Raw genomic sequence first — 72089 nt, forward strand, 5'->3', positions numbered from 1 at the left:
TATATGGTGTGAGAGATAGACTAAGAGTGAAGACATTAAGCTCAAGGATATTAGTAGGGAGCCTGGTGACCCAGTTCTTATAAAAAGTGACAACAGCCTAAACTAAGGGCATTGTAGTAGAAATAGAGAAGAAGGCACATCTAAGCTTTATTTTTGGATTAGAATAATAATTAAAAAGACTAACAATGCTAACAATAAATATAAAAAATTTTACTGACCAATTACTCTATGCCAGACCTTCTTAAATCATTTAAATATTAATATAATTAATTCCAACATAATTAATATAAGCAAGTAGTATCTAAGGCAGTTTGTTCATAAGAGGAAATGCCAAGCATTGGTAAAACTGAAAAGTTAAACAATAACATAATAATAATGATGACGATAAGAAGCAACTATAACACTTAGTAAGCATCCATACTTGTAAGCACTTATGTAAATTTTTACCCATTAATTTTTCACAAGAAGTCTTTTGTACTATTGAAGAAACTGAGGCACAAAGAAGTTTTAAAAGTTTACCAAAGTCACCAATTAGAAATGGGATTGATCAATCCTGTTAAATATAGGAAATTGACTTCTGAACACTAGCTCTTAAACTGTAACATATACCAAACTATAAGATATACATTTATATATATATATATCAAGGGGCTCAACCCCTATGACCTAATCAAACTCTAATCATTTCCCAAAGGTCTGACCTCCAAGTTCCATCATGTTGGAAATTAAAGTTTTGGCCGATGATTTTGGGGGAGACAAGTATTCAATCCATAGCACCTAGCATTTTTTATGGCTATGCCAAAGGCAGGGAAAAAACAAAAAACAAACAAACAAAAAACAAAACAAAACAAAACAAAAAACCTCTGTGCTAATTAGAATATTTTTCTTAATTATTTGTATTTTTGGTGAATAAACTCAATTGTTAGTAAATTCAATTAATGCACTTTACAGTTAAACAGAAAGTCTCAGTCCCAATGTAGGTTTGGCACTAAATAGATACTAGTCACTAAGTCATTTAGATTTTTAATGCTTTAATTAAACTCCTCTTATACAAAATATTTCTAAGAGATTATGAAGTTCTAATTACTTGATTAGAAAATGTAGCATATACCATCCAATGGTTAGTAAAATATTTTGTTATCAATGCAGTTATGTCACTTTAAAGCTCTAAAAAAAAGGGAGAAGTGACAGTTTTAGCAATAAGCATTAAAAAAAAAAAAAAAAAAAAAAAAAAAAAAAAAAAAAACACCACAATTTCTTAGACAATATTTTTAGAGGAGTTCTTTTTTAAAGATCTCAAAGATTAGGGGTAGAGATGACGGTTTTTCACTTGTAGTAATTGCTCTTCAGAATATTGGAACTCTCCTCATGCCAAGGAGCCAGGAGTCCTGCAGGCTGCAATATTAGTCCGTCTGCACTGTGAAATAATCTCATAAGGACAGTGCTTGCAGGGGGTCTGTGTGCCTCTTTGTGATGTGGCTCTGGAAATCTTATCGTTCCCCAAGATTGAGAAATAATTGCCCTTTAATGCCAGTGCAGGCCTTGGCGGGACTGCCAAGCAGAGAAAGCAACACAAGGCAATTTGATAAGGATGACTATCCTCTCAGACAGGGGCATATGATCACTGGAGCTTTCCTCTTCCCCCGATGACTTCCAGCCAAAGCAGAAAACCTCCTCTAAATACTACTGAATGCTGGTAAGTCAACAATTCAGACTCATACCAGAAATACATGAAATCTAAGTGAATAATTTTTTTTCTGTTATGTATCTCAAATTGTGCATCAAAGAAAAAAAATAGTTTCCTAATTGGAAGCTGAATGTGATAGGCATACTGGTACAGTCTATAACTTAACAAGCAAGTCCAGAGAGCTTTTGCTACAGACTAGCTTACCTCTCCCTCCAATCTACACCAGTCATGCTTTCGAAGGCCCATTTTATAAACTTTTTATAATCCAAACTGACAAAGATATTAAAAAGCCTAGAGGCTTTTCTAAAAGCTTTCACATGAATGAGTAGACTACACAAAAACCAAGTGAAAGCTGAGATGCGAGCATTAATCTAAACTGTCTGCTTTGTCTGTAAATGTCTAATTTGCTCTGTGTCTTGGTGGGGTGCAGCAGTTCATAAAAGACAAGGAACATTTAAAACATATATAAACTTCATGTTTATACATGCAAAATGGAAACCTACACACTTTAAAAAAAAATGATGGTATGCAAGTAAACCAGAGGGAAAAATATTTAATACAAGTACTCAGAGCTGGGAGTAGGGTGAGCATAGAGAGGTGCTTACCTTGGGTGCAAAATTTAAGAGGGTGCAAAAAACAAACAAACAAAAAAAACACCAAAAAAAACCCCACAAAAAAAAACACCTCTCAATGAAAAAGAAAAGTAACATTTAATGCTATATCCTATATGATAAAGAGGTAATATTATATAATAAAGAGGTAATATGCAAATTGACCATCACTCCAATATACAAGATGTGGTCAAAGATGGAAGCCTCATGTGGACACAAGATGACTGCCACAAGATGGCCAGCAGGGTAGGGCAGTTGGGGGCGATCAGGACAGTTAGAGGTGACCAGGCCAGCAGAAGAGGGAAGTTGAGAGCAACCAGGCTTGCAGGGGAGGGCAATGGGGGCGACCAGGCCTGTAGGGGAGGGCAGCTAGGGGAGATGAATCTGGCAGGGGACAGGCAGTTAGGAGCAACCAGGCCTGCAGAGGAGGGCAGTTGGGAGGGATAAGGCCTGTAGGAGTGGGCAGTTGTGGGGGACCAGGACTGTAGAGGAGTGTACTTGGAGGGACCAGGCCTGCAGGGAGGGCAGTGGGGGTAACTAGGCCAGCAGGGGAGGGCAGTTGGGGTGACCAGGTCTGTAGGAGAGTACAGTTACAACCAGTCCAGCAGGGGAGGGCAGTTAGGGGTGACCAGGCTGGCAGGGAAGGGCAGTTGGGGGCAATCGGGTCAGTAGGGGAGCAGTTAGGCGTCCATCAGGCTGTCAGGGGAGTGGTTAGAGGGTGATCAGGCTGACAGGCAGAAGCAGCTAGGGGGTGTTCAGGCAGGCAGGCAAGCAGTTGGGAGTCAGCAGTCCTGGATTGTGAGAGGGATATCTGACTGCCCGTTTGGGCCCGATCCCTTACTCTTGAAAAACAGATAACAGGAGGAAACATAAAACTTAGCAATATAATTTTACAAAGAAACATTTCCTTTAAGAAAAAAAATTCTATATTAATATTTAATTATTAATATGATTTATTTTAAGAAAAATCAGTGGTATTTGTTATAGGTGAACTATTGTGATGTAGAACCATCCAAAGATGAAATGTATGTACTCTGCCTTTAAGAAACTATCAGGTCCATTTCACAGTTCACTGATCACCTATTATTGGTAAAAATGTAATGCTGACATTTTTATTTTGTCTTTTGCAATTTTATTCAATCAATCTATTCTCTGCTTTTTAATTAAAAGAATAAAAAGCATAGTTAAATATATGGCAACACTACAGTTATAAATAAATGCCGATGCAATACCCAAGAGTTTCCTAAAAAGTGGTTTATATGTACTAAGTCAGTGAAACTTGGATGTCTGGCCACATGTTACAAAGACATCGTTAAAATATATTTAGATGAAAACGGAGCTTACTGTATATGAAGTATTTAAACAACTTTGCAGAGGGAGAAAAAAGCAAGAGAGAACATCATGCAGGTAAACAGGAGTAAGTTTAACACAATACTAGATTGTAAAGAGATTAAAGAAAGAACATGAAAGTGTTCCTCTGACAAATGCATGGGCCACTGATTCTCCTCTCATTCATGAGAATCTACTTAGAAAGTGTGGTTTTTGAAAACTTGGTGGGCCGGTGGGATGGAGTGCTACACTTGGAACCGTTTTCTGACCACAGTGCCAGATGAAAAAATGGCCTGGGGTTTCAGGAATCTATCCAGTTTGGTGGTAATATTTTCCAAACAACGTAAAATATTTAACTCGGTCTTGTTTTTACTGGACCAGATCTGAGTGAGTTTACTTTTTTGTACCATTCAGTTGGTTTGAGACTTGTTGATATAGGACATAAACAAAATACTGTTTTTCCTTGTACAGGAAAGGCGATTAAAGGCACAGAACTTTAATGTGAGAAACAGTCCCACCGCTGTTCCTTCTTTCCTTTGCCTCCATGACAGGTTTCATTGTAGCACATATACCTTAAGCCAGCCTTGGAATTTAGCCCAAGATTATCATTATTTACATGGAAATAGCATCCATAAATGCCACCTGGACTCTCTATTAGAGCATATTTTAAGAAAACTCATTTATATGCATATTAGGTTTTTGCATTTAAATTGCAGCTCATACCAAACACCATAAACATCAAATACCGAGTTCTTTAATGTAAAAATTTAACTTGAATACAATTCAACATTTGTCTTTCTAAAATCTCTAAAAAGTTTATCACTTTTGATATTCTTGTCATATGGAATGTTTTCTTAGCTGCTTGACCAGCACAGAATGACAAATTCAAAATAGTGACAAAACTATTTTTTAAAGGCCTAGATTCATAAAAAGCAGTACTTTACTATCTGAAGTTTAATACCTTTAGTACTGCTTCTTCTTAGTGTGAGAAATGCTCACCTGTCCAAACTTAAATAATGGACTCAGAGAGAGAAGTATGGTGAAACAAGACTTTTAATGTTCTGGAGAGCCGGTGCCCGGTTGTACAGGCACTCCTGGAGTAGAGATCACAGCCTACTTCTGGCTTTAGGTTGTGAGAGACCCTCCTCCTCCTCAGGTTCCTCATTGGCTGAGGCCTTTTCTAGTCCTCTCTACCTCCCCTCCTGTTTAGTCAGGAGGGCGCCTCTGGAGTTTCCACCATGATGCTGGCTCACATCCATAGTTCTTTGTTCTTATATCTTCTTCAGTAATCTTTTCCATTAAAAGTTGACTATGCTGAAGATGGACCACAGAGGCCTAATTCCTATATTAGCAGCTCCTTCCTTCCTTCCTTCCTTCCTTCCTTCCTTCTTTCCTTCCTTCTTTCCTTCCTTCCTTCCTTCCTTCCTTCCTCCCTTCCTTCCTTCCTCCCTTCCTCCTTCCCTTCCTCCCTCCCTCCCTCCCTCCCTCCCTCCCTTCCTACCATTTCTCCTTTTTTTCCCTCCCACCCCTCCCTCCCTTCCTTCTTTCCTTCCTAGCTTATGTAAAGTTGAAACAATTAAATTATCTGGGCTATATCTGTATTGCTGTTCTCACTATCAGGAATCAGAAGAGAGTAACTGCACATTATTTTCACATGTGTAACAACTCATGACAAATGAAAGAAGAATCATCTCATGTCTACCTTTAATGTCTTAACACACTTTACTAACTTAAAAAAAACATTTTAATAATTTAAAACTTACATATTCAAAAGCACTTAATCAGTAATATTGCTTTCATTGATAAATGTGAAGTTTACTTTATTTTGGGTCAGGCCATGAAATCAGATCTTATTACCAAATGTGAAGTTTTATGATACCATACCAGCTCTACTGCTCTGTGGCCTAAAGACATATTGCAAATCCAAGAGCATGTGGTTGACAATGTTGTGCAGCAGCTGGTACAGAAGAAAGCTGGCAGAACACATCTCAGAGAATAAAACAACTTCGCTAGTTGCCACTATAAGCTTGCTTGTCTTGAATATAATTTGTTAATAGAGCTATCTTGTTAGCAACTTTTTTTAAATAATATTATAAATGTCTACATTTTGAAATAAAAAAGCAAAATGTCTATAGATATTTACATATATCATTATATTTGAATAAGTGGTCCTTCTGTTTAACACTGTTTCCCATCTAACCACATACACCTTATAGAAAGTGCACCCAAACCATTTTAGGCATTGTGTTGAAACTTATGGGAAAAAAAATCAATTAAAATTAGAGAATTGATTTAATATAAAAAAATATCCAGAGCTCAATTTAATGCTAACAAATTTTAATCTTTAAATAAATGCATAATTAAATTAACATAATTTTAGTTATTCAGACATACAGGTAAAAATATATTTATTGTGTTGTAAAGTAAGGTACCTCAGACTAATACCTATAAAGCTGGATTTTAACTTTTGCCAATAGGGTCTCCCTATTCATTTAACAGAATTTATGTGTTGTAATGTGTTGAATTATGAATAGCAAAATAAATGAGATATTCATATTGCTAGATGTTTAAGTAACTTTATCAAGTGTTGAACAGTTTCTAATTTTAAATTTTAAGGTAATTTTCTATTAATTCTATTAAAATTATTTGTCGTTAGTTAAAATGCATTGATTAATCTGTTTTGGCAAGACTTTGGATATAAGGTTTTGGAGGTTATCCATTCTTTGCCCAACCTTTGCTAAATTGGTAATCTCTTCTTCTATTATTGGTTGTTTTATTATACTTTCATTATCTGTGTATTTACTTTTATCACCCATTAAACACGTTAGTTGTTCTTTTTGAAGGTCATGTCTTTTATTTATTTATTTCCTAGTGTTAGCATTGGTAGTTATCGAGTTATTAATAAAGTGGAAGGGCAAAGGGAATCAAATCTTGACCTTAGTAAATTAAGGAAATGAATCAGATATTACACTTAATAAATTGGGAAGCTGAGTCACATGTTAGGAAGCATTCCATCACATTACTAGGAAGCTATAGCATTTGCACACTCATTTCCTCACTCCATGGGACCGCCATCAGGGAGACTTAATCCTCCAAGCAGTCAGGAAAGCCTCCCGGGGAGCGCTGCCAGCCTGGTACTGAATTATCAGAGGAAGAAGGAGAGGAAATGCCTCTGCTGGCTCCTGAACAGTAGAGACCAGATGACATTACAGAACTTTTGGACATGCGCAATGGAAGCTAAGACGGTGCCTGGGGAGGTGCTTCTACTTTCAGCATGGGGAATCTAGTCTGGGGAAATCTAGGAAAAGCATCATATTGGATAGGGAATGTGGACCGGGTAAGTCCAGGAAATAAGTTGCTTAAGAGGAGGGCCAAACTGAATTCAGCCAGCAAAGAATCAGTAATTGGGTGGAATGGTTTGAATGGCACCGTACTCCTTATGAGAATCAGGAAAATATGTGGAGGATTATCGGGAGTCTTGAGGCAGCTCTGCTAGAGCCTGCCCACCCTCTACATCCCTGAGGGTATATGATTTCACCCAATAAAACTTTATCACTACATTTGAACTCTCCACACCTGTGCTTTTTGAAATTCCTTTCTTGTAACACTGTAAAGAAACCTACTTTTACCTGTAACACTATTGCCTAGCATCATAGGCATAAATATCTGCTGTTGTGTGGCCATTTATCAAAATCATGCTTGCCTCCTCAAAGCTTATTGTCTTCCTTTTATAGCTTTTTCTAATGGCCATACAGCATCAGCAGGAATTGTTCCACAGATGAGATCACAAATTCATATGCTTCTCAGATTGACTTTTTATTCTGAGCCTATCAGTCATTTCTAAAGTCTTGCTGTCTGATTTTATCCAGGACACCTATTAACCCTAAAACTGCTCATTTCATAAATGACTCCTGCTTTTTACATTTCTCCATACCCAGTTTGGAGGTTTACTATTATCGTTTTCATTCCTATTTTCCCAATATGATTCACAGCTTGGTCATTAACACTGATCACATATGGACCACAATTACTGTTGTAACTATTGCCCATTTTCCTTAAATCTTACACCAACCAGTTACTCGGCCTTTTCTCCTCAGCCAGAAGCCCTGAGCCAGACTCACGGCTGGCGAGCACAGTGGCGGTGGCGGGAGCCTCTCCCACCTCTGCAGCAGCACTAAGGATGTCCGACTGACGGCTTAGGCCCATGTGTTACTGTAAGTACACATATATATTTGAGTTCTTTACCTGAAATCTGTGGGGAGCAGGCCTAAGCCGTCAGTCAGACATCCTCCTAAGGTTCCCAGGCCTGGCTGAAGGACACACCCCCACACCCCGAGTGTACAAATTTTGTGCAGTGGGCCTGTAGTCAAATTCATAAAAAGAGAGATACAGGATTCTCGCCTTCTTTGTATTAATCTCATGATAATACATCCCCCTAGCTCAGTGGTCGGCAAACTCATTAATCAACAGAGCCAAATATTAACAGTACAACAATTGAAATTTCTTTTGAGGACCAAATTTTCTAAACATAAACTTCTTCTAACTCCACTTCTTTAAAAAACACTCACCCAGGCCATCGTATTTTGTGAAAGAGCCACACTCAAGGGGCCAAAAAAGCCGCAGTTTGCTGACCACGACCCTAGCTGAATAAAAAATATACCCTAGGTATTAACAGCTACACATTAATATTGCATTGAAGGTGATCCTATTAACACATCATAAATAGGCTATGCACCTGAAAACATATATAATTTGGCAATGAATCAATTTACACATTGTGTCCTTTACAACTCAGCTAATAATGAAAAATTCAAATATAGCAAATTGGGAGTTATTTGGCTTTAGAGTTAAAAGTATAAGAAATCTGAATTTTTAAAAACCATTCAGTGTGATGCCAACTAGCCTAATATAGTCTACGATTTGATGTTGTTCCATGAAGTCGATTGAGATTAACATATCCTGATTTAATTATATATTATCATAGGTTTCATATGAATTAAATACAATTTTTCATTAATATATTTTTAGTTAAAACAGTAAAAATAATGAGATAAAAATGTACATAATTGCTAAACTAGAATATTTATAAAAACTACTTAATTGTTTATTCTAATGACAGCAAATTAACTTTTAATATCAAAATAATTATAATAAAATTATATAATAATAGAATTTTGATCACTTACTATGCTAATATTCAATTATATGTGTTACTATGGGCCCATTGTAGGAAGATTCTTGCAATCGGCCACCCTGCCTGCCCCGCCCCATACTGACCACCGCTGCCTCCGCCATTGCCACTACCATGGCCTCAAGCACCACCCACCCTGCCCATGCTTTCCTTCTGGTAGCTGCCTTGCTTTCCGCTTTCCCTCCCTCTTCCTTCTATGCTGTCTTCAGTCTTCACTCCTCCCTCCCTCAGCGTATGCAAATTAACCACTGTCTTTGTTGGGTTAATTTGCATACTTGCTCTGAATGGCTGTGGGCATAGGGAAGGTACGGTCAATTAGCATTCTTCTCTTTTATTAATGTAGATTGTTCCCTGGAACTTACACATCTGCTCTAGTTACTTAGTTTTTATGTGTTGCTTTAAAATTAATACGTACAATATTAAAAAATCAGATGAAAACACTTTTACACTTGAAACTGCCCTCCATTGGATGTTGTCTGAGTAGATAAAATGTATACCCTTAAAAAATCATGCACATTGAACATCAAACATAATATTGAAATATGTAAGGCAAAAGGAAGGGTAGCAACTTTCTCAGTTTCATGGGGAAGGGAAGAGAAGGGGCGGGAAGAAATCGAGGACAATAGTTTGAATGCTTATTTTTATATACCTATGAATGTTTTACAATAATTGTAAGTAATATGAAACTCCCTCATTAGCAGACCAGTATTCTGTGTTTCCTGAAACAATTGGAACCACAGTCATAAACAGTATTTCATCTCCTGCTTGGCTTGTCTCCAGGTGGAGACACAGGACAGGTACTCATAAAGCTCTGTCTAAGGTCTAGGAAAGCTGAGCAGCAAACCTGCTTGGCAGAACCTCAGCTTCTTTTTATTGTTGCTTGAAGAACTGAAACTTGATTTTAAAGCCATATTTGTGGCAAAGAGAGTTTAATTTATACCATATACAATCGTTTTTTCTAATCTCATTCAAATATCATTTTATACTAAAATTTCATGTCCAAAATGTCAAACATTTCATTTTCATATGCTGTTTTGTTTTTGTGAATGGTAAAATAATTCATTCAATGATTTTCTTTTTGTTTTTTTGTTTTTTTTGCAAGAACTCCTGACATTTTGGTTTTCGGAAACCAAAGAAATATTTTGAAAAGTAAAGTTAAAATGTTTATCCTAGCCATATTATTCAATATAATCTCATTAAAGTCATGGTGTATATAAACCAGAACACATAAATATCATCCAGTAACTATTAATGTGTTAAAAATTATACTATTCAGCAATATCACATCATACTAAAGTTACCTATTTCTTTGCAGGACAAAACAAATCTTGTAATTAAATCTGAAATGAATGAGAACAGAGATTTTTCAAGAATATTTTTCTCTAACCCACCCCCCATTTATAAAGAAATATTATATTGTTTTGAAAAAAAAAGGTTCAGAAATTCCATTCAGAATTTATAAAGAAATATTATATTGTTTTGAAAAAAAAAGGTTCAAAAATTCCATTCAGAATGTATAAAGAAATATTATATTGTTTTGAGGAAAAAAAAAAGGTTCAAAAATTCCATTCAGAATGTATAAGTGAAGTTGAGATATCTTTAAAGTTTCTTGTCATTCTCTTTATTACTTTTTGGAAGAGGGCATGTAATCAATATTCTGTACTCCAACAGTTAAGATATAAATTTAATTATACTGATTTAAAGTATAAGTTCTGAATCCTTTTCTCAGCTCAGGATTTTGAAACTACTAAAACAATTAGCTCTTGTTTCAGTTTTTTACATTCTCCTACACAACTTTCTTTGAAAAAGATTTTGAAGATCACTCAAACTTTCTTGGCAGAGGACTGCCATTTTCCTCTAGCTCTTATTTTATAAGTGTCAGCTGGCTTTTCCACCTGGTTAAGAACCAGTAAAATTCAGGAAACATTTTTAGCCAAGTTCATCTCAGACATTCATTAGCACTTGGAAATGTTTAGAAACCAAGATAAAATTAGTAGGGAAATGTTGCTAATGTTACAGGTTTAAATACATAAACAAATAGTTGCTAATATTTGAATGAGAGTTTGTGAAAGAGATTGTGATGAAAGCAGGGAACAATCACTTTTTTTTTCCCTTCTTTCTTTTACAGGATAGCTATTTGATTTAGCTTTAAGTGCTAATTTTGGAACTCCCTGGAAATAACTTTCTTTTTTTAAATTGGAATACATATGTAGACTGGTATAAGTTTGATTAGGAAAAGATGTTTGCATGCCATTTTCCCTTTAGCAATGGCATTAGAATACACTTTCCATAGCAAAACTTAAATAACGGCTATGTAGTGAATATTGCTAAGTTCTTATTACAATTTATATTTATTCTCTTCATTTTCTTTCTGCACACTTATTCCTATATATTTTTTATTGATCTTCCTGGTTCTCTCTTGTTTTGTTTGTTTGTTTGTTTCGTTTTGTGTTTTGTTTTGTTTTTTTCTTTTTCTTTTGGCCTATAACAGAAGTTGGCCTTAGCTTCCTGAGCCCTGTTTTCCCCTCCACACACCTTTCCTAGACCACCTTGTTCACACACTTACCTTTCTCTATGAGGAGTGGGGAGCAGCTGGCCCACTGGTGCTATAAGGCCCGCAAAATCATTTGGTCTGGCCCTGCAAAGGCATTATGGGTGATTTAATGAAAAGTTTGACCAAATACAGCAGGCTAATTTTTCTTTTCTTTTCTTAAATGTATTTTATTGACTTTTTACAGAGAGGAAGAGAGAGGGATAGAGAGTTAGAAACATTGATGAGAGAGAATCATCAATCATCTGCTTCCTGCACATCCCTCACTGGGGATGTGCCCGCAACCAAGGTACATGCCCTTGACCGGAATCGAACACAGGACCTTTCAGTCCACAGGCCGATGCTCTATCCACTGAGCCAAACTGGTTTCGGCAGCAGGCTAATTTTTAAACTGATAATTTTGTATGGCCCTCAAGTTTTGTTATAAATATCCAAATGGCCCTTGGCAGAAAAACGACTCCCGCCCTTATGTAGGTTCTAAAGTTCCCATTCCCTTTCCAAACTAGAGTTCTCATGAGCTCCAAGGTCTTTCCATATTTTCTTTATGCATCATAATTATTTATAAATGAACTTCTTTCCCACTTTCCCCTCCTAATTAACTTTCCCTACATTCTCTTGGTCGAGAAAAGTTTCTCTGCTCTTCTAAAAAAATCAATTTGTGTTTGTTCATCTCTTGGCAGTATCTCTCCCATAAAATACACACTTGTAACAATATTTCCATCATAACTTTACACAAACCAGAGCAGAAAGCGAGTTTAATTTTTCTTTAATAAGATTCAGCTTGGGGAGAGGAGCTATTTGTCCAGTTTCGCATTTGGAACTCCTAACTCATAGCAGATAGTAAATGAAAAAGAAGTATTTGGGGAATAAATGGATAAATATATATGTATATATTTATCATCATCTGTACTGTTCTGACTCTGACTTACTTTATGCATGCTCAGTTAATAAAATGTCACATTTCCCCCCAAGTATTTGGGAAGCTAACAAAATTTTAGAACACTAGAGATAAATGTTTTAGTTCATCTATTCTCTCAATGATTAGAATTACAAAAAAGCAGCAAATTATTAAGTTACTGAGAAAATGTTATAACAATTATATTGAAGTGTAATTGGTATATAACAAACTGCACACAATAAAAATGTTCATTTGATGAGCTTGACATAGTATACATCTATGGAACTATCACCACACCAAATATTGAAAAAAAAATCCATCACCTTCAAGTTTACTCAAGCCTTTTTGGAATCTATCCCTCTGGCAGCTTTCTGTGTCCACTCTCCCACTGATATACTTTATATATCAATATATATCAATATATATCAATATGTCAATATCTCTCTCTCTCTTTCTCTCTCTCTCTCTCTCTCTCTCTCTCTCTCTCTCTATATATATATATATATATATATATATATATATATATATATATCAGTACAGTTTTACAACAGAGTGCCATGAACACAATATGTGGCTATATACACATATACACAAAAGTATTTACTGAATCTTGTGAAATAATAATATATTATTCTATCACCTTAGACTATTACTGCTTCTGTGTTTTTTAAAAAAAACCTGAAATCTGAAACTTAAACTCTTGATTCCCATGGAAAAAGTGACAATTTAGTTTTATATAGGAATTTGCCAAACAATGTCCTATATGCCATTTGCTTGAAATCTACAACAGTAACCTTCAGTTCAAGCTGATTTCAGATGTTCAACCTCACTGAATTATTTTCAGTTTTTTTAAATGCTAAGGTCTTTCTTGACCCTCTGTCTGATTTAGATACCAATTCTGTGAGCATCCCTGATTATAGAAGTTATCACACTCTACTTGTCAGAACAACACGCTGTGTCAGGAGTCAGCATGTGCTAATTGGAGAAAACATCTCCTGACCCAGTCATCTATCTGTCCCTGACACACCTTGAGAAAATAGCGTGGGCATGAATATTAAAAAGACAAATTACTGACACTATAAATCTTGTGACATAGGCATTTTTTCCCTATGTAATAACTCTTAATGAAAGTTATACTTGAAAAATCACTTCAGTCATATTGTGAAAAACCACCAAGACTTGGAAAATCAGCAATACCTGAAGGTGATGAGTAGGACACGCAGGGCAGCAGGGAACGGCCTCAGTGGTTACAAATCATATTTCTTCAAGCTGCTCCGACTGTCTGGAACCCAGCCAAGGACGGCAGGCCTCTGCTTTAGTGCCGGGAACAAGGACCAGTCTAAGAACAAGGGTTGTTCAGAGGTCAGTGGTCCCAGAGATTTGCTGTGAGGAACACATCTGAATATCACCATCAAAAAGCCTGAGCAAACATGAGTACTAATTCAAGAAACAATGTACAAAGCCTTAGCCAGAAAGACTAAATATTCCCAATGCAGTAACATTGTATTTACTTGACACATATTTGATGAAGAACAGAATGAATAAATTCTAGTGAAAGAATAATAAAAAAAAAATCTGTGACAGAATAATTGCTGACTTGAATAAATTAAAGTGGGGGTTGGGAGAAATATATTGGAATTGTCTATATATAGAGTGTGTGTGTACAGAAAATCACTTTGCAAATAAACTCATTGTATTAGTGCTGGGAGGCCTTTTGAAGCCATCTATTGTAGCTCATGTCATGGATCTGATTCCCTAAGAGGAAGGTGCCTTGTTCCAAGTCACAGAACTATCAAGTGCTAAAATGATGAGTTAAACTTTTCAGGCTTTTAGTTCAGTTCTTTTTTCCATCTAGACAATGATGGTCCCATGGGAATATAATAGCAAGTACTAGGGAATTTAATACCCTGGTATTTTAATATATATTTACATCTGGATATATTATAATAGAAATTTGGGGAAAATAAAAAAATATTTAGAGAAGTAAAGATTCATTATAATAGTGCATAAAAGTCTTCAAAATCTATTATGACAACAATTAAAAGGCGTTTTAGTTATTGAACCTAAAAGCTAATAGATTTATTATTGATATATTCTCTTTATAAAGACTAAAGATAATTTGTAAAAGTTATGTATTTCCAATGTAATCTTATAGCAAAATGAAATGTATTTAGTATCCACACCATATGTTCACCATTTATTTATATATTATATTAAAAATATAATGTGCATTCTTTCACAAACATTTTTTAAGTACTAGTTTTCACATTATCTCAGTTTGAACATGACTTACTTAGCCTGGGTCCCCTAAAAAATGGTCAGAAGCAAATCTTATGTGCTAAGGCCATAACGGAAGGTGTAATTCCACAGCAGCAAGAGTGAAGTTAAAATGACAGTAAGACAGGAAAGGAGGGAGGGAGAGTAAATATAAGTTGGTGGTCGTTATTGCTGAGCTGGTTAAGGCTTCACAAGAAAACCAGTTGACTGCTCAGGCCTGGGGGAAACTATCCAGACAGGTCATGCCAGCCTTGATGAAGGGCTTCTAAATAGTCCTGGATGGAGGAAGGGAAAGACATTTATCTGTCAGCTCCTTCTGCCTTTCATCTGTCACTGATCATATATCCCTCCTTAGGGCATGAAAGCCCCCGCACTTCAAGATCAAGCTCATACCTAAGGCAGCTCTTCACTTGACCCTGAAAGTGATGGAAGGAGTTCAAAACTCTGCTATAGCTCTTTCACGAACAACTTTAGTTAGGGTTTCAAACGTAACTGGAATAATGGATGCTTTTCTACAGCTCCCATGGCTCTCCCAGAGAAAGAAGAGACAGACGTGCTAAGAAATAAGGTAATGCTCAGAGAGTAAGGGGCCAAAAAATATGTGGAGAAGGGAAAAGCTGGTCTAGTTAGAGAGGATACACAGATGAGAAAATTGTGACACTTGATTAGTCCCAGATCGAATAGCTAGAAAAATCATTAGCACCAGGGTCTGAACCCAGAGACTTCTAACACCAACGCCAGTGCTCTTAACTGTACAATAAACTGGCTCTAGTTCAGCTTAAATGGCACGCAGTGTAAAACAGTAAATATTTATGGAGCACTTTCCATATGCCCCACAAATTATGAGAAGCCATAAAAAAGTTACAAGGGAGAATAAATATGAAAATAATTCTAAAATAATTATCTGAAATATAATTCATAGGAGATCAAAGAAACATTAAAATCACTTCACATTGGTGTGGAAAATATAGTCATGGATAAAATGAATTAACTTGAAAGAATATGAGTTATTAAGAATTGGGTAAAAGCATATGTATGCATGTGAAAAGTAGTATGCTTTCAAAATGGGAAATGCAAGTTGTAGAACAATTTCTCTTTTTTTAATTGATTTCAGATAGGTAGAAAGGGATAGAAACTTCAATCTCTCTCTCTTTTTTAAATTGATTTCAGGGAAAGGTAGAAAGGGATAGAAACTTCATGCTGAAACTGGTTTGGCTCAGTGGATAGAACGTCCGCTTGCGGACTGAAAGGTCCCAGGTTCCATTCAGGTCAAGGGCATGTACCTTGGTTGAGGGCACATCCCCAGTAGGGGGTGTGCAAGAGGCAGCTGATCAATTATTCTCTCTCATCAATGTTTCTAACTCTCTATCCCTCTCTCTTCCTCTCTGTAAAAAATCAATAATATATATATTTTTTTTAAAAAGAAAGGGATAGAAACTTCAATGATGAGAAATAATCATTGATCAGCTGCTCCCCTTTCAAGCCCCCACTGGGGATTCAGCCGGTAATCCAGGCATGTGCTCTGACTAGGAATCCACCTCCTGGTTCATAGGTCTATGCTCAATCACTCAGCCATCCTGGCCAGGCTAGAACAATCTTTTAACAGTATCTATTTAAGAAGAAAATATGAAGCATAGAAACAAGTCAGACTGAATCATACAAAATAGTAAGAAGTGGTTATCTCTGCCTTAGAAAGGATGATGACAAAACTGCACTTTTCTTATTATACACATTTGTACTGTTCATTTAAAAAAACATTTCAAATAGTTGCAATAACATTATATATTTGTTTTGATTTAAAAATTGAATATTATTACTAAAAATTATAAAGCTATTTTTAATTTGAAAAAAAAAACCACACAAACTTTGTGTTATTCATGGGTCTGTTTACTGGGTGATTTTCATTTTGAAAAGTGTGGAATCTTATTTCTCTCTTCTTATTCTGAAATTGGTTTTTGAAAGCATGAGTAATGACCTACTTGTCTTCTTATCTTCTTTCAATTTAACCCTTCTCAATTTTATTCAGCAACCCTATCATTACATATTTATACTTTCTAAATTTCGAAAGTCTAAATGTGTTAGAGAAATCTCCACACATCTAAGATGCAACAAAGCAAAACAAACAAATTCTACTCAGAGGAAAGTCTGCTTTTTGCAATATCTGAATTTGTATCTCCTAGGCTAAATCAAAGCAGGTAGCACAACAAGAGCACACAATTCCTAGGACAAAAATCTCTCTGTCTGGTGTCTGCTTGTGTCCACCTAGGAAGCAGCGGGGTAGTGGAGGTACACCAAGGGCAACAACACAGAGGGCACAGCAGTTCAAGGTTGACTCTCCTCACCTGGAACACACGTCAGTAACTGAGCTCTCCTTCCAGAAACCCTGAGCGAATGTGGTTCAGTTCACTTCCAGTCATTCCTGCAGGCTTCTTAGAAGGTTGACAGTATCGATCATTTCCTCTCCACAGCTAGTCCAGTCCAGAGTAGTTTATTTGCACTAGGAAGGGCAGAAGGGTTTTGCTAGTGTTACAATCAGCTATGGTTGTTCTCAGGCCCAAGTGCACCTGGGTTCCTATTTTCTGATTACACAAATAGCCTTTTCTTCACAGTTCAGTCACATGATTAGGGGAATAACCTTTCTTCACAGCACAATCACATGATTAGGGCCAGGTAGCATGACAGGAAGACATTCTCACATAAGCTCTTTAAAGTCATCAGTGCTAGCTCTGCCTTATACCAGTCTATGCTCACATCCTAAAAATCCTGACAAGTGGTTCAGTGTCCTTCCCTCAAAGAGAGATTTCCTTTGGGGTCATCCTTTTCTTCCCTGGTGATTAGGCAGAACCCATTCAGCACAGTAGAAATAAAATAATAAAGTGAAAATTCATAGAGAAAGGGTGGAGATACATGCACATCTCCTTCCTACCAAAGTCATTCTGGCCCCTATGCAAAATTACTCACTACTTTTCCAGCTTTCTTAAAATTCTACTAGACCACTGGATGTGAAAAATGCATGTCAAGACTCTATTTGTCTGTCTAGTGTACAGCCCAAGTTTTGGCCTTACTGAAAACAAAATACTGAAATAATAGCATGATTCTTCATTGATAATGGAGCATGTCCTTTAAAATTACATAATTAAAGGATCACCAAAGTTTTTCTTCTCTTAGTTCTGTACCAAGTTACCTTATAGTAATTCCTCTGGAAATAGAATCACCCAGGGATTATGTGTGCGTGTGTGTGTGTGTGTGTGTGTGTGTGTGTGTGTGTGTGTGTGTGTGTGTGTGTGTTTTCCCCTTTCTTTTCTTTATAAACATACTACCACTTTATTTCCCTCTGATTTCCTGAAAAATTCTGAGAGGAATGAACACTGAATGCATGTGAAAGATATGAGCAGGAAGCAAAGTATAATAAGCAACACAAGCTTTGAAGTCACAAAAGCTTAGCCTCTGCTTTCCAGGCCTGCCACACACTAGCTGTCTGCTTAACTTGCACAAGCTTCCTCCTACTGAGCTGTTAAAAACAAAAACAAACAAACAAACAAAAAACCTACAGCTTTATCTAAGGATTAAAAAACATATGCAAAGCATATGAACAGAATTCAAATTGTAACTATTATCATTATATGATCCCAGGGTAATATGCAAACAGGTAATCAAACTGATGCTGTTATAATAACCTACCATAGTTATTATTTAATACAGGTACGCCATTGATGCAGCTTTGCAAAAAGTCTGTGCCCTGCAGATTCAAGGGACTGGACAAAGACTGCAGATGCATGCCCTACTGGTCTGAGTGACCCGGGAAAATGGTTGCCCGTCAAACACACCTAGAAACAGGTAATTGGCCAGAATGGGCATGGCCATTGCAAGCCTGCAAAATCTAAATATATAGCCTTCCAGACAAGGAGCGCTCTCTTCTGGCTCCAGGGCACCTGACTCTCGTAACTCCTATTGCACGAGCACGCTTCCCTCTGCCCGGATGGCAAATGGCCATGTTGGGCTCCACTCACGGACTAACGGACTTTAATCTGGCCTGCATGCTGGACCACACCCGGCTGCAACATGGAATGGAAACGCTGGACACTGGTCTCGTTTCTAGCATTGCTGAAATGCTAGGGGGAAATGGCTTGGGGGGAATTGGCTTGGGGGGAATTAGACATTACAACCTAAGGAGCGTAACTTCATGCAAATAAAATCTTCCACTTTCCACCCTTTTTTCCCACTGCTGAAATTTCAGCAGTGCCCTTAAGAACCGCCACCTCATCCCCAGGAGTGACCAGGGAATTTAATTATCCGGTAACAAAGTCCACAAGTAAACATTTTCAATAGCTCTTTTAAATTATCCCTTATAGCCATACACCTGGAATTGCACATACAAATCTAGATTTTACGTTTATATTTAGTATTTTTTAATATATATAGTTTCTTTCTTAATACTCCTTATAAGTATATAGGATCAGTCCTGAGAACATCAAGAGTAATTTTTGCATAGAAGAGTAATTTTTGCATAGAAAAAAATTAGAGCATAATTTATTAAATAAATCAATTTAGGAAAATAAGTAATAATCATTAATCCATTCATGTAAAAAAATTTTATGAAGTACCTATATCTGACAGATATTACACAAAGTATTAAAGCAGAACACACTATTAAATATTAAAGTGTATTAAAGAACACACTGCTAAAGGAAAATACAACACAATTTAAAAGTAACATGAAAATGATTTTTCCTCATACCAATATAGTGTGATTAGATTTTATGCTTGAACACATATAATTTAAACAGGCAGGAGCATTCACCTTGATCTCTGACTTTACCAAGAATAAAGAACAAATTAGATTAGAGAAATTAGAAAATAAGAAGCTGTCTGGGTTGATCAGAATTTATGTCTACTACAGTGGATTCATGACCTCTCAAGGGAGAAAAAAGTGTTAATTCACAACTCACCTATTTTCTCTCTTTCTCAATCATGCAGGGCTTATATATCTGACTGAAGTGCTTTTGAAAATATAAAGGTATTCTTAAAGAACTAAATAATGTATATTTTAAAATATCTAACTATATACAAATATTTTTAATAATGCTCTAACCAATCTCTCTTGGCAGATTTACCATTCATTCAAGGGAGCATTCAAATCAAGAACTGAAAGTGTTTTGACATTGAAGAAAATGATTCCACAATGGTGATATAACTAAGTTGCCTAATTTAATAACTTAATCTAAAAGTATTTGTGTAAATTTGAAAATTCTCAGAACTACTGAGGTCACTCTTGGTATACAGACCAGTTGCTTTCAATTCCCACATTCCACATACTTGACATAACCTTACAAATAATTGAGAATTGTAATTTTGAAATAAAATAAAAAAAGGCTCTAGAGATGGCAATAGCGCAATTAGAACATGACCTATTATATAATTCAAATAAATCTTAATCATTTTTCACTGGTGAAATGAGAATTAATAAATCTTTCTCTAGGTTCCTTTCTGACACAAAGCGATGACCTTGGGCAAACTGTGCAAACCCTCTTCGCGTATATTCCCATCAGTGAGATACACATGTTGAGCAAAATGCTCCATGATCACCTTTATCCATCTTAGATTCTTTCATTTTTGCATGGGAGCTCTAACATATTTTGTCATGGAGTTGGTTGTTGTCACATGGTTCCATATTTATTAAACTTTGCAAAAGTCAAGTCCTTTGTTGTCATTTGTTTTTGCAAAATTTATGACAATTTATGAAATTCAATGAAGAGAATTCCTCTCTCAGTCTCTAAATCTCTATCTGCACACACACCTAAATATTGTTCTTTTGCATGTCCCCATGTATGTATATACATATGTACTATATATACATATGTAAAATAATACATGTATACCTGTGCACATGCATACATTATTGGATTTAACTACAAATGAATTAACACTCATTATAACAAGTCAGTGAATAGAGCTGTGAAAATGTTTATATTGAGACCTCAGACATCTCCTCTTTTTAATTTCTACCCTGATCAAGTATTCAAGGTTAATAACTTGATGTATATTCTTCCATATTTTTCTATCTTCATTAGCATATGGAGCATGTATTTGTATTCATAGATATGTTTTTCTTTCTCCCTCCTTTTCCTCTTTTTTCTTTCCTCCCCCCTCCCTTTTCTTCTCTTTAATTCATTATTTATTCCCTTATTTTCACATAAATAATTTAATATACATTTTATTTTACTAATTGTGGGTTAAAATTCATTAGCAATTTATGAAATTAATTTAATCATCATTACCAGCATTGGAAACTAAACATTCAAAACAAACAATTAAGCTGAATGAAATAAATTAAAGACAAATGCCATATATACTATATAATTGTTCTTATAGGTGGAATTTAAAAAGAGAAATAAAGACTCATACAGTAAGCATATTGGTGGTTGCCAGACATTGGGGGGTGGGGGTGGGAGATCTGATGAACTGCTTTAGTTTTTGTTTTGTTTAAATAATTGAATTTGAAAATAAACACATATTAGAGTGTATGGCAAATAACAAACTGCCATAAGAGAATTTCATTTCATCAAACTTTTACTTCTATGTATATATTTTAAAATGTGTGTGTGAGTTTATATACATATGCAGAAGTATGTGTGCTTGAAACATGTTTGCATGTGAGTATAGAGTTTGAATCATTATAAAATAAACTAGAGGCCCGGTGCACAAAATTCATGCATGCGGGGGTGGGGGGTGGGAGGGGGCCCTCAGCCCAGCCTGCACCTTCTCCAACCTGGGACCCCCCTCACAATCCGGGACTGCTGGCTCCCAACCACTTGCCTGCTTGCCTGCCTTATTGCCCCTAACTGCTTCTGCCTGCCAGCCTGATCACTCCCTAACTACTCCCCTTACAACCTGATGGATGCCTAACTGCTCCCCTGCCAGCTCAATTGTCCCTAACTGCCCCCCCCCTGTAGCCCTGTAGTCCTGGTCACCCCTAACTGCTCTCCCCTGCAGGCCTGGTCTATATATATATATATATATATATATATATTGCATATTACCTGCCCTTCCCTGCAGGCCTGGTTCCCCCACCTGCCTTCCCCTGCAGGCCTGGTCCCTCACAATTGCCCTCACCTGCTGGCCTGATCACCCACAACTTCCCTGCCCTGCCAGCCATCTTGTGGCAGCCATCTTGTGTCCACCTGGAGGCGGCCATTTTTTACCACATAGGGCAGCCATCTTGTATGTTGGAGTGATGGTCAATTTGCATATTACCTCTTTATTATATAGTATTATATAGAATATTACCTCTTTATTATATAGGATTTCTCATGCTGTATAATAACAAAAAATGTATGAAAAGTTTTCCTTGGTAAAATGTTATTTTGCTTCTGGTTTGCACACCATTGAAATAAAGTTGATATGCACATTATTTATTATTTAAAATTCATAGAGTGCAGATAAATTAGCTAAATCAAGCTGAGCAGCAGCCTTGTCATTGCTTAGTAATGTATCATATTAATTAAATTATTTGTAAAGTAGCTTTTATCTCTGTAATGAAAATGCTTTGAGCACATGTCAAGTACTTGTCTTGGGAGTATTATTAACCTAGGATCCCATGAATGTTATTTTAAGCATATCACAGAAAAGAGGATGAGGAAAAAGAAATTACAGAATAATGGAGTGAAAATAATATAATTCAAATAATATAAATGGTTTTAATTTTGTTTGCCAACATCAAATGACAAATATCTAATGAGTCTGGTCACAATAGTTTTATAACTTAAATTTTAGTAGAAATTCAGAACCAATAAAAAAAATCTTCTAACTTTAAGTAACTCACTAATAAACTTCAACAAATATGAAAGAATGAACTTTTCTTAAATGCACTTGATAAATCTAAAAAAGGTTTGTATCTAAAGAAGAAAATAAACTGCTGAACATAATGAAATCAGAGCATGGATACATGGGGCAGACTGCTTAGAGCCTGAGGGTAGGTTGTGGGTAACAGAAAACAAACAAACAAACAAACAAACAAAGATCTCTATCTATCTATCCATGTATCTATCTAATTCTATCTTCATATATACAATATTTAAATAAAATAATATCTATGTTTGCTATACATACTTACCCCATCAATAACGACATACTATACACACAAACTTAGATTTGGCTGTAATCACTTTTTATCCCACTTAAATCATCAAGCAGGAGCAAAAATATTTCCTCACTCATAGCCAAAGTCATTTAAAAAGTTTAGAGATTTTATTAGATATTTTTGAAAACTTGAATGACTTCTATAGGAAGAAACTGATAGTGTGCGTGGTCTTAATGTAAGACTAAAATTAAACTTGTACCTGTATGGTGGTGATTGGAAGAGATGAAAAATTAATGATACCCTGGTTCCTTATTTCAAGGATTCACATTCTTGGAATACAATTGATAATTTTCATTCTCTAGGGATCATAATTCAGGTAAAATGTGCCTAGAACAGCATGCAAAGTTTTGGGGGGAAATGTTACCAGAAATATTGTTAACAGAAAACATAGGACCGCCTGCCAGCTGCACTGGTCTCAAAACTTGGCTTAGTGAGTGATGAAAAGTAGCTCCCCAATTGCATTGTGGGGGAAAAAAGAAAAGGAGAAAAGTAATATTAAGACAGACATACAAATTGGAATCAGCCCAAAACCCAGGATATGAATACAATTAGGCCAAAGGTAATAGAGATACCATTCATTCATATCCTCACTTCTCTCAAGTCTTGGCTCAGATGTCATGTTTTCAGTGAGCCATTCTCTTTCTCTGCTGAAAACAACTCTTTCCAACATTCCTCTCTTTTCCGTCTGCTCTTTTGCCAACTTTAATTTATAAAACCTATTTTTTTTTTTTGCTTATATGATTAGTATTTGTCTACATCAGTAGAATAAAATTTTTATGTAGATAAGGGCTTGGCCTGTCTAGTTTACTGTACTATCACCAACATCTGGAACACAGTAGATGTTTAATAAATGCTTTTATAATAAAAGGCACTAAACCATTTAATTACAAAATCAGAAACTTACAAGTTCTTTGGGCTTTTCAATTTTACCCTTCTCATTTCTACATCAAATTTACCACTTTATTGTCTCAACTAAACAATGCCTCCCTTATCTTTGCCTTCTTTTCTAGCCCTAAATTCATGACCTTGATTCTATATCTTGTTATGAATCAATACAATTCGACTGCTAATTTGCTGTGGCCATTTAGTAAAGAGCTTTGACTATGATTTTTATGCTGTCAATCATCAGCTTGAGCCAGATATATTTTAATGTGTTTCTATTGTTCAGAATTAATTTATTTAAAGCCTAAAACATTCAAGTTATTTAGTAGTCAAAAAAGTTTTTATTTATTATATATTGATATAAAACATAAATATTAAATGAATGTGGTGAGTTTGAGGGCTTTTAGATATGGTCATAAAAAAACATTCCTGATCAATGAGATGAAACAAGAGATGGGAAAAGGGGTGCAGTCTCTCTCTCTCTCTCTCTCTCTCTCTCTCTCTCTCTCTCTCTCTCTCTCTCATAAATTATATGCAAGCCTAGTCCAAATAACCCTATTATCAAATGCACTGTGTTAAGAATGCTTCATCAAAATGTAATGTATCTCTTCTCAAGAAGTCAATCTTACAGTAAGTTACTAACTTACTCCTACTAGTATTTCTGCAAATGTGACCAGTCTTTAATTACTTCCCTACTAGAATGACATAGCTAAATGGAAAATCTGAATATGTTGTTCTTATGTTTAAAACCTTTCCATAGGTCTGTAGACAAAGCTAAAATGTTCAGCAGGTATTTCAGAGCTGACCATCATGAAGACTGCATGTTCCTCTCTAATATTGCCTTCTACTGTTTCCGTACACAGATGGTCTAGTCATAAATAAGTCCCCCCTATTTACTGAATGAAAGCTGCTTTATGCTTTCATTGTTGCTATAGTCAGTCAGTTTACTCAGTGGATGAAGAAGGTTGAACAATCAAATTTCAAATTTCTGCAGAAAGAGAAATTGTTAATGGGCAATGCAATGACATTCATACATCCTTGCAGTTGGATATCTGTTTTCAGGTCAATAATCTGAAAATTACTGTTTTTATCTCACAAAATAGTCCTCCCCCAGCTTTAGCAAAGCATAAAGCAGACAAAAAAGGAAACCAGGTAACAGACAATGTTCCAAGTAGGCATAAAACTATGGGTCCATATAAAATGACAAAAACTTTCTAGTGAAATAAATAATGGTGGCAGTATTTAACAGAATGTATTAAAAAAAAAAAACCACACAGCATGTTTTAATTGTATTAAGTGATGTTTCTGTATATCAAATCAAATATTTAATAACGACCCACAAATGCAACACAAGTTTTCTAAAATTAGGGATCTGACAGGATAAATTGATTATTTCAGCACAGAACTGAATAGAGAAAGAAGTGAGAATGAGGAAAGTGGAACACAACATAGAAATAAGGCAGTACGAGAAATTTGCTAGTAAACAAGCAAAAAAAGGGTGGTTTTCTTGTTTTAACTAGATGACAGTTTCTATAACTATTCACTAAAATTTAGTTTATAACATGGTAGAAAAACCATAAAACAGTTGCAATAATGTACATGTGTGGTTATATTATATTACTAAGTTCCCACTAGGATATTCTCAATAAACAATAAAATAAACATCATTGGGTTTTACTATAAAATGAGCTTTTCCAAAGAGGAATTTGAATCTGCATTAAAGTTTCAAATTATCAAGATAGATGGCCTGGAAAGTTCATACTATATCTTGAAAAAAGTCTCAAACCTCAAAAAGCAAACAAGAAAGTAAGAAGAGAAATGAAGAGCAAACCAAGTCAAAATCAGTGTGGTGTGAAAAGGCAGAATCTGAAGACATTCCTAAAGTAGAGCTGAGCCTAACTTCATCACAGTGCTTTTTCTGGGTGGTCTAAGAACCATAGCCATTTCATAATAAAGCCTTTTAGTTTTTACAGGAAAAGATTAGTATACATATCCAGGCACCTTTCTATTTTGCTTTAATTTAAAAACTGTACCTCATAAATTTACCAGTCAAATTCCTGAAACCTCATAAATATGTTGGTAAGCATAGATTCTTATAAAGTACATAGAAATAATTCACCTCAGCACATAGCTATCTGCAGAGCATTTCATAACAGAATTAGATCAGAAGCTGAATGTTAGGGAAGCGGGGTGAGGTATGAAGTATCAGCAGCCCAATGGAGCTCAGCAGCAGGCCAAGTGCCTGAAAGACAAGAAGTCTTCATTTATATCTGACAAAGCTCAGAAGTATATATAAAGAGAATATAAAATCATCTGCTTCATATTTAATGCAAATATGAAACTTAGAAACTTTATAACATGGATTTCCATTCTGAGGAAAAGTAAGCTCTCGTGTAGTGTCCTTGAGGCAACTTGCCTTTGACTACTATTTAATCACCAGTTACCTTTACCAAATCAACTCATACTTTTCCCTCAAATGTGCTCCATTCTTTTTGTTTTGTTGTTAATCCTCACATGAGGATATTTTTCTACTGATTTTTAGAGTGGAAAAAAGAGGGAGACATATATATGTGTATGTATGTATGTATGTATATATATATATATATATATATATATATATATATGTAAGTGAGAGAGTGAGAGAGACAGAGAGACAGAGACCAATGTGAGAGAGACACATGCATTGGTTGCCTCCTACATGTTCCAATCAGAACTGGGGATCAAGCCTGCAACCCAACTGAGGTATGTGCCTTTAACCAGAATCAAACCTGGGGCCCTTCAGTCTGTAAGCCTATGATGTATCCACTAAGTCAAACCAGTTGGGTGAGATGAAGCATATTTTAGTTTTGGAATTCTTATTTTAGTAAATAGTTTTCATTTTTCTACTGATCTTTTTCTATTTTTTGATTGTTATATTTATAACAGCTTATATGTTTGTATTTATCTATACACATACTTGTTTATAACTATAAAATTTCTACCTCCTATTCCACCATGCCTATTATTTCTGGTTTTATTTTAATTTATTGTTGTTGTTTTTATTTCCTGGAGATATATATATATATATATATATATATATATATATATATATATATATATATTTCACTACTTCTTTGATGCCTAGCAATTTATTATTATATGTAGTTGGACAGAGCTATGCATGCTATATTATATTATGAAATATTTGGGTTTTGTTGTCTTCCTCAATTGAATGGTGAGTTTTTTCTCTGGAAAGCAGTTAATTCACTTGTGAATCAGCTTAATGTTTTTGAGGTTTATTTGTTACTTTGGTTATTATGGTCTTAATAGCTTATACTTTAGGACAGATTAGCCCTTGCTTTTAGGCAAAAACTTTAGAGATCACTGCTTGATGATCTGAATTTTTAATAAGGTCTCTACTCTGGAAAGTTAGTGTCCTACATATCCAAATTTTATGTGATCTCAGGTATTTGTTCAGCTTACAATTACATATAGTTGTTTTTTGATAGCTTTTTCCCAGTACTTGTTTTGTCTGGCCTTGTGAAGTCTCTCCCCATACATATACAATCTGCAATTCAGCAGAATACTCAAAGGGACCTGTATGCAGAATTTTGGAGCTCCATCTTTGCCCAGCTTCCTTTTCTTTGTTACTTTGCCAAGCAAATGTTAGCCAGCTTAGTAGCAGCAATTTCTTGGTCTCTCTGTCTCCCCAGCTCAGCAAGCCCACCATGTACTATTTGGCTTCCCTCTCCCCTCTCTTCCTATGTTGTCCTCCAGAAAGTGATTCCATGCAAAAGGCCAGAGGAATGTGGCTTAGCTCATGTGCTTACACAGGAGTGGAATTTCTGCAGGTTTCTCTCCAGTCCCGCTCCCCCTCCCCCCGCCTGATGTTTTGTTGTTCCTCTCAGCTTCATTTCACATGGCACCAAACTCAATTTCACAGACCAATTATGTGGAAATATTACAATGCCTCTCTAAACAATACTTTTGCAATCTTTTGAAACAATTTCAATTTTAGATGAACCAATTTCAACATTTTAAAATAAATTCCTAAATAATGCCCAGAAAGTACAGAAAAGAAAGAAAGAAAAATCCCTATATAATGCTTTGAATTGAAGGGTTTTTCTTAAAATAGATGGAGAGCACATATATTTTCATTGGGTAATAATGAGATACTGTTCACATATTTGATAAAGATTCCTTTGATTCTACTCAATAATTTGTAAAACAAATTAAAAAATGAGAAGATAGAAAATTCACCAATGAATTTACATTAGTGAACCAATAGTCAATTGTTTCGGTTAGGAATTGTCAGCATATGCTGGAAATGGAATGGAGACAGATAATATTCCCCCCCACCCACCGCCCCAAATAGGTTTTTAAAAAAATATATATATTTTATTGATTTTTTACAGAGAGGAAGAAAGAGTGATAGAGAGTTAGAAACTTCGATGAGAGAGAATCATCGATCAGCTGCCTCCTGCATACCCTCCACTGGGGATGTGCCCGCAACCAAGGTACCTGCCCTTGACCGGAATTGAACCTGGGATCTTTCAGTCCACAGACCGACGCTCTATCCATGAGCCAAACAGGTTTTGGCCCAAATAGGTTTTTTAAGTTCTGCAGTCCACTCTCAAGTATGAAGCAATAGAAAGAGCTAGGTTAAAGGGCAATAAATCATATCTAATCCTAATACGTAATCCTAACTGTATATATTTAGGTGAGTCCTATAATATTTCTAGGTGTTCCTAATCTGTAAATGAGGTTATCGATAGATTACCCAAGACAATTATTTGTCAATATAAATGCCTTGTGAACTGAGGCAGTTGAGGATCTCAATGCTTTCTCCATTCTAGTTGAAAAAGATCTTTCATTAGTTGGTAAGAGTGATGCCACATAAGTAGAATGCAATTCCAATGGGGGCATATATTTTATAACTTATGTCATAAATGTTGCTCATGGAATTATTAAGCAGCTTCCTGCCTAACTGTAAAAAGTCCTATGTCCTCAGTCAGGTTCTTAGATACACTGTACCTTGGTATTTCACACCACTAATTATATCTCCCTTTAGTATCTTAGAAAAGAATCCGCTCACTGGAGTTTCCTCTAACCCAGGGCATTCCTGAGCTCTCAGCAGGCATTTTATCCTAAGGGTAATCATTATACCTGTTCTCTCAAGCCTTCCTCATTTTGACTTTACCTCAAAAGTGTCTTAAATGAAAAAAGCAGTCATTTTTCTATTTGAATATCAAATCACAATATTGAGATGAATCCTATATATCTTGTGATTAAATATTTGCAGATTAATGAAGATTGATGTGTGATTCAATATCTTAATAACATGTTTGCATGATAAAATATTGGTAAAAGAAAAAATATCTTATTAGGCTCACTGCATGATAGAAGTAGAATACTAGAATATTATTTTTATTTAGCTCTTTATACTAGTATGTGGTAAGTTTTATATAAACTACTATTATTTCACATTCATACCCAAACATCCAAAATAGGCACATTAAAAACAGCTTACAAATACAGTCTTAACACTTTTGCATGCCCTATTAATATATAGATGCACCTTTAACTAGTTATCCCTGAATTATGTGCTTCAAATGCTGATGTAGGTGTCTTCTTTAAATTAAGAATATTTAAGATTTTTGTCTTCAAAATCCGTTTACAATCTGTTCTGTATTTCAGGGAGCTCTGTGGTTCAATGTTAGTGCTTCTATTTGTCCCAAGTCTTGTTATAATTTTATTGCTTATGGATTTTTGTAGTACTTTATTGCTTTTTGTTTTCCTTCATGGTGAGAACATCCCTGAGTGCATTTACAGCAATAAAACACAATCTTATTGATGGACTATTTATGACTTATCGGTTTATTGTGCCTCGTCAATAAGAAGAACTTTAGTACTGAGAGTTTATTCCTGCTAAATAATATGAATGAATTCTGTATAACACTATAAATTACTCTAGTGAGCTACTGAAAGATATTTACTCTGAAAAAATAAACAGGCTCTCTGTTTTATATAAATACTTGGGAGCATATCTAAGAGTTTGAGGTCTGATTACATATTAACATTCATATGCTAAGAGGTTTTTGTTCCATTGTTAATAAATTAAATTGAGAGTCTTGAATTGTAGGCTCCTGATTTTAGACTCAACAGAGTATGCACTCTTAGGCTTTTCCTATGTCCTTACAGCAAACAACCTATTGGTATAAAAACAAGGGAAAGGTTAAATTAGGCATTAAAAAGATTAGCCAGATAACATATATGCATAGCCCATGGACACAGACAACAATGTGGAAAGGTCTGGGTTGGGAGGATGGGATGGGGAAGGCTTAAAGGTGTAGAAATGGGGACATCCATAATAGTGTCAACAATAAAAAAAATTAAAAAATAAAAACATTTTCAGACCTCTACCCTAATACTATTGCCATTCACCTGGTCTCACAAGTATACTTAATTCTAATGCAACATTTCAGGACTCCCGTATTTTTCTTCTATTAAAAAAATGTACTATATAATCATTGCTTAGGAGAAAGGGTGTTCCTTTGGGTGAACTTGGCACTAGGAAGGTGTTTCTAGCATGCAAACTATTTAGTTTTTTGCTTCTAAGTCTCACTGATAACCTCAATGACCATTATATCTAGCAGTACACATGTAATTTAGGAGGTAGCCTTAGCCAAAGATAAAAAATAATACTTTGATAAAAATTGTGCATTGATTCGATCAATCTCCATGTTACTCTCCTTTAGTGTTGCCTGTCTGTTTTAGAGATGCTGCCAAAGTGAAAATGTCATCTCTCGTTATCTCTTATAACTATTATTTCAAGAATGTGGATTATTCCAATTAGATGTGTTTTCATAAGGTTTTGAATGAGGAAAAAATACATGCTGGCCTCTTTTGATACATTCTGTTCTAGCACTTATGAGATTAGACAATGCCATGTGGAAATTACTTTTTATCCAACCATCATAATAGTAACAGCCTTGTAATTCGATTCCAAAATAATGTCTTAATATTTTCTTAATTTCACATAAAATAACGTTAACGATTGTCTTGTGAATATACAGGAAACACTATTGTGTGGATCATATTCTTTCTGAGTATTAAGACAGAAATTCATTAAGCCATGGTTTTAAATTTTAACTGAAGTGGAGTCTGTCATACAAGAGCCTCAGTGAAACTGGGCTGGAGTGTCACAATCACGCAGATTAATTTAACCTTATTCATCAAGGGAGGATTTTCCAACCCAACATCATTAGTAGACACATCTCTCTAGGGTTATAAAGCATCAAGTTTGGGACAGTACCTTCTAATGAGTTACAGATTCACCAAGTAATATTTCAGTATTCTGTCCTCTTCAATGTGTTTGATACAAATAGAAGGATAAAGCTAAAACTTTCAAAAGAAGAATTGCCTTACGAACATATTATATATTAGCTAAAGGTATGGAGAAGATGGTTACCCAAACATCTTCAGCAGACTCTTCGATTAGGGTCTTAAGGTGAAGATGACAAAACTAATTCTGACAATTTTAAGCAGATATATATGAGGGCATTTTGTTGCTTATGGAATCCTTAGAGCAGGTAGAGGTGGGAAGGAGACTAGATACAACCCAGAATTAAGGCAGTCAAGAGAAAGACCCACAAGACTGCCTTTGGGTAACAGTATGGGCATGGGCAATGACATTTTGCATCTATGACAACAGGAACCAGATATCAGAATCTCTGTTTGAGCTGTCACAGAACAAAACACCTCCTGTTTCATGCTTATACAGGACACCAGTCTCCTCCTGTAGTTCAAGTTTTTCTATCTCTTCTAAGTTTCTACTAAAGTTTTTGCAAGAGCAAAAAAAAAAAAAAAAAAAAAAAAAAAAAAAAAAAAAAAAAAAAAAAAAAAAGCAGCTACAAAGGAATCTCTAAGATTTAATTACTTCTGGAGAAATTTAGTCCCATTTCAACTACTCTGCTTACATAGAGCAGCCTACGCAAGAGAGAATGTAATTAAAATGTTTTAAACATCTCAATATTATAAACATTTTTCAGTGAAAATAAGAACACAGCAACATAAACTGATAGACTATCAAAGTTCAAATAAACTTATTTGTGAATATGAAAGCTTAATCTTTTTTTAGAGTGGGGATTTCTGTTTAATAGATCAAGCTACAGCAAAGTATAGGCACTTCTTAAAGTGGGCTGAAGTATAGGTACTTTTTAAAGTAGTCTGAAAATCTCAGGCTATTAGATATAAAAATAGCTGAAAACATGAATAAGCCACTCAAAGAAAAGCAAGAGAAGGATAAATACTTTCATTTTCTTGAAAATTATAAACCATAGAAGATATTATTGAGATCCATTACATTAACATTTTTTTCTTTCATCTATTGGCAGTATACCATTCTCTTAATTTTATGGTTTTTAATCTCTCTTTTGTCATTTTTACTCATAAATTTTGAAATCCTTATTAAATAAGATAACTGAAAGATCAATATCTGCAAAACCCAAGTGGGGGCATTTGATAAATGATAAAGGATTGCAACTCCACCCTGAAAAACTACTATGCACAAATACCTTTTGGTTTATGTAGAGATAATTTCATGAAGATGAGTAATCTGTTTTTCCTCTCCTGGTAGTGATTATCTTTTTTCTTGCTGAATAATTCTGATATGAATGCACTTAAAAAACTATTAGGTGTTTATTGTGTGCAGTGCACTGCTGAATGTTAGAAGAATTCATATTAACTTTCACAAAATGTTAACAATTTGCTTAGGTATTATGTCATAACCTATTCTAGAATATACAATGAGTGGCCAGATTATTATGATCTTTGAAAGCATAATAATCTTGCCACTCAGTGTGTGTGTGTGTGTGTGTGTGTTTGTATATTGCTTTTTGCCTAATAAATGCATAAATTAGTCCATGCGAAATAAGAATTTCCATCTCTGAATTTATCTCCAAATTGATCCAGCTGTGATCATAAAATTCTACATAATCTCCAATTCATTATCTGTTTCCTTTTCTTACCTTTAAGAAATGTATTATTTCCGAAACCGGTTTGATTCAATGGATAGAGCGTCGGCCTGTGGACTGAAAGGTCCCGGGTTCGATTCCGGTCAAGGGCATGTACCTTGATTGCAGGCACATTCCCAGTAGGGGGTGTGCAAAAGACAGCTGATCAATGATTCTCTCTCATAGATGTTTCTAACTCTCTATCCCTCTCACTTCCTCTCTGTAAAAAATTAATAAAATATATTTAAAAAAAAAAAAAGAAGAAGAAGAAGAAGAAAAGAAATGTATTACTGAGCCGAAAGCGGTTTGGCTCAGTGGACAGAGTGTCAGCCTGCAGACTAAAGGGTCCCAGGTTTGATTCCGGTCAAGGGCATATACCTTGGTTGTGGGCTCATCCCATGGAGGGTGTGCAGGAGGCAGCTGATTGATGTTTCTCTCTCATCAATGTTTCTAACTCTCTATCCTTCCCCCTTCCTCTCTGAAAAAAATCAATAAAATATATATTTTTTAAAAAAGAAGAAATGTATTACTGGTAGATAATCAGATTATCTTTTGTCTTTTCTAAATGAATAAAGCTGTCCAAGTCAAATTTTAAATGTGATCAATATCACAGGTAAAGTGTTTTCTATTGAAAATGTACCTAAAACAATTATATATATATAATTGTTTTAGGTACATTATTATATATATAATAATTGTAATAAAGACTATTCTAGTCCCATGGGTTCGCTCGAGAGCCGTAGTTTGCCAACCACGGCCATAGGTGGCAAAAAACAGAAGTAACTACCCAGTTAGAGGAGAGAAAGAGCGTGAGAGAGCCAGAGAAAGAATATGAATAAATGAATTTTGAAGCATATCTGGTCTCACTGGGTGTAAAGAACATGATCTTTGGGCCTGCAGTTAAAGTGGATTGTAGAAAATTGGATTTAAGTAAATAAGGGATTGGGCAGAATTATTAAACAGATGAATTAATAAGTAGAGTAGCCTTCCTTTCTTTTTTCTCTATATACTAAGTGATAGATCAGTGCTAACTGCTTGACACACAACTATAAACAAGACAGTCATATTTTATGTCCTTGTGGGCCTAGTAATCAAGTAATCTCAGTACAGTGTAAATATTATATCAGAATATACACTGAGTGTCCTGAATGCATAATAATCTGGCCATTCAGTGTACTGCTCTTGAGCACCTCATTTATTTGATATAAAACATACTATAAATTGTGCACCTGATCAGTTTTCCCATTTGCACTGGCTGATAGAAAGCTTAGGGCAAATAGGTGGTTGATTTCCAGAAAAAGTCTAGAATACTTTTGGTACCCATCTGAGATACAAATACACTGAGTGGCCAGATTATTATTTGTTCAGAGATCATAATAATCTGGCCACTCAGTGTATTCCAAACATTACAGGAACATATAAGAGATACACAACCCGGATGTATGAGTTTCAGGAGTTTAATTGCTTTTCATAATAGAGGGAGGAAATTTTGGAGCTTCAAGGAACTATCAGAAGAAAAACAGAAAGAAAGGGGGCAATAATTATAATAGCTATTATATATATAGTATCTACCTAAGAAACAGGCACTGTTCACAGCAACCCTGTGAAGTAGATGCTATTAATATCCTTATATTAGAGACTTCATGGCATGAAAAAAACAGGCAAGACACAATGCATATAATACTTCACATGCAAATCTGCTTTGGCAATAGTTCTGTCTTCTTGAATGTATTCTTTTGTAAAATTAAATGGTCCTCTCCTACATTAAATGTGATCCACATAAACTGGATTAGGGGCAGAGTTTCTGATATACTAACAAAAAATTGTGACTATAATTTTTGTGAAGTTGATGTGATCTGTTTACAAAATCATTTAATCAACTGCCAGAGACCCAGTACCCAGTAATACTATATAGAGTTATTGAAGCTGTTTTAATGGTATGGAAGTTGTAATAATTATTCAATCAACATGAAAGCAATATTACTTTTTGTTTGTTTTCTGGGATGGTGACTAGTCAAACACAGCAATCATTATATCTCTTAAGATTTGATTCTAGGCTGGCTAGTGTAGCTCAGCAGTTGAGCATTGACCCAGGAACCAGGAGGCTCAGTTCGATTCCCAGTCAGGGCAGTCTTGGTTGCAAGCTTGATCTGTGCAGGAGACAGGGGATCGTTGATGTTTCTCTCCCATCTATGTTTCTATCTCTCTGTCCCTCCCACTTCCTCTCTCTCTAAAAAAATTAAAAACATATTTGAGAAAAAAATTAACAATTCTAGTGTGTAACATTACATTTATTTATGTAATAAAAGTAGACTAAATGCTTGAGATTACTTTGGGATTTTAAGAGAATATAGAAGGACATCATAAAAAACACTAAAATAGAAGTTTTATTAAACATTATTCTCAGTACAAATATAAAATACCTTAAACAACATTTAAACTTACAACTAATAATTTTAATAATTGAATATTTTCCTTAAAAGAACTGTATATATCGGGTCTAGTAATAATTAATGTCGTTTTTCAACATTCGTTTAAAATCTTGCTTGGCGTTGACTTGTATTAACATAACCTTCAAACACGTGGTATCTACAGAACGTGTGAAGTGCAATTAACAAGTTTTGCTTGAAAAAGTTTGTGTTTGGTTTGGTTTTTGTTGCAAAACTAGGGCTAAGAAGATGGCGGATGAAGAGCATATTCGGCACTGCATGCTTTACGAGTTCCAAATAGGAAGAAAAGCAAGTGAGGCTGCAAAAAACATCTGTAGTGCTCCTGGTCAAGATGCAGTTAGCGCCAGAAAATGCCAGCGTTGGTTTGAGAAATTTCACGAGGGAAATTTTTCGTTAGATGACAAGAGTGGTCGAGGCCGTGTGTCCAATTTTGATCAAGAAGCTCTTCAAGCTCTTTTGGTGCAAAATCCTCAAATTACCCAACAAGAGCTTGCGACAATTTTAATTGTTCACAAAAAACAATTTCCAATCAATTGTGTGCACTTGGCAAAGTCCAAAAGTTTGGAAAATGGGTTCCTCATGAGTTGACCGACAACAACCGTAATCAAAGAGTCACAATTTGCAGTTCGCTCCTCTCTCGTCAAAACCGTTTGCCGTTTTTAGAGCAAATTGTTACCGGAGATGAAAAATGGGTGCTGTATGTTAATTTGAAAAGGCGGCCTCAATGGTTGGACAAAAATGAGGCTCCGCAGCCCACGCCAAAATCTGACTTGCATGAGAAAAAAGTGATGTTCTGTGTTTGGTGGAATTTTAAAGGAATTCATTATGAACTTTTACCATCTAACCAAACCATTACAAGTGCAGTGTATAGTGCCCAATTGGAAAGGTTAGACCAAGCTTTAAGAGAAAAAGAACCCGCGCTGATTAATCAGAAGGGCGTAATTCTTCACCACGATAACGCACGACCGCATACTGCAAGAATCACTGGTGAAAAACTGCGCCAGTTGGAATGGGAAATTCTCCCTCAACCTGCATATTCTCCTGATATTGCCCCTTCCGATTACCATTTGTTTCGTTCTTTGCAAAACTTTCTTCTTGGAAAAAAATTTAATAATGAAGAATGCCTCAAAAATGCATTGACCGAATTTTTTGCATCAAAATCACAAGAATTTTACAACAGAGGGATTAAAATGCTTCCTGAGCGTTGGGCACAAGTAGTAGAAAACAACGGCAACTATATTGTTGATTAAATTTTGTTGTATTGTTTAAATAAATTCGATTTTAAAAAGTATTAGAAAACGACATTAATTATTACTAGACCTAATAGAATCATATTTAAACTATGACACATCTAATGTGAATTATGATAGCACCGTGTTTTGGTGTCACCCTATATATAATTAATGATACAAAATGATAGTTCTTATAGCTACATAGATAGCTGTACTGAGAATAAAATTAAAGGCACAGTGTATCCAACATCAGTATTCCATAGTTTTCTAGTAGAACCAAGACAAAAATTAGCTTCCTGGATTTTATAAAACCAAAAGTAATGCTAATAATATATTTTTAAATATATATATATATTGATTTCAGAGAGGAAGGGAGAGGAAGAGATAGAAACATCAATGATGAGAATCAGTAATTGGCTGCCTCCTGCACGCCCCCTACTGGGGATTGAGCTCACAACCAGGTATGTGCCCTGCCTGGGAATTGAACCATGATCTGATTCATAGGCCGATGCTCAATCACTGAGCATCCCAACTGACATGTTAATATATTTACGTATGTTTCCACAGAAACTATTTTATAATTAATTTTCGAATACTAACAAGTATGCCACATCCTGTTATTTTAGATTTCAAAAGGAAAGAATGCTTATATGTAAAACTGAATCATTCTTTGATATAAAATTTTTCTTTTTTTAGTATTTATATAAAAAATACTTGGCTGCTTTCTCCTTAAATCTTACTGTATTATATCATAGTTAGGTGTGGTTCTGAAAAATCATTTACTCTGTAGCCAATTCTTTTTATTTTTATAATGAAATCCCACATGAACCATTATTCTTGAGATGAGAGAAAAAAGCCATATGGCTGTCATGTGTGTTAGTATTCTGTTTAGTAAAGCAAGTGAATGCTGATAAAAGTTAACCTGACATTTCAAAACAATTTAAGTTATGTATTTCAATTAATGTATTTTTTATGTTCTATAACAAAATTATAAGGATCAATATTATATGTTGATAACTGTTAAGCTTCACTTTTCATAGTGGTTTGCCAATGATTTTAATACAAATCTATGGAACATTTCTACAAAATATGTTTTTTTATCTAGTTGTGTTTTTTAAATGTTTAAAAATTATAAATGCACAAAATGAGAATCATAGTGTGTCAATACCATTTTTAACTAAACTCTATCCAGAGATAGAGTTGATAAATTATTCTTTTGTGCTTTACTTGAATACTTTCACACTTATTTTTTTACATTGATAAGTCTAAATTTCAATTCTGGAGCCTACATATAAATCTCTATTAAATTGTGTACACTTTGAGGACCAGCAACACACATTATCTTTATCTACAACATTGTACCTAATGTATAAAAACATCCCATAAATGTTTACTGACCCAAATTTAAATCTTTAATACAAAAAATTGGTTATACTGATAGCAAAATATTTCCCTTTTATTTCTTGCAGTAGGGTATTTCTTTTTTTTCCCCAAAAAGAAATTCATAACAGTCGTCTAGAGTTAGTGTCTATAACTAGTTATAATATTGGAGTCTTGAAAAATCAGAAGATCAACAGTAGAATCAAGTCAATAAAACAAAAATATTTTTAACTGAAAAAATCATCACAGTTGAGAGAGTCCTGGCTGGTGATGGATAATATTGGAAAAGATCTGGGAGGTAAATTTATGTTAAGCAAAATTTTTTTAATTAATAGTTTATCATAATAAGTTTCTTGAGTTCTAGATTTCTAATTTTCTACCCAGTTCGACCTAAATATTTTATACATTCTTCAAATTGAACCCTAAGAACTTTAAAACTGAATTCACCATCTCCCTCTCAACTTGATCCTCTTTCCATATTTCTCCTTTGAAAAATGCCACCACAGCCTAAATCTCCATGTTCACTATCTCTCTGGGAAATCATTTTACCAATTCAGCCTTCACTTAACATTATTAGCATCTCTTTAATCTCTTGCTCCTTTCCTGATAATTCAAGGCCTTATCATTTTTTGCTTGGTTTATTGAAAATTTAATCTAACTGTCCTCCTACTCTAGGTATAATTCCTCCCCAATCCATTCACACGATCAGGGCAAGAGTAATTTTTCTGAAGTTCAAATATGACTCTGCTAAAGACAAACAAACAACAACAACAGAACTACAACACTCAGTAACATCTCTGAATCTATAAAACATATTACATCCCACTCAGTAAAGTATCAAATTTATAGTAAAATTTCAAATTCTGGGTATATTAATAGAACCTTTTATCATAAAACATTTATAGCTATATCTACCCTTATGCTATCTTCAAACATGTACTCTGTACTGCAGTCATAACTAAAGGCCATTTTTAAATATTTTATTTATTTTTTGCCCTGGAATAATCTATTCATTTTCTGAGATGAAGCAACCACACATTCTCTCCTCCCCCAATCTTTATCTAGACTCAGCATTGAATACAAATAGCTTTAAACATCTCCCCAGCTTCCAAAGACACATTTCCCCCTTCACATGTGTTCTTTTAGAACTTTGTTAATGTATATTATTGAACTTACCATTTATGTAAATATTTGCTTGGTTTTATTTGTATTTTTACTAGAGTGAGCCTTTCAAGGACAATGATTGAAATGCAATCTTTGTATCCACAGTATATAGCAAAGTGCCTGCCACTGCACATACTGATATCAGTGACTTAAAAATTAATGTTGATTGCATATTTTCTTTTTTTAACCTATAAAACATCACTTTTCATTACTTATACATATGCACCATCCACTAAAACAACCAAAATTTCTAAATTTTATTTTTTAACATTAAAAATCTGAAACCTGTAAGAACATGTATAGAATGCAACATTCATTTAGCCTTCAAACACACTTCTAGACAATATATTTTACTTGTGATTATTTAATTTTCCAATTTAATATTTCAAATATGCTTTATTCTTTTGCACTTTATTAGATCTACATAATTATAGTGACCAACTGGAAACGGGGGGAAATCCCATTTTACTCCTGATGTTCTGAAGTATTCATTATTCTGCCTCCCTTCCACTATAAAAATTTTTCAAGTTTAGATAATAGTTTGGCAGCATAACAATTAATACCTACTTTACTGTTGCTTATTTAGGTTTATTAGTTTTGAATATATTTGAAAAATAAATGACAAAATTACTAAGTCTGTTGGCTCCAGGGTAATACAAATTGCAATTAGCAAGAAAGAAAATAGTTAAGAAGAGAAATGGGTATCAAGTGGACTGAACTAGAAATAAGAACTGTGGACAAGTTGAAGTAAATAACTTCAGTGAAACAATTTAGAAGGGTAGAGGTAATAATATGATGAAAGCTTACAATATTGAAGAGTCTCAAATTTTGACAATTTATCTTATTTAACTGACTAAATAGATGTTTATATTAATATCCTAAGCTTATTTTTATTTACTAAAATGATCCCTGCTTAAATGAAAGCTTATATATACTAACAGTATAAAAATAATGATCTTTCATAAAGGAAATTAAATTCAGACTCAGAAAGTGATCTTTATAATATATCTGGGCTGAGAGGACATTCATTTACCACTTATAGTCATTTTTTCACATTATAAAAGTTTTGATATAAAAACTTTGAACAAAGGATATGTTATATAAATTTAACATTGAGCAAAAGCAAATGATCAAATTTTGTAATAATTTTTTTAATTAAGGGTATAAAGGATATAATATACTACTATTGCCTTCACTCTTAAATTTTGATATTGCTAAGAAAATATTTTGAGAACTGATTCATCAGAAAAATCTGCTAAGCATGGGGGCGGATATTTATTTTTAAATAAACTATTTTCTATGGATTTAAGACATAAACTGATGAATTATGGCTCAGAAGCTAACTCCCTTTGAGTATAGCCTACTACCCTGAATTCAGTAAAAATTATTTTCTCTTTTTTAGTGATCTTCTAAACATTTTCAGGGGATTTTCTGAAAGTATTTGAAGATGAACAATTTATTTTGATCATTGTAAACTATGCTCAATGTAATGATTAGTAATTTGTAAACTAAAGATTCTATTTAATAATTTTGACAACAGCTGTGTGTGTGTTAGTTCCTATTCAACCAACCACTGGAAGTTGGAGGGAAAGTACAGAGGCATGCCCTTGCTTCACAGTTGACTTTCACTCTGAAGGCTCTAGGGCAAGCATGTCAAATTTGCAGCCCCATTGGCCAGATGCCTCGTTATTTGGCCCATTAGCCTTTGAGTTTGACATGCTTGTTCTAGGGTTTATTCTAGATTACAGGAGACATACACTTCTGCTTGTTTTTTGTATCTACCATTGACTTCCTGGGAGGTAGAAGATTATTCTTTAAGGCCATATATTGTCAGTAGATACAAAGTTTCCAAAAATCTAGACAGAGATTTAAACTGAGAAGTATTTAAGCCTTCTCACTATAGGAGAAATATTACACCTTAATATTCTATAATGATATAAGTAGTTCTCAATGTAAATTAATCATTGGAAATTTGAAAAAGTGTTTTCCACATATCACTTATAAATCTCAAGAGCACAAGCCAATCTCAAAGGTTCAAGTCAACTCTATGGATAGAATACAGATGTTACACCAACAAGGCTGGTCCAAACTAGTGACTCAGATGAAGTAAGTGGGGTTATGTCACTTTTCAAGATTTCATTGAGTGTAGCTGGTTTTCTTACCAGATATTCTTTTCACATTCCCTTAATCAGTGCTACAATCTATTTTTGAGCCAAGACAAATTTGACTTTCAGGCTTAAAATATCACTGTAGAGAATTATATTTCATACATGGTCTTTAAAATGTAACAAATATTTTTAAGCTTCCTATGCTGCATGAAAATATAAAGTATCTCAGGTTGGTTTTTTTGTGTGTTTTTTTTTTCCTTCAGTAAAACTAATTTATATTCTTGAATTTATAAAAATACTAGTGACCTGGTGCATGGATTCATGCACATTGAAAGGAAATTAATTAGAAGGTGGCTGGCAGGGCAGGACTTGGCAAGAAGGGCTGAACACACCCTGGAGCCAATCTCTCATGGTCCCACCCGAGCCAGCCACACCTGGAGTGGCACCGTGGCTAGAGGAGCATCTGCAGAGTGAGTGGGAGTCCCTCTAGCAGGTGGGATTCCTCAGCCTGGCCTGTGGGGATCAGGCTGAAATCAGCTCTCTGACATCCCCCGAGAGGTCCCAGAGTGCAAGAGGGCACTCTGCAAAGTTGCTGTCGAACAGGGTGTGGAATGCAAATGCAAGTGTGCAGTAAACCAGGTTCAGAGAGGACAGTGCTCCAACAACACAGCCAAAGGTGGAATCACAAGGCTCCGCAAGGAATTGGTCTCCCTCCTCTCTGGTTCCAAGGTGCATCACCTGAGAACCACTATTGCTAAGTCATCACAGCTTGGCAACTCCTGCGTTGAGCATCTGCCCGCTGGTGGTCAGTGTGCATCATACCTACCAGCCAGTCAGACAGTTGGGCAGTGGAACGGTCGCTTAGCCTTTTATATATGTAGATAATAAAAAATTTATCACAAGAAAAATTTAATCTGTATCAATATCAGAGAACATGTTTATTATACTTCAATAAAAAAATACAAAAATCAGCTTCCTGTAGACAGGCTATGCATACTGACATTGAATAACTATTAATGTGAACCAGATATTTCTGTAAATTTTGAAGCATCTTCTAGTGTCAATCATATGATCATTTTGTGCCATCCCTTCAATCTGACAAAGACCCAAATATAGAGGGATCACTTAAATTAGACCAAGTTGTTCTGTCTAGATTTAATCACAGTAAGAATGTTCAGTATGTCTGTAAAATCTACAGATCATTTTCAAATCAGACTAAATAATCTGAGACTTTGGGATATCATTCTATAAACAGCTTCTATCCTTCAATATACTCATAATTTGTTTATTCCCCATTTTTCACTGTAGAATGTCAATCACAAAGGTAGCTTAATTAGCTTGATTATCTTTTTATAGTAAATCTAATTAATAATTATCATATCAAGCAGAAATTTTACTTGTCCTATAAAGGAAAAGCAATTCACTATCCTTCAAATAGGAGAATCTTACAAAAGCTAATAAACATTATGTAAATATTTATTTAAATATTTTAACTTGCAATGATATGGTCCTATTCTCAAACTGCTTATAGTATCTACATGTCATTCTAATAATAAGTATCCCAACCAAAAATGTCATTATGATAGCAAAATTATTTCTCAAGAAAAGAGGTGTTGTTTATACGTTGGCATTTCATTATATGCCATTGCTATATCAGCCTTCCATGTACATTGCTTTATTTAACAATCACAACAATCCTTCAGGTCTATAAAAAATTAGAAATAAAAAAAATTAATCTCTAAAATGTTTGTAGCTCAGTTAAGTTTAAGTTATAGGCCTGTCTAGCTTGAGTGGGTAAAATATTTGTACAGTGATAGATATCCCTTTCTCTGGAAAATAAAGTTAAAGATTGGTTATTGAATAAGAAAAAATTGATTTATTTGGTAAACTTAATACTCAACCCCAAATCAAGTATAAGATTTCTAATGTAGTTTGTTTCTACACGATATACAAATCACAATCCATTAGAAGTGTGCATGTGCGTTAAATATAAAGAAATGAAGCAATGTGAGTGACTTTTTTCTTTAATTATACCCTACAAATTTATGAGTCCTAGGTATCTGTAAACAAAGCCATATCTGTTCCTCTCCATAACTATTTGAATGGCCATAATAACTCAGGTGCAAATAGAGGTTAGTATTTGTGCCAACTTTTAATCTATCTTCAGAAGCCTCAGAAATGTGACTTAATCACATGAGATTAGGGAGAGAAGCACACAGCTCAGAAAACAAAATGTAATATGCCAGTAATACATTTCAACACATTTGCAATAATTTAGCCAAATATTATTTAAAATGTAGTACCCATTTTGGTGGGGTTTTTCTAAAAATGTATCTCTAAGGCACTATTAGGCAGAAGGGGATGTCAAAAGTATCTTCTTAATTATCCCACTCTTTATGGTTTCAATTTGTTATAAAATATTATTCTTAAGAAAAAGAAATATGAGTTTGTGGTGCTAGAATATAACTGATATCAGCTTAGCATGCATAAGTCAGCATTCTAAGCTGACTAAGATTAATTATACCTCTTTATGCTTTATAGCCAAATGAAAACTCTCTCTTCATGAGCTTTGACCTGCCTCCACAAACTATAACTGTAAGAATTAAGAAAAATTTGAGAATGTTCAGATATAGTTCTCAGCATTTTATAAATCATTTACCCTTTAACTAAATAGACCAATATCTTTATTGAGGTTTTTTTTTATTATTATTATTTGTTGTTAGAGAGCATATGCATGCACACACACAACCACACACACTTTCCAACACATACACACCATACAGGCACATAAAAGGGAAAAAATAGCTCATTAGGTATGTCTTTCTAGAATTATTTTACCCACAAATAAGGTTGGACAGCATTAAAGACTGGAATATAAACATTTTAAGTAAATTCAGTGTTTTTTCCACAAATTGCTAACATTAAATAAATTTACTTAAATACAAAATGTACATACTCTAATAAAAAACTGTGACTTAACCCCCCATTAAATGACTAAGACCAATTTTAAAAGTGAATAACACTGACAAGTTATCAAAGGACTTGCTATTTTGCAAAGAAGGTCAATTATAGGTTCTTTAATATAATATAGAATAACATATTCCAAATGGCTCACACAAAACATATGCAAATTTGGAAGGCATCTAAAGAATGTATTCATATTTCTACTCTAGGAATTAAAGTACATGAATACAGCTGAAACCGGCTTGGCTCAGTGGATAGAGCGTCAGCCTGCAGACTGAAAGGTCCCAGGTTTGATTCCGGTCAAGAGCATGTACCTTGGTTGCAGGCACATCCCCAATAGGGGTGTGCAGCTGATCGATGTTCCTCTCTCATTGATGTTTCTAGCTCTCTATCCCTCTCTCTTCCTCTCTGTAAAAAATCAATAAAATATATTTAAATAAATAAATAAATAAATAAATAAATAAAGTATGATACATGTGTCAATTATTTTTAAACATCAGTCTGGAAGAAAATATCAAAGCTGTTGCTATGTGATATCTGTTATGTGTTTGTTTGAATGTGTATGGGAGTGAAATATTGTATATAATGTGTATGGGAGTGAAATATATAATAGGAAATTTTAATACTCTACCTAAATTACCTAAAAATAATGCAAATGTTCAGAATAAATGTGATTTCATTTCTGATACAATAATTATACTAATCCACACTGTATTCTTAAATGACAGCCTTGTCAAAGCAACTTAAAATAAAACATAATTTAACTGCCTTTTCTAATTCAGTAGAATGTAATGATTTTATTATTGCCCTTGAATTGTTGTATAACATTGCTTTTGAGAACCTTATTCTTTTATTTTCTCTATTGCACTCTTGGTTACCTTTCTATAAATTTACATCATTAATAGATGAGAAAAAAAACTCACTCTGAAGAAGATTCTCTAAATGAACTCCAACTGGAAAACTGTCCATAATCTTAGAGATCAATGAACAGTGCTTGATAAATATACTGTTGCTTTTATTCATAGTAAGAGCATAAAAGCAAGCAAGAAGTTATGTCACATTACATTGATGTCATTTATCTGACCGTAGAATATTATTTATTATGAACAGTAGAAGCACCACCAAACAATTAATTTTCATTTTCTTAATACCAATTGGGAGTTATGACAAATTTTGAGCAACATTAGAAATTGCCAAGATTTTTACAAGATAAAAAACTAGTGTAATTATAATTTTCACAGAAAGTAAAAATGGTGGAAGCTTTAATGAACTTTAAATGAAATGCCACAAAGAAGAAAGCAAAGTGAGATAACTTCAAGGGATTATGAAACAAATTATATATATATCCTGGCCTTGAAAGCCATGGCAAACTAAAAATAAGTAATAACTGATAAGGGATGATAAAATATAACATTATATGAGAGTATTCCTTCCAACTCTTCATCTGGTAGAATACAGTGAAACTAGGATTCATATGACCCTTAAAATACTAAAATTTTATATGCTACTAAGACTATAGTACCACGACAACTTCATAGAATTAGAACACTGGCTATTGTGAGGTTTATCTGTACACTTATTGGTACTGACTGCCTGAAGTTTGGTGTGATTTGTGCAATCAATGGAAAATGAAAAGTGATTTTTGATTTTAGGTTGTTTGAAATGTTTAAAACTTTTTCTCTATTTAATTAGAAATATGTAAAAAAAAATTATAAAGCAAATTTGATGAAAAATTTTATGATAAATTTTAGGGAAATAAAATTAAAGAGCAAAAAATGGAATATAGATCAATCTATAATCTAATATTTATAAGCATATTAATAATTCATTGAATATAAGTCATTCTATCTAGATGCTCAGTGCCTCCCACCTTCCACAAACTTCATGTGGTGCTATCAGAGAGTGACTGAGCAGAGACTCTCAGACCCCTTTGTTCTATGAAAAGCCCTTACCAACATTGACATCTTGACATAACAATAACTAGAGGTCAAGTGCATAAATTCATGCACAGGAGGGGTCCAGCTAGCCCAGCCCCAGTCAGTAGATCTGGGCCAGGCCTGACAGGAGGAGGAGACAGTGGGTGGTTGGCCAGCGGGCCCTGGCCCTGATTGGGATAGGGGGCAAATTGGGGGCAGGGCCAGCTGTGGTGATGGGCTGTTGACTGGCCTGCCCTGTCCCCTATTGGGTTGGGAGGGAGCAAGGGTAGGGCCAGCCTGGGGAAGAGGCTGTGGGCTGATTGGGGTGGTGGGGGCCCATTGAGAGATGCCAGCTGGGAGGAGGGGCCACAGGAAGTTGGCCAGCCAACCCTCCAATTGGGCCAGTTTGCTGGCCTCAGTGGGCATCACAGTGAGTAGTCATTCCAGTGATTACAAGTTGCAGTTGCTGGCTTTTTATATATATAGTTGTTTTTGTTTTGTTTTGTCTTTCATCTTTCTTAATCAGTAATGTATATGTTCTTTTTATTTTAAATATATTTTATTGATTTTTTTACAGAGAGGAAGGGAGAGAGATAGAGAGCTAGAAACATTGATGAGAGAGAAACATCGACCAGCTGCCTCTTGCACACCCCCTACCGGGGATGTGCCCGCAACCAATGTACATGCCCCTGACCGGAATCGAACCTGGGACCTTTCAGTCCGCAGACCGATGCTCTACCGCTGAGCCAAACTGGTTTCGGCAATGTATATGTTCTTGATGATTTCAATATATGTGGAAATGATACTTCAAATCTTGTCCTATCTCAATTTCTTGAGTACCTCCTTGCTAATGATGTCTCCAACCATCTTCAGGAATTCACTTTCATGGTCATAGATTGATTTTTTTAAAAATTGTCCTGATTCTTTCAGAATCTATAGATTTTTCACTGGTTCTCACTCCTGTCTTGTTCTTAAGCCCATCATACATGGATTAGGATCCACAGGCCATTTTCCTAATAACTTTCTCATGTGCCTCCTCAACTCCCTTGCAAAAATATTTCTTCATAGCATCATACTGATGTAAAAGTCATAACTACCTAAGATCAATTTTGCTTTTACTCCTACAATCAACCCAACTAAATTTCCTTAATCAATTCTCTGACTCTGTGATTTATTTTACAGTTCTCCTTTCTTCTCAAAAATCTGTTAATCTTTCTCCTCTCCTTGATCTTAGCCAATGAATTAGCCTCAAAAGTAATCAGAGAGAATTGCTAATATTTTCCCCCACCTTCACATTACTTTGATGATTGTTAAAAACCATTTAAGGGCAACCACTCCTTTCCTGACTACCTAAAGATATTAGTCTTGTAGGTGTTTCCTTTCTCCTGAGAAGTTAATTTTTCTTTACACAGTAGTAGATTCCCATCATCCTACAAAGGTGTTGAAACATTTATCTTACTTTTTTTTTTTTTAAAGTAGCCCACAAAGTTGCATGTGAAATGTCCTGAAGACAATTTAGTATCACAATTACAAACAGTATGCTAAACTGAATTCTTTAAATAATAAAAAAAATTCAGAAAAATAAAGACTATCAGGATATAAAAATTATTGATAACCCATCCATGAACGCATGTTTTACATTTCACTCATATACCAGTTTTTTTTGTAAAAAAATAGCAAAGAATGGTTTCAAATTAACATTTTGTGAAAATATAAGAATAGCATGAAAGTTAGGTACAGATATGATATGAACAATTTAAAGGTCATAATTGTATCAAATGTTAATTCAATGCTTCTTTTTTTACATTGCGCTAAAATAAGATTTTTTTTAAATTTAGAACTTTTTATATGTAACTGGCCTTTCCACTTTTAAGTCCATTCTACCCAATTCTTTCCAGAATCCAAATCCTTTAGGGAATCCAGTCTATTACAGTTTATTTTGATTGTATTATTTGCCTCATCAACTACTGACTCTCTAAAGTCTATAAACTTAAGTTTAACTTTAGTCTGCCATCCTGGTAGGATCGAGCCTAAATGGGCAGTCAGACATCCCTTGAGGGGTTCCAGATTGGAGAGGGTGCAGGCTGGCTGAGGGACACACCCAACGTGAATAAATTTTGTGCACCAGGCTTCTAGTATGTAATAAAATAAAAATTTTAAAAATATATAAATTTAAATGAAATGTTAATAAAATAACATAAATAAGAAAGTCTTATTTCTAAAAGGTGTTTGATTTCAAGAAATTAAAAGATATTTAGATAAGAAGATGAATATTAAATTTTTGACAAAAAGCTTTTTGGGAATAGATTATAATTTAAAAAAGAGCTGAAGTTATTTAGTATATCTGTATACTATATATTTGAATCATTTTATGATATTCATAAATTAGAGATTGTCCAAAGTTAAATTAGTAATAAAATATATTTAAAACTATATGTGCTAATGGGTGACATTAAATTCTGCTAGAGAAATATATTACAGGCAAGTAAGTATAGAAATTCAATGTTTTCAGTTAAAAATTCAGTTGGCAATCATCACTCTATCTATCTAAATTGAGAACAAATGGCTGATTCAGGTCCTTTTCAAAACTAAGTCAATTTACTAGTGTGTGACATCATGTAGCCATGTTGACGAACTGACTTTTCAAATAGATGCTTTGTTATAGTGCCAAGGAAACTTTTTTTTTTACATTCTCAATTAATGATCCATGTAATTCAAATCCAGTAAAGACTGGATTTATAAATGTGCAATGACCTCAACTGTTTTATTTCCACAGGTTACAAAAGTGAACTTTCTAAAGCCACCGTAGAATAAAAGATCTAGTGGAGCATCAAAGAGGGAGTCAAATTCCCACTCATGTCCAAAAGGTTTACCTCTGTCAGTGCCAGCCACCAGGAGCATCCCCTGATGCTCACCTCTCAGCTGAAGTGGTGGTGATACAGTAGGAAGGGGTAGAACATAAATCAATAAAATATATTAAAAAATAAAAAATAAATAATAATTAAAAATAAAATAAAATAAAAATTCTAGGAGGAGCTGAATACTTTTCCCAAGAAAGTGTGTAGATGGCCAACAGATAAATGAAAAGATACTTAACTTCATTGCTATAAGCAAAATGCAAAGCAAAACCACAATGATACCACTACACACCTGTTAGAATGACTATTCTATATAATAAAAGCCTAATATGCAAAAAAAATAAAAAAATAAAAAAATAAAAAAATAAAAATAAAAAATGTTTTGCAATAAAAAACAAAACAAACAAACAACAACAACAAAAAACTATAGACGCAGAGGATGAAAATCCATGCCCTGGAGGAGGGGTCCCTCAGCCCGGCCTGACCCCTCTCACAGTCTGGGAGCCCTCAGGGGCAGGAGGCAACCCAGCGATCAGGGGAAGGTGACACCCGCGTCACAACTTGGCTGGCCCTGGCTATCTGAGCCTTGGGCAGCCTTGGGCAGCTGGGCAGCCACCATCTGAGGCCTGCCCTGGGCTGCTGGGGGACTGAGGGATGGTCTGGCCATACTGTGCGCATGCCACCCCTAGGTGGGGCTGAAAGGACTGGGGGACTCAGGTGGGGCTGAGGGAACTGGGTGCCATCATCTTGGGGCTATGGAAACTGCCATCTTTGTGACCCTGTGACAGGCAATTTGCATATTCCCTCTTTATTAGATAGGACAGGGAAAAGGGAGAAATGATAATTTAGGAAAGGTAACAATCAGGATCCAGAACTAAACAAGGACACAGAAATCTATCCCAGTTTAGGCACATGTGATGTATAAGGAAAAAGGGATAAAAGTTCAGATAGATGGTATGGTAATTTCAAGCAAAGCACAGGTACAACAATAGCATTTTCCCAAAAAGGTGCCTGTAATTCAGTTTCCCTAAATTAAAGATTTTGCAGAAATCAGTTGAGAAATCTGGTGAGATGGCAGAGTACTCCTGGGATTCAAAGGCCTAAGTAGAGACTGGAGTAGGATGGTCATTAATATCTCACTGTGGCCAATTTCAAGCTACCAATTATTTAATTACCATTTGGTAAATTTCCTGAAAATTTAACAATCAGCTCCTGTAAGTCTGATCCAGCATACCACCTGCAGATGGTGTTGGAAAAATCATTCACACCGGCACGCGACTGAGGCAAAAGGTAATATTGGAGTTGGAATGCAATGAAGAATATACAAGAGACTGCTGCCTGTCAGCACAGCTGTGTAGACAAAGGGCAATTCCACATACTACTAGAAGGGAAGTGTGACATGTGAATATTTTCTTCTAATGAATTTAACACTCCATGGGAGAATGCAGAGAAGCTTGGAGACACTGATTGCTCACTGCAAGTAGCTGTGAAGAGGTTCTGATTGTCACAGGAATGACAACCACAGCCTTTGATGTGGATCAGAAAAAACAGTCAGGAGAGTCTCTAGATGCTACCAAAATAATATAAATATTTTTATGATTTTAATGTATCATATAAAATGGCAGCATATATAAAATGTACACTATTCCTTCATGTCCTCAGTATAGTACACATTTTACCTTCTATACTTAAATAAATAATATACATATTTAAATGATCCCTAGTTCAGGATTTGGCTGACACTGCACTAAATTGTTCAAGCACCTGATCAAGACAATGAACATGTTCCTATTCTGTTGCTTTGAATAGGCCTTTTTGAAGATTCAGTAACCAGCTCTGAGTACTCCCATCCAACTCCCAACCTGAGTAACTTATTATGAAAAGCTTTCCTTTCAATTTAATTAAAGACTCAGATATCCCTTGATTCAATACCATTTCTTAGTGCTATAATCCTGCTGAAATACAACTTTATTCTCCCTCTTCTACTGCTGGTTTTCCTGATATCTTATGCCATTAGATTTCCTACTTTTATGCCCTGGCCAATATTTGAGTATCTGAGACATCCTACTTTCAAAGAGTCATATGGCGATTGCTAATATTTCGTTTGCCAATATTCTCTCTGGATTTTTTTTTTTACCTAAACAGCTACTATGGAAGAGAAATAGACATTGAGATGAAAGGAAGTCAGGTCTGTACAGTTAAATCAATAACATCAAGATGCCCTTTGTCCTTTCCTAAATTGAAAAAAAAAATGAAATTACAGGGAGTCCATTAAAATAATTATTTTAACTTTTTTTTTTTTTTTTTTTTTACAATAGGTTAAATTCTGCAAAGATAAGGAAAACATTTAGAGACACTAGGATATGGGGAAAAGTGGAGATCCCCACCCAATAGCCAGGAGAACCTAAGACTGGCCAGCAACCACATGAATGAGCTTGAAAGCAATTTCTTAAGGCTTAAATGAATTTTGAGATAAAGGCAGCTGATGCAACCTCAGTGAGAAACCTTGAACTGGAATCATCCAACTAAGCTATTCCAAAATTCCTGGCCCACAGAAACTGAGATAAGTGTACATTTTTTTAAGTTATAAAATTTTGGGGAACAAGGAACTATACTTTTCAGGTCAGTAGGGATGAAACTATAGCATTGTTATTTATTAATGTTGATAGATCATGTTTGGTGGGTTAGAATAGGAAACTACACCTTTTTTATTAAAAATTTGAAATAGCCGAAACCAATTTGGCTCAATGGATAGAGTGTTGGCTTGGGGACTGAAAGGTCCCGGGTTCAATTCTGGTCAAGTGCATGTACCTTGGTTGCGGGCATATCCCCAGTAGGGGGTGTGCAAGAGGCAGTGATGACTCTTTCTCATCGATGTTTCTAACTATCTCTCTCCTCTCCTCTCTGTACAAAATCAATAAAAAAATATATTTAAAAATAAAAATAAAAAAATAAAAATTTGAATTAATTACTTGGTTATTTACCAGAAACTTTATCAACAAATGAAAAAAAGAACAAAGGTGCTACATATACATGCGATGGTAAATTATTTTGTTTACATGTGGCTTAATAAAAATATTTATGAGGCTTAAAATTAGATATTTAATATAAGAAACAGAAATGAGTCCTATTACCAAATTCTTATATTAAACCAGACTCATGATGACAAATTACAGGACAATTGAAGTCCAGGGATAACAGATTGGATTAGACTGCAGAAGGTTTAAGATGCAGATAAAGCACTTGGAATGTATTATAATGTATGGGATATTATGAATAGTCATTACTTTGCTTAATGACTATTCATAATACCCTATACATTATTTTTTTCTAAGTTTAAAACAGATTTCAGAAACTTCCATTCCAGCAATACAAATCTTTAATCATGGTAGTTATTTAGTAAATATTTAATCATGAAAATGCAATATATTTACTTAACTAATATCCTATTGTTGAACATTTTGGTTAACCTTTGTAGCATTTTGCTATAATAAACAATATTGCATATATTTTGGGAGCATGCCCAGTGGGAAAATTCCCAGACGTAATATTCCTATAACCAAACATACATGTTCAATAAAATACAATGCATATTTTCAAAATTTATGCAGAAATATTACACCCAACTCACATTCCCACAGTAGTACAAGACTGGCCATTTTTTCCATGGTTTTGCTATCACTTATTATAAAAACTTTCAGCATATATGCTAAGCTGTTAGATAAAGCCTACTTTAATTTGCACTTTTTAAAATGCAAATTTTATCAAGGTTTCCAATTAGATATTTCAAATTTCTTGAATGGAACAGAACCATTTTGGAACTGGAGAGATGGCATACAATAGATGGACACTGATATATTTAAAACCCCAAGCTTATTAAGAAAACAATTTCTCTGAAAACCACATCACCTTTCTACAAGATGAAATAGTATCCACTTCCTCACTTTGGCAATAGCTATTTCTTAATGGAATAGAAAAAAAAAACAAAAAAAAACTGGTTTTACCAATTTAAGTTAATTAAAAATGAGATCCTATCTTTAGATTAACATTTTTTAAGTTCAGCTGTGTTCAAATGAGCTAGGGGCACAAAAAATTAGCACAGAATGTCTAACCAAAACAACCAAAATTTTTTTGAAAATGAAGAGGAAAAACAAAGTGTTTTCATGGCATTTTTTTTCTATTAACTATTGCAATTGGTATTAATGAACTTTATTATTTTTCCTTAGATATGTATTAGATTTCTTTTTCTATAAAGTGCCTGACCATTGCATTAGCCATTTATGCTATTGGATTATTTGTTTTTGCCATATCAACTTAAATAAAACTAGGGGCCCAGTGCACGAATTCCTACACCTTGAAAGGCACTGTGGACCATAAGGCTGAGGTAGGCACAGGGGTAGATCTCAGCCCATCCTCTGCACCCCTTCCTGGCCTCTCCTGTTGTGGCCCCCAGTCCCATCTGCCAGCAGCTCCACCCCTGCCACCAGTGCTACCATGCACTGATGGCGCCGGCCCCACTTGTACCCCCTGAAGGTGCAGAGTAATTGAGGTCTGTGCCAGCAGCTGGTGCAAGCGGGACCAGCATAGTCAGCGGGTGCTAGTGGCAGCTGCTGTCCCAACCACCCCTCAGGAGCACGGGGAGGTGAGAAGCCCTCAGAAATGATCAGGACCTGCAGCTGCTGCTTGCACCCACTAATGGCGCAGAGCAATCAGGACCAGCACCAGGCACTGGAAGTGGGTGCAAATGGTGGCTCCAGTGCTGGCTGCAGATGCGAGCAAGGTTGGCACTGGCAGTGGGTGCAAGTGGGGCCATTACCAGCAGCGAATGTGAGAGGTGGCTGCAGGCCCCGATCTCCCCTCAGGAGCAGGAGCAGGGCAAGGTGGAGAAGTAGTTTTTGTTTTGCTTTGTTTCTCTGTGTTTGATTGGTTTGGTTTTTGCTATGCAGAGGCCTTTCAGTTTATTTGTATTGCAGGTGAATTAATCAATATTTTCCAAAATGTTTTCTGAGATTTTGTATCTTGCTTAGAAGAAACTTCTAGACTCTAAGCTTATAAATAAACTAGAGGCCCAGTGCACAAAACTTGTGCACTCGGGTGGGGAGTCCCTCAGCACTGTCTGCACCCTTTCACAGTCTGGGAGCCCTTGGGAAATGCAGGCCTAAGACAGCATTCTGACACCTTAGTGCTGCTGCAGAGCCGAGAGAGGCTCCCACCACCGCTGCTACACCGGCCAGAAATGAGCCTGGCTTCTGGTTAAGCAGTACTTCCCCTGTGGGAGTGCAATGAACACCAGGGAGCTGCATCTGCATTGAATGTCTGCCCCCTGGTGCTCAGTGTGTACCATAGTGACCAGTCGTTCTGCCATTGGACCAAAACCACTCTCCAATATCCCCCAAGGGCATCCAGATTGTGAGAGGGTGCAGGCCAGGCCGAGGGACACATACTCCTATGCATGAATTTTGTGCACCAGGCCTCTAGTATATAATAGTAGCTTAGATATATATGGTACTATATTAGTTGCAATAACCAAATTGAGATTTGGAATCAAAGTACTCTCTTATAAGTTTAAGTAGTTTAATTTTAACCATTTAAAAATCATACTGATAGATGTTTAGACAATAGAAATAGCAATTAGATTATACATAAATATATACATGTATATTTTATAGACAATCCACTCTTTTTATTATTATAGATGGATATACATGTTCACCTAATATTTTATACATTTTCTGTAGCAAGTGTTAAATAGAATCAGATGGAAGAAAACTACATGATCAAAGCTTGAAGAAATAAAATTCTTAAATAATATACACAATAAACGATAGAATCCAGCTATATGCTGATGCAAAAGGAGTACACAAGAATAGTTTCTTTCACTCCACTTCATTATTATTATTAACCCTGTAAAATGAGATTAAGCACTCCACCTTAATGTTTATTTTCTTACTAGAACTGTACTAGATAGAAGAATTTCATATAATTAAAAACTTTGATTGGTACGCTCTTCTCTTAAGATGCATTTTCACCAATATAATTCTACTTTCTTTCATATCTCAACAAATTTTCTTTCTTCTTTTTATGTCATGCCAGGTAACCCTTTTCCACTGCTATTATGTCATACTACATAACCCTTTCAAAACAGCCTTTTTATATGTTCAGCATGTCTTTTCAAAGCCAAGCCACCTATGAAAGTTTCTATATAGCACAGGAAAGAATCCAACTTATAATGTCCTTGTTTCAGAATAGTGATTTCTGTTACTTTGCCTCTTACATGGTAAGGAAAGAAATATTAGAACTATATTTTAAGTATGAGAAAGTTTTTAAAAAATCTTTGTATACAATACTAAAGGACTGATATTTTTTCTAATTATTTTACTGATGAATAAACTGAAGTTTTAAGTCTAACATCCAGTTAGTGGCAGAAACTTCAGCTCATATCCCTATTTGTTTAATTTTTAAAATTCTCTTCCACTTACTTTAATACATTACAATAAAAGTACATAAAAGTGATAGATTAGTATCTTAAAATATGTTAAAAATAAATATGAACAAACACAATTTTTTAAAATGAACCAAATAATGATGGTAACCTCCAAATTCAGTCTTTAAATATTCCATGCAATTATTATTTACTACTACCTACTAAATACAATAGCAGTCATCCCTAGAGCACTTTATTCTCTAGTTGCAAAAATCAAACATAAAAAAAAAATGTCTTTCTAACCTAAAAAGTAAAATAAGTAAATACAAAATATACTAGGAGCTAGGACTGTACTTTCAACATTCAAGTAGAATTTTGTAAGATTTTTAAAATAAGCATATAAAAAATAGAAAACATCTAGAATTTAAGTATCATCTTTCAGGTTTTAGCTGTTGATTTTATGTTATTCTAGATCATATTGTCTGACTCTCATCAAATCCATGCCAAAGTTAGAAATATATACATACATGTCAGGAAATATATACTTGTGCATAAACCTCATACTAACATAACATATAGGATGTATATTATAATCAAAATGTCTTCCATTTCCATTTTGCTTTCTAAGTTTATTTATTTATTTTTATTTTTTAAATATATTTTATTGATTTTTTACAGAGAGGAGGTGAGAGGGATAGAGAGCTAGAAACATCGATGAGAGAGAAACATCGACCAGCTGCCTCTAAGTTTATTTAATTGAGAAATCTTTTCCCAATAGCATTGGGTGAAATGTGTGCAGGTCTCGTGATTTTTCCATTATTTTTATATTTTTTTGTAATCAAGGATCCTCTATTCACTTTTAGTGATGCAGAAATCAAATAAAAAATTGAAAATATCTAGTCTGAGATGTCACTCAATCCATAAATCTTCATTATGAGCAGACTTCTTTTCCACCTGGCCAGCAGTTGGGTATTCCCTGACAGTGGGGAGGAGTAGTGCTAGGCTTTTAAGTCTTCCTGCTCTGCCTCTCTCTGAGTATAGGAGAGAGGAGGATAATGGGAATAAGACAGTTTCACTTCAACTGATCACTTTGTTCTATTATAAACTAGTGCCAGGCCTGGCAAATGTTTAAAATCATTTCTTTTTCTAGTTGGGCACTTTAAAAGTTCTTCTGAAAATCTCCTGGTGTTCTATCACCTGTATGCAGTTCCCTAAATCCCAACAGATGAATCTCTATTTCAGACAGATGTTTGTCAATCCTTCAGAAGCCCCTAGGAAGCCCTGTATCCTCTGGCTGCTTGCTGCTTGGGTCTCTATTTTTGTATGTGAGCTATTCTGTTGGCCAGGACACAAGAAGATTCCATACTGGCACTGACCCAAGTGCATGGCTCACTTCTGGTTTACAGGAATCACACATCCTTTGCTCCAACAAACTCAGAGTACTATCTAATTCCAACCCTGCAGCAACTATCCTGGCCAAAACCATAGAAGTGATTCACTCTCTTTATCCTCAAGAATTCTTGGGTCAGATATTCCCCAAAATATACATAATAGTCATACACCATGTTCTTAAGTGAACTAGTTAAAGCACTGACACCTCCCTCTAGTCTTCATGTGATAAAGCTGGCAACTACCCCTTTTGGTGGGGAGGATATGCAGCACACAGAAGTACATTTTCAGGAAATTTGCTATCTTCTACATGCTCTCATCCAGCTTTCATATACTTGATTTCACTAAGTTGTTTATGTTACAGGGTCCCAGATCTAGAATATGCACTTCTAAGACCTGCATTTTGATCTGTATATATCTTGATATGCAGCACCTACTTATCCTCGCACAAGGTGGAAATTTCATTTATAACATTGGGTTGCACAAAAGACTAACAGTTAATAAAAGACATTGTGTCTTGATGAATGAGGAAAATACAAACAAAAAAAGTGTTTTTATAAAATGAGCTTAAAGTAAGTCAAATATTAAGACTTGCATGACGATTTAGCTATGGATATTCTCAGAAAGAGTACATTCATAAAATTCACATATAGTTTCTATATAAGATATTTGCAGAGAAAATTATGATGTTAAGAATTAGATTGTGTAGCCTGGCCATCGTGGCTCAGTGGTTGAGTGTCAACATAGAACCAGGAAGTCAAGGTTCGATTCCCAACCAGGGCACATGCCCTGTTTGCAGACATGTCTGTAAAATGTGAAGTAGGAGATTAGAGAAAGTTGTAGAATGTGCAACAAAGTCCAATTTTTTTTTTTGCATTAGTTAAAAATGTTTGAGGCAATTCTTCTATTTCCTGATTAATGGGCATTTCTTGAGTACGTGCGCACATGTGCGAGCATGCACACACACACACATATTTAGAGATAATTTGTATGTGTAGATAGATAGATAAACCTCACAGTTGAGATTTTTCTCTTAATTTCTTCCCTATGTAGAGTCCTGTAGTTTTTATAGAGTAATTTTTAAAATGATTTTCAAATGAAATATGGAGGATACATAGTTAATGAACCTTTTTTAATTTTTCCTTAAATATGTCATGTTTACATAAAAAAAATTACTTGCCTCATATATGATTCCCTTACCAGATATATGATTCTTAGTTTGCAAGAGTATGACAATGCTATTCATTGTCTTCAAACTTGGATGGCTTCAAATTCAAAGTTTGATGCCAGAAAGAGAAAGTAAAGGGTAATATCAATGTTTCTGGTTTAAGCAATCAAGGAAAGAATAGAGTTATCATTTATTGAAATGAAGAAGAAATTTAGGAGTAAGTTTGTGAGGAATGACTAGAGATTTGTTTTTGGATGTGATAAATTTGAGTTATCTATCAGACATTTACATGAAGATGTAAAGTTGCAGTTGGATATCTGAGCCCAGATTCCTAAGAGGTTTAAGCAGGAAATATTTGAGATTTATAAGCCTATAATAAGACTTACAGCCATAGACTAGGTGAGATGAGCTAATATGTGATTAATGATGGAAAAGAGTTGTTTCAAGGACTGAATTCTATGATATAAATGTTTGGTAACTGAAAGAAGAGGTGAAAAGGAAAAGTCTGAAGAAAGGAAAGTGTAAGAAAACCAGGTCAGTGCTGTGTACCAAAGCAAAATAAATAAAAATTTTCAAGCATTTTATAAAATTCTGTTTATAGATCAAATATTATAAAAACTGATAAGTGACCACTGGATTTAACAACACAGAAATCATTAGATTGTTCATCATGATCACCTTGGATAAAGAGCTGGAGGAGAGTGAAAGCCTAATTACAATAGATTTAATGAGACACAGTAGGAGGGAAACTAAAGGCAAGAGTTATTGATGTCTTTTATTCAACAGAAAAACACGTGTCCTGTAGGTTCCTGTTTGCCGAGCTCTTCCCATTCTCTGCTCTCATGTTTGATAACAACTGGTGTTTGCCCAGCCTGCATATAACAAGTTGGTACTATTTCTCTCTTCTCCTAATCCACACTTTATCATAACCAACATTCAGATCTCACTTATACCTTACTACTCTGGGTGCATCAGAAATAAACATTTTTAAAAACATTTATAAAAATTTTGGAAGTAGAATTTAGAAATTATTTGTTTTAAACCAGTGATTTTCAGTACTTTCCAATCACAATGCATACTTATAAATGAAATAATTTGTACACATATGTGAACCATTTTCACTCAGGGGAAGAAATAAGAAATTTGTAATTTATTTGAAAAAACAGAAGTAAATAATTTCCCAAGTCAGTAGATACTGGTTAGTAATAATTATTTGCTCCTACTTCACAGCTAAATATGATACTCCAAATATGCATTGACACAATGTGAGAATTGCTTTTATTCGTGATTACATTTAAAAGCTAGGAATATGTGGTTTGAAGGGTTAAAGCAACACACTAAAGCCACCTAACTCCAAAAGCAAATAGCTTAGACTAGGACTCAGTTCTTTTAGAGGACAGAGATAACAGAAGTAAGAGGTAAGTGAATCCTGAAGGAAATGAAATGAGTTTGGGAGTCAATTCCTGATGGGAAATTCTTTTTTTTCTGAGAGAGAATTGGGAGCTACGCCTCATTAAATCAAAATGGTTATTCTGAGATCTTTAACCTTTGTAAAGTAAGTAACAAAGATCTGCTAATCTTGGAGAAGGAAATCAGGCCAAAGCTGAATGCTGCACATGCACTAGAAGATGGAAATATCAGAAGCTAATATAAACCCACAGATTTTTTTTCAAGTTCCAAAAAAAATCCAATGGAAAATTATAATATTGTATAGATTATTAATAGAGCTAGCTAACTTTCTAAGGGCTTTTACATCATTTTGATTCCAATAATAAACTTTGAAACAGGAAAATTTTAATTTCTCCATTTCACTAATAAGGAAATGAGACAGAGATAGTATAAAACATTTGTCCAAGATCACAAAACCAGCAAATTGTAGAATTGGGACTGAGCCCAGGTTCCCTGATTATAAGTCTAGAACTGTTTTCACTAAATAAAGTTGTAAGTCATAACAAAAATGGGAGACTGTCAAGATTACATGATTTATATAGCAATTGGTAAAAGTAATATAGGGACAATGTCTAAAACTTAATTACGTTAAACCTGTAGCTATTCATCTTCCAACAACTAAACTAATATATCAATTGAAGTTACTGTGCTCTTTCATTTTCCACTCTGGAAGAAAGGCTCTATGCCTGCTTAAGTCAGCAATTTTCAACCGATGTGCCACAAGAATTTTTAAAACATGCAATACCTGACTACTTAGGGGTACTGACCTCTTTTCCCTTAAATTGTCAAATAAAAAAAATGACAATAGCCAGCACAACTATAGTTGCTAGTGTGGATGAGTCAAAATTATGCCCATTTTTGTGATATTGGCAGAAAATGTATCTTTTTGTGTGCTACAGAATATTAGTAATTAGTTTATGTGTACCATGAGATAAAAGAGATTCAAAATCGCTGACCTAAGTAGTTGAGAGGATGCTTTGGGTTCTGTGTATTAACGTAGACTTGAAAGATTTCTCTGACACCCATTTCCACACTATTTCACAGTTTTATACTTCTATAGCCTTGGGTGTATTAACTGATCTTGATTCAATTTTCTATCTTTAAATTAGAAATCATCTTATCTTCCACTAACCATGGATGTGAATAATAAGGATTAAATGTTATAAAGACTACCATAAAGGAATCAATTGGTAACTGATCCAACTGCAGTGGATGGCTTCTAGACTTGCAGTGGTGATCACTATGTGGTGCATACAAATGTTGAATTATAATCTTATATACCTGAAAAAAAGTATATGTAAATATAGATAATATACTGGACAAACTGCTGTCTGACTCTGTTCCAATTAGTAGCAAGGCATAAGGAAGAGAAGACTAATACAAATAGCATGCTTACAGAGGTAGTTTCTGAAGGTGGATGGTATGCAATTCTCCCAGAGAGGGGTTTTAGCAAAACAGATTCCAAGAATCCTGAAATTGGAAAAAGTGCTTCTATATATTATCATAAAAGTTGAAGAGAATGGATGAGAAAGTGCAAAAATCCAAGCCACTTGCTTTCTTTATCTTATTTAATAGGCTCAAAATTTTATTCATTGCATATTCAATCAGTACCCTAGTACAATTCTGCTGCCCAGTTGCACAATCAGCAGACTCCTAAGGAGACTTTCAGCCTAGAGAATGGAAAGAAGATCTTGTGGTTGAGTCATGGAAAATGTTTAAAGATAAAAAACAAATGACAAATTTTAAGAGATTTATTTGAAATCTGATAACCTTGTTTCTGTCAATAGATTAATAATTCCATGAGAGAAGCTAAATAGGAAAGATTAATGGTATTAAAGGGAACCTCATTGTGATTTATGTAAGTAGATTTCACCTGAAATAGTTATTTTCCCCTAAAGATCAAACAAATTCAAGGCACATTAATGATATCTAGTGGAACTAACAGAAAATGCAGCAAGTAGAAAATGTTAGACGTGCTTCTGACATAAAGATGTACAGTATATGATTTTCAGGTATAGTGGTCATGCCCTGGCCTGTTTGGCCCAGTGGATAGAGCATCGGCCTGCTCTATCCACCTGGGACTGAAGGGTCCCAGGTTTGATTCTATTCAAGGGCACATGTCCAGATGGCAGGCTTGATCTCCAGTAGGGTACAGGCAGGAGGCAGCCAATCAATGACTCTCTCTCATCATTGATGTTTCTATCTCTCTCTTCCTCTCCTTTCCTCCTTGAACTAAAATGTATGTATGTGTGTGTGTGTGTGTGTGTGTGTGTGTGTGTTAAAGTATAGTTGTCATAAAACAGATATGAGGTAGAACAAATATCAGTTTCTAGTATTTATCCCAAAGTCTCCTGTTAGCTTCAGGTAAGTCACTTAGAAATCTCAGTTGGGAGAGTTTGTCATTCTGCTCCATAATAATAAATAATACCTCAAAGTCTCTACCGCAACTGCTATTTCTGTGAAGAAAAATTAAATGTACCAAATCTATTGTTAAGATAACAACTTACTCTTTACTGCCGTGTTTCCCCAAAAATAAGACAGTGTCTTATATTAATTTTTTCTCCCAAAGTTGCGCTAGGTCTTATTTTTGGAGGATGTCTTATTTTGGGGGAAACACGGTATTATTTTAATTTTGACCTTGTAATAGAAAGATTCCTTTTATGGTTCCAAAAAAATCTTACAACTGCATTTTCCATAAGTCATTTGAAAACACTTAGGTTTGGATAGTTAACAAGTCACCAGAGAGTTTGTGGATGAGAAAAAACACAACCTTAACAGTAAGCCCATGTTTTTATAAAGAATGCCTGCTGTTTTAAGGTCATAAGCTGTGAGTCTGTGGTTAGTGAAGAAATTAGTCATGAAAACACAGCATAGCACAGCAGGAATTTATTATGCATAAACCACTTCCATTTTTTGTTTATTTGAAGTAAGCTAGATTGTGAAAGTTTTGAAATTTCCTCCTGGTACACACCTTTAGGGGTGTGCCTCTCTCTACTCCCCAAAACATCATGCTAATGAGATTATTCGGAAGATGTGATCATCCAAAACTAAAAGTAGGCAAGGCTTTCAACACATGGAAAATCCCAAATGTGCAAACATGAAAGTTACCACACCCGCAACTGAATATTCAGACTGTTTTTCTGAAAATAAGCATACATATACATCTGAGTTTTAAGATTAAAAAGGATATAGCTCCCTAAACATGAATAAGAAATGCTGAATGTGGTGCAAATAGGCCTACTCAGAATTACAAATCCTAAATGGAAGAACTTAGAAAACGTCCAATATTCTCAGAGGAATAATTTCCAAGTTCCTGTAATACTTTTAACTACTAACAGGCTTTGGAGGAATTTAATAAAGGGCTTAATTTTTTTTTAGAACAAGTTCTAAATAAATATCTTGAATTTGTAGGTTTTTTGTTTTTTTGTTTTTGTTTTTGTTTTTTCCCCATCTACACTGCCCATGGTTTAAGCACAATAACTCCTTCCCAAGGGTGCACATGTGCATCTCTGCTTTTTGATCTTAATATCATCTCAATACACTCAGAGAACAAGCACCTTACGTTAGAGTATATGGCAAAATCCTGGATATCACATGACCCCCTCAAATTGTAGTTATATTAGTATTCTGTAAAATAATTTATTTTTTAATTGTAACTAAATATATGGTAAGAATCATGAAGATCAACCTACCATTCATTATATTAGGTGAAGTGAGTGTGTTCTGTCAGGTGTGTTTTATTAAATACTAGAGGCCCCATGCACAAAATTTGTGCAAGAGTAGGCTTTCCTTCCTCTGGCTGCTGGCACGGGCTTCCCTCTGGCACTGGAGACCTGGGCTTCCCTTGCAGAGGGAGGCCCCGCTCACCCGCTGCAGTCCACAGGGTCAGTTGCAGCCGAGGCACCTTGGCCCTTGGAGTTGCAGCTTTGTCCAGAAGAACATATGGTCTAATTAGCATATTATGCTTTTATTATTATAGATACCTCCTCATCCAAATTACACTTTCACCTCAGAGGTGTCTTCTTTTAAAAATGCAAAGATTATTTTAAAATTTTATTTTTAATTTTAGAGAGTGCAAATCCTACAACAGAAACACCTTGTGGGCATGTTTGTATGAATCTCTTTCTTTGAGTCAAGTCTAGAGGACATGGAAGACTGGAAGAAAAGAAAGACTGAAGTGGGAAAAATTTGTAGAAAAGGAAATGGAGATATAAAAGGTTATTATGCACAATGATTCATTATAGCATTAATTCTTTAATTGAGGCAAAGTACAATAATAAATTATGATACAGTCATATATTAAGAACTCTATAATAATGGGAAAATGACCTGATGATATATATGCAATGCACATGAATTTCAAATATAAAATACTGAATAAAAGGATCCAGAAATAAAAGAGTACTTATTGTATGGTTCTATTCATATGAAAGCCAAAAAGATGAGAAAGTAATCTATAGTAGTAGAACTTAGAAAAATTATTAACTTTGAGAGAGAGGATGATGACTAGAAGGAAATAATGCTAGCATTCTGTAGTAATATAGAATGTTATCCCATATAATAATATATATCGATAGTTATACATAATTAATCTTACATAATTTGAGAGTCCAGTATGGCAGACTGACCATAAGATTGTCTCTGTTGGTCCCTACCTGCTGGTATTGATATCTTTGTGTAATTCCCTTCCATTGAGTGTGGATTGCACCTAGTGACTTGTTTTTAATTAAAAAAAAAATACAGTAAATTACTCCTGTGCTTAGGTTACATACAATATTGACTTCAGGCTTGCTACCAGACTCACTCTTTGGTTGACTGTTTTAAAGCCAATTGCCATCTTGGAGAGGCTCACTAGAAAAGAACTAGGGCTGGCATCCAAACAACTGCAAGAAAGGAACCAAGGCCTTCAGTCCAAAAGCCCTAAGTTATATCCAGATATTGGATCCAAATAATAAGAGATAATGAAGTGTCTTGTTTTAAGATGGTAAGTGTTGGAACAACTTGTTACATAACAATAAATAGTACACCAAGCCAAACATGACTGTAACCTAAAATTAACCAATGACTGTCAGTTTTGGACAAATGAAAAATATAAAATGGTATAAAACATATTATTTGAAGTCACTTTTTCTCTACAATTATCCTCTGACTATGAGAGTTAGATGCACACATAATCATACTTCCCATTTGCCTTGGACTAAGGAGTTTCTCAAGATGCATGGTTTTAAAAGCAGGCTAGTTTTGGGCCAACCTGGACAGTTGGTCACCATATCTACTGGACATAAAACCATAAAACCAATTTTGCTGTGTTTTTATTCTTAAAACATAATAGAGGCTTAATATTTGTTATATGAATTAATTTTCCAAGTAACTATTTCGAATCAAATATTTCTGATCTACGTTAAGAGATTCAAGAAAAGAAAGTCATAATTTCTTTTTCTTTTCATTTTCATTTATTATATTTTCTCTTGGCAAGAAATCAAGATTTGAGAAATTAGTTATTATAATACTTCAATAAAATAAAGCTCTGGGGCCCTATTTTAGAGAGTCTGTCTGAATACATTGCTGTTAATGATGACAAAGCCTTGTTGAGATGTCATGAATCAAGTGAGTAAAGGTCAGTTTTGACCAGGTTTGTCATCACTAGTCAGTCTCGCAGCAACAATTTCCATTTCGTTGACATTTAAAGGAGGAAAAAAGAAAATAATGAGTTCTCCAAACACAGTTGTCCTTATAAAGGAAATGGCATCTTCTACTATAAAATGTATAGAAAAGACTAAGTTATTTCTTTATGATCATCCTTTTAAAAATATAACCCATCTTTGTTTCTCTCTCTGTCTCTGCTTCTATCTCTTCCCCTCTCTCAAACACATTCACATACACATATACACATACACTCCAAAACCCTGTTGTTGTTTTTTTATTCCATGTACCTATTTATTGCATGTTTTAAATATTGCACATGTACTCTTAAGAAGGGTAAAAAGCAAATGTCAATTGCCCAATGATTTCTGTATATCCTAACTATGGTTAAAGAAAATACAAAGTAAATCACAAATTAATGACTTTAAATTTTTTCAACCTTTCATACATAAATGGTCTCATTTGTTTGTTTAAAAATAGTGTGTATTATTAAATATATTAAAGCTGATAACTTTCCAGGAGAGCTACTAATTAAACCTAATAATGACAATAAATGTGGGATCGAAGTCTCCCTGCATCAGATGATATGGATAGCCTTACGTCTAATTTTCTTAAGTTATTTATGCCATTAGCCTGTAGGTTGTCTGAAATTACTACTATTATCTCAATATCTTGGGTTGTGACATTAGAAACCATAGAAAATTAACAGAGCCTATTAAAATGCAATTAGATCACTTGGAAGAGAACACATATTTACCCATTATTATTCATCCACCCATTACTATAGACAATTAATCATAAATGTCCTATTTATATTCTAAAAGAAAACAAAGCTGGAAAATGAGAAAATAAGATCATCCCATTTTTTCGAGAAGAAAAATGTGAAGTATATGAGGCTTCTTTGCTGGAAGACTACATAAGAAGCACCAGGAATAGTATGAAAACTGGTACGGATGATTCATCCCCAGAGAGGACAGTATTTAATATTAGAAATGAAACACTTGCTTTATATTATACCTGGGTCCTAAGTGTTGTTAATAGGTTCTTCAAATGAATTCTTCTGTGATACTGGATTTAGTTATACACAGGTGGAAGACAGAAACATAGTCTTGACTCCTTACATAGAAAAGTTCACTTGTAAGGGCACTGGAATCTCCTTAAGAATAGTTAATGCTTCAACACATCTTCATAACACCTTGTAAACACACATACAATCTCTGCTTTTCCTTAACCAAGCACATATTCTCTGATCTTCATAGCAATCTGGTGAAAGGAATTCATTTTCCTGTCTGGAGTGCACAGGGTTAACATTTTTAAAGCAGGTTTAGGTCCCTTGGAGCTCAAGACACTCAAAAAGACACATTACAATCCAGGAGTAGCATTATTAAATTATCTAAAACAATTCACAATATCACAATCTCAGGTAAATATTTTTGAATAACTTCCTTGACGGACTGTGATACTTAGCTATACCCAGTGTATACACATCCACTTAGCTCACATCTGTCCTGCTTTATGAAAAATAAATGATCACTGTCATCAAGAAAGTGGTAGAGCAGGTTTCCCCAGCAGCACCTGCAGCCACCGCCAGGGTTCAATGTCCAAATATATCCACTAACAACTGTGCTCTTGGGAAAATTACTCAACCTCTTTATTTCCTCAACTGTCAAGAGAACCACACTAATTAAAAACCTGAATGGATCAAGTTGGCACTTAGTAGGAGCTTCTAATTGGACAAAAAGGCTGAGGGGAGAAGGCAGCTTGTGAAACTTAAAAGTGTGCTCATCTCAAAACCTGAGAGGCACAATTATTAATGGAAAAGTAGAGAATCTGAAGGAGTGGACAAAGAAATAGAACAGATTAGATAATTATTCTATGAAAAGAGTAATGGATACAGTTACTGCATATAGAATTTAAAATTAAATAGATAAATCTACTCAATTTCTAGAGAACTATGCTGACAACAAAGACACCAGCTGAGATCACAAGAAATTATATCTTAAAATAACCACCAGGCAAGCCTTCTTAGAACAGAAAGAAGACTAAGTAAGCTAATCAGCCTCCAAGGAGCATATGCCACTTCATAGTCACTTCACGTGTGGCTTAAATATGGAGATCTCTGGAAGACAATGATGAACAAGAAAGCTACTCTCAGTGTGCATAATCAAAAACTTAACAAGGGACATTTCACAGCAAGCCCTTAAAATACCAGACCAAAAAGATTTCAGAATTTTCAGTCACCAGTTTTGGCTTTTTTTTTTTTTTTTTTTTTTTTTTGTGATTCCCCATTCTCAGTAGGAGCACTTGTTGAAATTTTCCTGTCCCTGTACCACCATTATATACTCTTGTGTTGAAGGCAGCACAACTTGTGGTTATACTTCAAAGGTATCTAGTTCAAGAAGAGCCATATGTGAGCCTCATTTTGAGACTACTGGACATTATCTCCTCAGGTGGAGTCTGCTGTAAGTTATCCAACAAATCCTGGAGTTTGATCTTAATTCTATGATTGAATGGGGCTTTTTGTCTTTTCTTCTTTGAGGAGAGAATGAGTATGTATGTGTGTGTGTGCGCGCGTGTGTGTGTGTGTGTGTGTGTGTGTGTGTGTATAAAGGAAGGGGGGGGGGAGAAGGGAACATGATGTATTGACCAGTTGGAAAATATTAGTTCACTGAGTTATGTAGCTCATGCAAAGAATGTTGACAAATTTCCTTATACATCGTCACCAATCTCATCAGAAATGCCATTAAGTATTGAGAAATTATTATTAAGTGCACACTAGTAAAACAAGTTTCTCCAAATTTTAATTTTTACTTGGAAGCTCAAATTTATCATAGACAATAGTCACTTTTAAGTTATTTAGAAATATTTTTTCAATCACACAGCACACAGATATTTAAAATCCAGAATATAGGCAATATGTTTTAAGTCATTAATTCAGTTAACAAAGCTTAACATTTATAATTTATTCTAGAATATTACTAAAGTAATTAATATATTTCCTATAAGATAATAGTATTGAAATACTATAATAACTAATTTCTCATATTTTGGTTTCTTGCCAAGAAAAAGAAGAAGAGAATGAGAATGAAAAGAAAAAAAAAGAGGAAAAGAGAGAAAAAAAAACTTTGACTTCATTTTCTTAAATCTCTTAATTTAGGAGATAGACTTCAATTTATATACACATAAAGAGACAATTAATATTTTGATTATAATTAAAATATAGTCTGCCCCTTGAATGGGTTTGAACTGCACAGGTTCACTTATATGTGTTCTACCCCCCAATAAATATGTACAGTACTGTGAATGTATTTTCTTTTTCTTATTATTTTCCTAAAAACATTTTCTTTTCTCTAACTTACTTTATTGTAAGAATACAGTATACAATACATATAATACAAAACAAATGTGTTAATCGATTATTTACCTATTAGTCTGGTTTTGGTCAACAGTAGACTATTAGTAGTTGTATGTGGAGTTTTGACTGTGAGCCCCTAACCTCCATGTTTTTCAAGGGCCAACTGTACAAAGCTACAGTCAAAATATGATGGGCCATATTTTTACATAATTTGGAATGTATGTTCTTCATAAATTAATAATTTAATTATTTTTATTACTTCTAGATGCCAACTTTGCTGATGGAGTGTGGCAATTTGCAGGAAAATTGGAACAATTGATTATTAGCATCTTTAATAAGTAATTAAAACATGAAACCATAGTTAAAATACAACAAACCCTATACTTAATTTTTTGAAAATTATTTTGACATATTCTGTACAGCACTATTGTCTTTAGTGAGTGACTATACATTTTTTAAATTAATGAACCTTACCAAGTCAATTTCCATTACCCTAGAAATGAAAAAAAGCAATATTGTTGAAAGTCATACCAAGACATTGAAAAAATGAAAAATAATAAATTAGTTTCATATTTTACCAGACCAGTCAAAAGACCAGTCTTTCCATATTTGCAAAAGCATGGCAGATAAGTGAGAGAAATTCTGCTATAAGTATAGAGTCATGATCTTAAGACAATACCCTCCTTCTTCAGTGAGAAATAACCAGAAGATTATCAGTCCACAAACTAAAACTGAACTATATGTTGGGTGTACTGCAGAGAGGACCAAAGAGGAGAGATATGATGATCAACAATGGGGTTAACAATATTGCTTAGAATTTTAGAAATGAAGAATGATGAAAAGAAAGAGCCCTTAATACCCTTAAGATGTGAAGCTACCTAGAAAGCCCTGTATGTAATAGCTCAGCCTCTGTAGATAAAATACTAAGACTGGAAGAAAGAAGGGTTATAAAATTGCCCTTGTTACTAACCTACCAAAGTAAAAGCAGAAAAATGAAAGGGATGCAAGAGAAGGGAAATAACATCATTGAGATAGGTATTTACCTCTTATAATTATAAACCTACCTTTGTAATTATTTGGATACTAGTTACTTTTATATTTTACTTCAATTTATTTTGTGGGCGTGGCCTAAGTAGATAGGTAGGTAGGTAAATAGGCACAGGCACGCACACACACACATACATTCATATTCAAGCACACGAATAAAGAAAGAGTAGAAAAACTGAAAAGCTAAAAAGTGATATAAGTACAATATCACAGATCTTTAAAAATCTCAAAAGAAAAGGAAATTTAAAAACAACAACTAGATTTTCAAAGTTATAAAACATATTTTACTCCTAATATAAAATGTCATCTCTTTTCTTCCCATTCTCTTTCTGGGACAGAATTCAAAAGGAAGATTTAAACAGGGTATTTGAATGTTATTTTCTCATAATCTAGTGGTTTGAATTTACTCTGATACCTGATATTTGACCCTAATAACAGAAAATAAATTTATTTCCTGAATTATTTACCTGCAATTCTTTAACACCATCTAATTTGTAGATATTGAAGAGGTTTAATTCACAAATATACAATTTAAAGCAAATTCAGGATCTCCTCTCATCACATATAACACAAGCTAATTGAAGTCTTAAGAAAATAAGCGGTGATAGATATCAAAACTTGTTCATATTTTGGAAATATCAGTGCAGTAAGCACATCAGAATTCTAGTTTCACATCAAAGGAAAGATATCAACTGCTAAAGGGCATTTAAATACCTAACCTTATAGCTAAAGTTATAATATTTTATCCACATGTTGCATTCCTTTGACTTTTGGCTTTGTCTATTGCTAAAAATGTATTCCAGATGCCACCATTATATTGATATATATATATATTTAGTTCTTTTTAATTTAATTTTACTGTTTAAAGTATTACAAATAGTAATACATATGTCTCCTTTCTTTTCCCCATTGACCTTCCCCCTGCCTTCCCTAACCCCCAGCACATGCCCTCACCTCCTGCCCCCCAGTATATTATGTCCATTGGTTCCATTGTTGTCATAGACCTATTTCAAATTTTAGACTACCTAAGTTAAAGGAGAAAAATTTTTTAAAATAAAAAGCTTAAGGCATGAGAAAATAATGGCAGGAGACCATATCCAGAGTACATAAGGTATTCATACATATCAGTAATAAAGACAATTCATTTTTTCAAATGTGCATGGTTCAAAAAAAGGTTCAAAAAGGAGGATATCTAAAAGGACAATCAATATGTAAATATATATTAGCCATTTAGTACCATTGGGAAAATAAAAATTAAAAAAAAAACTATTATGATACCATTCTATGTACAAAAGGTGGCAAAACACCTAACAGAAATATAATAGCAAGTTTTGATAAAAACGTGGAACAAGAAGAAAGTTCAAATGTTGCTGCCAATAACTTTGGGAAACTGACTGTGCCTGCTAAACCTGAACACATGTATCCTATGACTTGGTAGAAACTCAGGGGTTTATATAAGACACCAATGAGCACATATACTTACCAATTTACAGATACAAGAAGGCTCATATCAACTTTATTCACAATAGGCCCAAACTAGAATTAATCCAAATGTGCTTTTTTAAAAAAATATCTGTGAGTTTATATCTATAAAGGGCAAGAGAAATCCCTGTAATACTTTCAACAATAAAGATTTATTTAAGCCAAAAGGAGTTTGGCTCAGTGGATAGAGCATTGGCCAGCGGACTGAAAGGTGTTTCTCTCTCATAGATGTTTCTGACTCTCTATCCCTCTCTCTTCCTTTATTTAAAAAATCAATAAAATATGATTTTTGAAATGGTAAATCCAGATCATGTCCCCAAAACAGGATAATCTTCCTTTAATAAAAGGAAAATTATATGATGCCACTTCTGAAATTTTTACTGTACATAAAAACATTTTTTTAATTATTTTGTATTAATGGAAAAGAAAAAAGGTCCGGACTCACATAATCTATATAATAAATTGGTTGGGATGCCATCACAGTAACAAATGATCAGCAGGCTGCCTGCACAGCAAATGGGCAGGAACTTGCAGGATTGAGGATGAGATAGTGACTGCTACTTGTCAAGGGCTGGACCGGAGCTCTGGCAGCTGCCACTTGCCCAGAGCCAGCCCAGGGCTCCAGCAAGCTGCTGATGGTCGCTGCCACTTTGAGGGCCCAAGGATTAGCAATGAGGGCTGGGCAAGGCTCAGGCAGCCTCAAGGCCTGCAGTGGCAGCAACAGAGGCATGATGGGGGTGTCAACTTCCCCTGATCACAGGGTCACCTCCCATAGAGAGAGGCCAGAGGTGAAGGGGCGGTGGGGGTGGTGTCTTCCCCTGATCAGCCAGTCACCTCCCGCAGAGGGAGGCCAGACTGCAGCTTAGGCCCACTCTCCCCTCCCCCAATGCATGATTATCATAAATCATAGTTATAAATAAATGATTTACCTATGTAAATACTACAATGGCAAATTGAAAATAATAGGTATTGTGCCAATCATTTTGGGAAGATTAACAAATCTAGCCTACCCAATTTTTAATTCCACAATGAACCTGTTCCTTGTAACCATCCCAAACTCCTATATTTAAATGCGTCAGAAGGTGACGCACCCTAGTGAGAATGACTGCTTTATATAGTATCATACAATAGACTTATTAACATTCTTAATAGAAATTAAAAGTTCATAGCTCTCCTATACTTAATTCTTCCAAGGCTGAATTCACTTGTAAAATATATGGCATACAAAAGAGAAATTACTTAATAGTAGAATGACTTTACATCTGAAAATTTACAATCTTGAATAATTTGTAGATTTATAAGTAAATAAAAAATATAAATACATTGGGAAAAAGTAAAATTATTGTGATAAGTATAAATGTGTTTCAAGTTTTCTTCCTTGAAATTGTTACTTAATAAGTCTGTTTAGTTAAAATTTTTATACCACAAGTTTATCAATAAGAAAAATGACATTAGATGATGCTGTTCTTTACATTTTATAATTAAACTATATATATATATA

Source organism: Pipistrellus kuhlii, unplaced genomic scaffold (assembly GCF_014108245.1).
Source record: "Pipistrellus kuhlii isolate mPipKuh1 unplaced genomic scaffold, mPipKuh1.p scaffold_m20_p_10, whole genome shotgun sequence".
Lineage (NCBI taxonomy): Eukaryota > Metazoa > Chordata > Mammalia > Chiroptera > Vespertilionidae > Pipistrellus > Pipistrellus kuhlii.